The sequence below is a fragment of the Triticum aestivum genome, chromosome 2B, assembly GCF_018294505.1.
Source record: "Triticum aestivum cultivar Chinese Spring chromosome 2B, IWGSC CS RefSeq v2.1, whole genome shotgun sequence".
NCBI lineage: Eukaryota > Viridiplantae > Streptophyta > Magnoliopsida > Poales > Poaceae > Triticum > Triticum aestivum.
In genome coordinates this window covers 520,609,064-520,681,152 of record NC_057798.1, presented here as the reverse complement: position 1 = coordinate 520,681,152, position 72,089 = coordinate 520,609,064, and the positions used below count along the sequence as shown (strand labels likewise).

General features: G+C 45.0%; 1 protein-coding gene and 1 pseudogene across 1 annotated transcript; one reads left to right on the top strand and one right to left on the bottom strand.

Moving 5' to 3' along the window:
- Nucleotides 1-36,405: 36,405 nt before the first annotated feature.
- LOC123047734 (uncharacterized) lies at nt 36,406-36,514 on the bottom strand (annotated as a pseudogene).
- A 7,781-nt stretch (nt 36,515-44,295) lies between these two features.
- LOC123045780 (peptide methionine sulfoxide reductase A2-1) lies at nt 44,296-45,835 on the top strand. Its single transcript, XM_044468955.1, has 2 exons — nt 44,296-44,714; nt 45,354-45,835. The coding sequence occupies exons 1-2, from the start codon at nt 44,406-44,408 to the stop codon at nt 45,588-45,590; spliced, it is 546 nt and encodes a 181-aa protein (XP_044324890.1). The 5' UTR covers nt 44,296-44,405; the 3' UTR covers nt 45,591-45,835.
- Nucleotides 45,836-72,089: the final 26,254 nt, after the last annotated feature.

Sequence of the window (72,089 nt, the reverse complement as noted above, 5' to 3'; positions counted from 1 at the left end):
CAAATCCATAAAAGATTCAATCCGACAAAACAAAATCTCAAAGGGAAAACTCAATTCACAACAAGATAGAGAGGGGGAAACACCATATGATCCAACTATATTAACAAAGCCCGCGATATATCAAGATCGTGGCATCTCAAGAACACGAGAGCGAGAGAGAGAGAGAGAGAGAGAGAGAGATTAAACACATAGCTACTGGTACAAACCATCAGCCCCGAGGGTGGACTACTCCCTCCTCATCATGGTGGCCGTCGGGATGATGAAGATGGCCACCGATGATGATTTCCCCCTTCGGCAGAGTGCCGAAACGGGGTCTAGATTGGTTTTTCGTGGCTACAGAGGCTTGCGGTGGCAGAACTTCTGATCTAGGGTTATTTCTAATGGTTTCTCTATTTATAGGATTTTTCAGCATTGGAATCACGCGAAGATGGGCCTCGAGGACCCACTGGGGCGTGCCTGGGCCCCCTGGCATGCCCCGGTGTCTTGTGCCCTACTCCTTCACCTTTTGATCCTTCCATGAAGCTTTGGGGGTCTCTTTTGTTCCAAAAAAATCGCCAAAAAGTTTCAGCTCATTTGGAAAACTTTCATTTTTGCACAAAAAACAACACCACGGTAGTTAAGCTGAAAATAGTGTCAGTCCGGGTTAGTTCCATGCAAATCATACCAAAACCATATAAAATTATTGTAAACATGGCATGAATACTTCATAAATTACAGATACGTTGGAGACGTATCAGCATCCCCAAGCTTAATTCCTACTCGTCCTCGAGTAGGTAAATGATAAAACAAATAATCTATGGAGTGTGAATACTAGTAAAGTGCACAAGTTTGATTAATGATAATTTCAATCACTTTTCCTAGCATCATAACAGCAATTCTTTCTCATAAAACTTCTCATGTTAAAGTAGCAACCAATTCGCATGTTAAGGTTCAAACAATGAATTCTCTTGAAACTCAACAACCTATATTCTTAGTCACCAAAAAATTGCAATTTAACTTATTCAACAGAGTCTAAGTAAGAGCTCCACATACTCAATCATCATATTCTTCCATGATTTCTACTACTCAAAGCATATTCTTAGAACAAATGGCATCCATCGAACACTGAGAAAGATAGGGGCTTAATATTTCGCCTCCCAACTCATTTATCATAGAGATAATTGTTAACAATAATAAATCATGATCAAATATATCTGACTGGTCATATGTGCCTAGATCTTTCCCCACCACATGATGCTTGCAAACTAGAGAATAATTGAGGTTAAATGAGGATGTAAACTATTGACTCTTTGCATAAAAGTAAATACTGAAAAGTAAAAGATAGGCCCTTTGCAGACGGAAGCAGAGGTTGTCATGTGCTTTTTATTGTTGGATGCCCAAGCTCTTAATGCAAAGGAATGTCACGTTATATTGCCCCTTATGATAGAAACCTTTGTTATGCAGTCCGTCGCTTTTATTACTTTGCCATCACAAGTTCATACAACACTCAATTTTCCCTTACAATAAAAGATCAAACATATTTAGGAGCAATTTTTATTGCTTTATGCACCGATGAAAACTGAATTGAAGGATCTTATTCAATCCGTAGGTAAGTATGGTGGAACTCATGGCAAGAAACTGGACTTTAAGGGATTTTGGATGCACAAGTAGTATCTCTACTTAGTATGAATTTTTGGCTAGCAAACGATCCTAGGCAAACACCACATGTTGGAGGATCCATGACAATATAACTTCTATGCAAATATACACAACCATAACTCATTACGTTGTCTTCCTTGTCCAACTTCAACTAATTTGCTCAAGTTTGAAAATAATTAATGGGTATTCACAATCATAGAAGATTTCCAAGATAATATGTTGTATTTGAAAGTTCTCTTCCTTATACTAATCATTCATGAATTGCTTGTACGACCAATATTGTGATTGTCAAGCTTTAAAAGATTTCACTTTCTAAACCCAATGTGGAGCTACTAATAGGCATGATATGAACATTTAATTTCAACTTCATGATATTCAATTCATTCAACAATTTACTCTTAGGATATAAGTGAAGAACAAGAGTAAATGACAAACTACTCCAAAAAAAATAAGTGAAGATCAAGCGGGTAGTTATGTAAATGGGTAGCTATTTGAGGACTCTCTTTTATTTAAAAGTTTTAGATCTAAGTATTTTATTAAAACAGCAAGCAAAACAAAATAAAATGAAATTCTAAGAATGGCACACATCATGTGAAGAAGCAAAAACTTAGGCTCAACCGATAATTGTTGAAGAAAAAATGGGATGCCTCCAAGCTTAGATGTTTGAGACTTCTTGGAATATTAACTTGGGATTCCTTGGGAATCCCCAAGATTGAGCTTTTGTGTCTCCTTAATTCCTTCTATATCACGGTTTCCCTAAATCTCAAAAACTTCATCCACACAAAACTCAAGGAACTCATGAGATAAGTTAGTATAAGTCAATGCAATAACCTTATCATTCTATACAGAAAATAAAACCACCACTTAGGTACTGTTGTGAACTCATTGTAAATTCATATTGGTGTAATATCTACTGTATTATAACTTATCTATGGTTCATACCCTCCGATACTACTCATAGATTCATCAAAATAAGCAAACAATACATAGAAAACAGAATCTGACAAAAACAGAACAGTCTGTAGTAATCTGTATCAAACGTACACTTCTGGAATTCCAAAAATCCTACCAAATTAGGGAGTCCTAAGTAATTTGTGTACCAATCCATAGCAAAACGAATTAGATCAGAATCACATTTCTGTGAATTATAAAAACTAATGTACTGGGTGCAGAAGTTTCTGATTCTCAGCAGGATCAACACAACTATCACCATAAGCTATCCTAAAGGTCTTACTTGGCACTTTATCGAAACAAAAGCTATAAAACATGATTACTACAGTAGCATAATCATGTGGAAACACTAAAACAGTAAGGGTAAATATTGGGTTGTCTCCCAACAAGTGCTTTTCTTTAATGCCTTTCTAGCTAGGCATGATGATGACAATGATGCTCACATAAAAGATAAGAATTGAAACATAACGGGAGCATCATGAAGAATATGACTAGCACATTTAAGTCTAACCCTCTTCCTATGCATAGGGATTTTGTGAGCAAACAACTTATGGAGAGAGTAATCTTCAAGGATCCCAGATGCTTGGTGTTCAAGAGGAGAGATGCCACATGTCTTCTTGAGGGGAAAGACATGTTCATATGTGCTTATTTGCATTAGCTCTGTTCATTTGTTTCTTTGAGCTATGATTTTCTGTTCCCTATCTTCTCCTATTATCCCATGCTAGATTTAGGGCGAGCAAGACATCTAAGGGAAAGAAATTCTTTAAATTCATTGCACATCTTTACCTTTGGGGGCATGTCTATATCAAATGTAGTACTTAGTACTCACTCTCTACATGTCATCCCAGTCTTGGTACTCTTGTGGTTTCTTTTGTTTGCTCTGGCTAGTAAGTGTATCTGTGTTATCTAACATTATTTTCACAGGTTCATTCCATCCTAAGCCAACTCAAGACCACAAGGTAAGTATATGCATCACAATCATGTGTATGAGGAATTCTTGCTGATGTACATATTGTTTGCAAGAAGGACTCATGAGCATGAAGGTACATTTCCCACATTCACATCTTTTGCTCTGATGCATATAGCCAAGATACATGTAACACATTGCCTACTCTGCCATGGTTATGCTCTCACATGCTTCTATATTCCATATTCACATGATTGCATACATCTAGGGGGAGCCTATGCTTGTTACATGTCTTTCCAAGGCTTTACTTGCTATTGTTTATATCTTTATCTAAAGCTTTGATGTATGTTGTCATCAATTACCAAAAAGGGGGAGATTGAAAGCACAAGTGCTCCCTGGGTGATTTTGGTAATTAATGTCAACATATCTCTTGTTGGACTAATACTTTTACCTAGTATGTTTCAGACAAGTTCTACAATGGAGTGGCATGGACTAAAGGATGTGGAACCCTTTCAAGATGCTAAGGACAAAGGATTGGCTAAAGCTCCAAGCTCAAGACTCTACATTTATATTTTAGTGATCCAAGATCACATTGAGTCTATAAGAAAAGCCAATACTATCAAGGAGGGATGAGGTGTTGCTTAATGAGGTTCTTGCTTCATAGTGCTTAGTGATATGCTCCAAAACCCTCAACTACTTTCCCACATCCACATATGACCTAAACCAAAAGTCAAACTCGGCCCCACCGGTTCTTTCTATCCGGCGCCACCGAGTTCAGATGTCATAGCCACTGCCACAAACCCTAGGCAAATCGGTCTCACCAATAGGGATCTCGGTCTCACCGAGATGGGATTGTAATCTCTCTGTTTCCCTTCGTAACGTTTCGGTACCACCGAGATGAGCGATCGGTCCCACCGAGATTGCAATGTAAACTCCCTGTTTCCTTTTCATAACATTTCAGTCCCACCAAAATGAGTGAACCGGTCCCACCAAGTTTACCTGACCAACTCTCTGGTTAGCTTATTACCAAAATCGGTCTCACCGAGTTTGTGTAATCGGTCTCACCGAGATTACGTTATGCCCTAACCCTAACCATATCGGTCCTACCGAGTTGCATGTCAGTCCCACCGAAAATCCTAACGGTCACTAGATTTGCTGAATCGGTCTGACCGAGTTTATCAATTCGGTCCCACCGAGTTGGCAAGTTGTGTGTAACGGTTAGATTTTGTGTGGAGGCTATATATACCCCTCCACCCACTCTTCATTCGTGGAGAGAGCCATCAGAACGAACTTACACTTCCAGCATACATTTTCTGAGAGAGAACCACCTACACTTGTGTTGAGGCCAAGATATTCATTCCTACCATATGAATCTTGATCTCTAGCCTTCCCCAAGTTGCTTTCCACTCAAATCTTCTTTCCTCCAAATCCAAATCCTGTGAGAGAGAGTTGAGTGTTGGGGAGACTATCATTTGAAGCACAAGAGCAAGGAGTTCATCATCAACACACCATTTGTTACTTCTTGGAGAGTGGTGTCTCCTAGATTGGCTAGGTGTCACTTGGGAGCCTCCGACAAGATTGTGGAGTTGAACCAGGGAGTTTGTAAGGGCAAGGAGATCGCCTACTTCGTGAAGATCTACCGCTGGTGAGGCAAGTCCTTCGTGGGCGATGGCCATGGTGGGATAGACAAGGTTGCTTCTTCGTGGACCCTTCATGGGTGGAGCCCTCCGTGGACTCGCGCAACCGTTACCCTTCGTGGGTTGAAGTCTCCATCAACGTGGATGTATGATAGCACCACCTATCGGAACCATGATAAAAACATCCATTCTCCAATTGCGTTTGAATCCTCCAAACCCTTCCCTTTACATTCTTGCAAGTTGCATGCTTTACTTTCCGCTGCTCATATACTCTTTGCATGCTTGCTTGATATGTATTGTGAGTGTTAAACTTGTGCCTAAACTCCACTCCAACTTAAAGAAGTTAAAAACTGCAACTTTTGGTACTTAGTGTCTAACCCCCCCCCCTCTAGACACCTCTTCTCGATCCTTTTAATTGGTATCAGAGCTTTGGTCTCCTTTACTTTGGTTTAAACACCATTGGAGGAAGATGGATGAGTCTACTATTGGGAGTCTTAGACATAGAGTGCCTATACTTGATGGAGAGTACTTTCATGAGTGGAAAAATGAGATGCTTGTGATTTTCAATGAATATCATTTGAACAAGTACATTGCTAGCCCTTGTGCACCTCATGATGATCCTATGCATCCTACTCTTGATGAGTCAATTGACATGATTCGCAATCTTAGAACTGTTGAACTTATCACTAGAGGCTTGCCTAGAAACTTGATTGGATGTTTGCCTACTCTTAAGTGTGCCTACACTATATGGAAATTTCTTGAGGAACGTTTTCCAAATTATTCCTTGGAAAATCTAGATGAAATTCTCCATAAGACTATTGCCTTGAGTAAGATGAATTCCAGTGATCCTATGTTTGGTGATTGTCTATTTGAGCTTACAAACCTTATGGGTGCCAAAGGAGATGTTGGAATTATTAGTGATATTACTTCCGAAGCTATAAAAATTCGTAAACAAGATCATTGTCAAACTCACTCTAACGAATCACCCTCTCTAGGATTTGATCCACCACATGACGATGTTGAACATGGATACTATGATGAGGATGATGATAGTGACTTTGATCTTGATGATGCAATGAGACACTTTGGTCTTATGGCAAATCTTCGGGGATATATGGCATGAGGAAAGGAATGGGTTCTTGATAGTGGATGTACCGATCACATCACCAGAGATAAAGACATGTTTCGTGAGCTTGCTGAAAACGATGGTCCTCGAAAGTATGTCACTTTCGGTGACAACTCAAAGGGTAAGGTGGTTGGCCTCGGTAAGGTGGCCATATCACATGATAGCTCCATACAAAATGTCATGCTCGTTGAATATCTTGGCTACAACTTACTTTCTGTAGCGACCCGATCTCAGACGGTCAAGTCTTTGTGCTTACGTGTCATCCCTGGATCAGTATGCTGACACACACAGTACTCGAGGATTTATAACAGAGGTAAATCACATGTATAAAGTAACATAAATACTATTACCTCAATCCAAATATAGCGGAAGCAACAAGGTTGTGGATTCCCATCAACACCAACGGCAAAGTTGAGTATAGGAAATCGTAACCCTAACGTATCACTTACTCGTCGTCTGAAAAGTCTGCAACATGAAACATTGCAGCCCGAAAACGGGTCAGCACATGGAATATGCTGGCAATGTAACACATAGAGAGTAATGAAATGATAAGCCTATACTACATGCATATATGGCTGGTGGAAAGCTCTATGGTTACAGTTTTTGCATAAAGCCAATTTTTCCCTATTGCAAAGGAATAAATTTTATTTAACTATCATGGTGGTTGTTGAACATTGAGAATGGTTGACAGCATTCTCAATCCCAATTAAAAGTAATCATCAATAAACCCAACAATATTAATTAGGAGTAACATGTTGAGATTCACTTGATATTCAAATACTAGATACTCAAGATGTCCATAACCGGGGACACGACTAATCATGATTAGTTTGTACACTCTGCAGAGGTTTGCGCACTTTTCCCCACAAGACTCGATCGCCTCCGTTTGGTTTCTCGCACTACATGGTGTTTGAGAAACGGATGACCGAGACATAGTCTTTCAGAAGCGCTAGCACCTTACGATGGGTGGACCCATACACCTACATCCCCTACATCTGCTAGTCCACCACTATAAGAGTTCGCACGACTTAGTCAACTATGCTAGAGCCCATAATGGCTTGTGGCTGCACACGTAAGTTACTAGCATGAATTATCTTATGATCCCTTTGAGCCTGGGTGGCGGTCCATAGGAAAATCACACGATACCCCCGGGATTTCAAAAAAAACAGGCAAGTCCTGGTAACCCCAGGTGCCTCAATCCACCCAGATGTGTATTTAAGTTGCCACCTTAGATAAACCATTAATTTACAATCTCACATCTGTCATGGATATTCACTCAGCCAATCCACGTCTACTAGCATAGCATGGCATAATAAGCAAATGTAGAAGTAACTCCCAAAGGTTTCATAAGTAAAACAGGTAATAGGTACTACCTCATCTACTTCCCATCCCACAATTTAATTAGATCCTAATCATGCAATGTTTGAGGATTTGATCTAATGCATAAAAACTGGGTAGTAGAAAAGGTATGATCAAGTGTTACTTGCCTGCAATGTTGATGAAGATGATTCGCACTCAACTCCTGGTAGTTCTATTCGTCACACTCCGGTCAATCTATTGTGATCAAGCAATAGTAACCACACATAAGCAATCACTCAAAAGATCGGAAAGAACGAAGAAGACGATTCGGAAAACATCCAAACCAAGCAAATAGCTCTTGCAAAATAAAACAATTTCTAACAGTACCAAAATTATGTGAATTTGGCCTTATCAGAAAGTTTAGGTCAAGAGCTTCGAGATGCAAAAAGAATCAACTCAAACGGAGTTATAAAACTCAAGTTATGATCAAACGAAGTTCAAATTCAAATCTGATCTAAATCAAATTTTAAACTTTCAAAAACATATTTAAGTTGTTTTAATGGATAGAGGAGATCATACCGAAGAAGTGGGCGTTGGTTTCATCTAATTTGGATGAACGAGTAAAAAGATGTGAGTGTTTGAAGTACAGGGACTAGTCTGTGAAGAAAATTATCACGAATAGGTCCCTGGCTGAAATCTAAAAGAAAAAGAAAAAATCTAAATAGCGAACGTTCGTTACAGAACGCTAAAGAACGAAAATCGTTGGCTGAGTATACCTAACCAGTGAGTGTTCGCAAAATAACTTAACCTAAATATATATATATATACCAATCTAAACTAGAAAAACCGGGCGGGTTTTCGGGTTTTACCGGTTCGGCAGCGGTTTGGCGGTTTTGGCGAAAAAACCGGCGGCGGCGGCGGTTTGGATCGGCTCCGGCGAGCTCCGGCGATGGCAACGGCGAGGCGGGACGGCGCTGCGGGCGGCGGTGGCTGCGAGGGCGACGGTGGTGCGGCTCGGCGGCGCGGGGGGAGCGCGGCGCAGGCAGCAGCAGCGGGCGGCGGCGCGGCGGATCTGGCGGTGGCGGCGGCGAAACGCGGCGAGGGAGGGGGCGGAGGCGGCAGCGTAACGGGATCGGGGGGGTCCCGGGGCGCTTTATAGGAGGGGGAGGGCGGAGGCGTGGGCGAGGGGCAAGGGGAGGCGTGGAGGAGGGGCCAACACGGCGGGGTCGGTGCCGGACTCCGGCGGGAGTCCTGCTCTGCTACGCGAGGGAGACAGCGCGCTGGGCCGGCTGGGCTGGGCGCGGCCCAGTTCGGCGGAGAGATTTTTTTTAAACATTTTTCACAGACAACAAAATAACAAAAACCAAAATAAACTAAAATATTATATAGGCATATAATATACCAAAATCTTCAAAAAAATATTTCCTGCAAGTTGAACATTATTATAGCGTCAAATAAAATCTACAGAAATTCAAATAATTCAAACAGTGCTACTGGTCTAATAAAGTCCAATAAAAATCATTTTAAAAATACCAAAATTAATTCAAATTTATTTCTCTCCAATTTTCTGATGTAGGGAATCATGTTACCCTAATTTCTTTATATTTTATTTTTGGAGAAAAATAATTTGAATAAAACTCAAATAACTCCAAAATGAAAAATAAATTCAAAAGAACTTTGAATTTAATTCTTTGAAACTCCCAACTCATATTTCATATGTTTTGAAGAAGTCATTTTATCTTCGCTCGTGAAAATCATTGAGTTGCTTGAAGTTTATGAATTGGAAATAATTTCAAATGAAATTCAAATATTTTCAACACCCCTTGTCATTTAAATAAATGGAAGAAGTCATGTCATCTTCTCTCCAGGGTTTTGTGGTGAAAAGAATTTGAATTCATGGAGACCATAAAAGAAAATGAAAGTTTGGGAAAGTCCTTTTATTCCCTCTCATTTAACTTTCAAAAGTTTCGAATTCAATCACTTTCAGTCAATCAATCAAACAAACAATCAAAACTATCTATTTAATATAACATTCCAAAATTTAGAATTTTGGGATGTTACACTTTCAGTATCTAGACTTGCTGATTTCGGTTTCAATGTCCTATTTACTGAAGTAGATTGCCAAGTGTTTTGTAGAGATAATCATAAAATGGTCTTTACCGGTGTACGTAGAGGTGATCTATACATTGTTGATTTCACTAAAAAGGCTCAACCTAGAACTTGCTTTATTGCTAAATCCTCTAAAGGTTGGTTATGGCATGGACGATTAGGTCATGCTGGTATGCGAAACCTTGACAAGCTTATTAAAGGAAATCATATCCTTGGTGTTAAAGATGTCATATTTGATAAGGATAGACTTTGTAGCACTTGTCAGGCAGGTAAACAGGTTGGAGGAAGGCATCTCGTGAAGAACATCATGACCATAAGGAGGCCACTCGAGCTACTTCACATGGATCTTTTTGGTCCCAACGCTTACAAAAGTCTCGGTGGAAATTCTTTTGGTCTAGTTATAGTTGATGATTTTTCAAGATTTACGTGGGTGTTCTTTCTCGATGATAAATCACAGGTTCTGAGGATCTTCAAAAACTTCGCTAGGAAGGCCCAAAATCAATTTGAAGTGAAGATCAAGAAGGTTCGCAGCGACAATGGAACGGAGTTTAAGAACACAAATGTGGATACCTTTCTTGACGAAGAAGGTATTTCACACGACTTCTCGGCTACGTACACACCTCACCAAAATGGAGTTGTTGAGAGGAAGAACCGGACGCTCACCGAAATGGCGAGAACGATGCTTGATGAGTACAAGACGCCGAAGCACTTTTGGGAGGAAGCGGTTGAGACAGCTTGTCATGCAACAAATCGCTTGTATCTTCACAAGCTACTTGGCAAGACGGCATACGAGCTTATCACCGGTAACAAACCCCAAGTTGTATACTTTCGAGTATTCGGCTCAAAGTGCTACATTCTTGATAAGCATTGTCATTCTAAATTTGCTCCTAAGTCTCATGAAGGTTTTCTACTTGGTTATGGCTCAAACTCTCACACATACCGTGTCTACAACAATTTCACCCGAAAGGTTGAAGAAACGGTAGATGTGAAGTTTGATGAATCTAACGGCTCGCAGGTAGAGCAATTGCCAATTGATGTAGGAGACAAAGACCCCTCAGAAGCAATTCAAGACTTGTCTATTTGCAAGATTCGTCCAACGGAGGTGAAGGAGAGTACCTCGTCCGTCCAAGTGGAAGCTTCTACCTCACGACAAGGTGAACCAAGAGTTGATATGGAAGCATCCACAAGTGGGACACACCAAGATGAAGAAAACGAGGAAGTGCACCAAGACGAACGTCAACAACCTCCTTCTCCACCACGACAAGAGAACGACAATGCCAACAATGAAGAAGGCCAAGAAGAAGAACAAGATGAAGAAGATGTTCAACCAAGACCTAAGCAAAAGCTTTCATGAGTTCGAGCAAGAATTGCCAAAGACCATCCCATCGAGCAAATCTTCAAAGATATCCAAACTGGGAGAATCACTGCTATAAAACTCGTTTAGCTAACTTTTGTGAACACTATTCATTCATCTCTAGCATTGAACCTATGAAGGTTGAAGAAGCATTGGAAGATCCAGATTGGATAAACGCTATGCATGAAGAGCTACACAACTTTGAGAGAAATCAAGTTTGGACATTGGTTGAGAAGCCCGACAACAACCACAACATCATCGGTACCAAATGGGTGTTTCGCAACAAGCAAGATGAAGATGGACAAGTAGTTTGCAACAAAGCACATCTCGTCGCCCAAGGCTACACACAAGTCGAAGGTATGGACTATGGTGAGACTTATGCTCCCGTTGCCAGACTTGAGTCCATTCGCATCTTACTTGCCTATGCTAATCACCATGATATCACCTTGTACCAAATGGACATTAAAAGTGCTTTTCTAAATGGTGAAATAGAGGAGGAAGTTTATGTTAAGCAACCTCCCGGCTTTGTTAATCCTAAGAAATCTGATCATGTTTACAAACTTCACAAAGCTCTTTATGGTCTTAAGGAAGCTCCTAGAGCATGGTATAAATGCTTGACCAAGTTCCTTATTGAAAAAGGCTTTGAAATTGGAAAAATAGATTCTACTCTTTTTACTAAAAGGGTCAATGGAGAACTATTTGTAGGCCAAATTTATGTCGATGATATTATATTTGGTTCTACTAACCCTCTTTTTAGTGAAAAGTTTGGGAAGCTAATGTCGGAGAAGTTTGAGATGTCTATGATGAGTGAACTCAAATTCTTTCTTGGTTTGCAAATCAAGCAAACTAAGGAAGGTACCTTTGTCTCTCAAACAAAGTACACCAAGGACTTATTCAAAAAGTTCAATATGCAAGAATGCAAAGGTATGACTACACCCATGCCTACTAGTGGACATCTTGATTTGACCGAAGATGGTGAACCGGTCGATCAAAAGGTTTATCGCTCTATGATTGGTTCATTATTATATCTATGTGCTTCACGTCCCGATATCATGCTAAGTGTGTGCATGTGTGCACGATATCAAGATGCTCCTAAAGAATGTCATCTTAAGGCCACGAAAAGGATAGTGAGATACTTAATCCATACACCAAATTTTGGCATTTGGTATCCAAAGAGGGCCTCTTTCGATCTTGTTGGCTACTCCGAATCGGACTATGCCGGTGACAAGGTTGATAGAAGGTCCACTTCGGGTACTTGTCAATTCCTTGGTAGATCTCTTGTGTCTTGGTCTTCCAAGAAACAAAACTCAGTATCCTTGTCCACCGCCGAAGGGGAATACATTACCGCTGGTTCATGTTGTGCTCAATTACTTTGGATGACCCAAACTCTTAAAGATTATGGGGTATATGTGAAACATGTTCCATTACTTTGTGACAATGAAAGTGCTATCAAGATTGCTCACAATCCCGTGAAACGCTCTCGAACTAAGCATATTGAAGTTCGTCATCATTTCATTCGAGATCATGTTGCCAAAGGGGACATTAATCTTAAGCATGTTTGCACCGAAAAGCAATTAGCGGATATTTTCACTAATCCACTTGATGAGAAAGTGTTTTGCAAGTTAAGAGGTGAATTGAACATCATTGATGCTTCAAACTTGGAGTAGAAACTCCACTGGATACATGCAAGACATGAGCCTATGACTAATCCTTGATATTTCTCTTATGATGATAATATTATGTCTTGGATATATTTGCACCTTGCATGTTATCTAACCCATGTAGGTACTTGGATGAATCCAAATCTATGAGATTGCAACTCATTCACATCTTGAGCAATCTCTACATCACCAAGTCTCTACACAACGGTGGTTGAAGACAAGGAAGCACGAAACCATTCAAGCATATCCTTTGACAAATTCTATGTTGAGTTTCATGATTGTCATTTTGGGTACACAAGTGCTCCTCCTTGCAAAAACTAACCCATGTAGGTAGATGAACTCAAATTCCAAGTGGTGCTCCCAACTCTTTATGAGCTACATCAACCTTGAGCAACCCACACAAGTTCAACTACATGATCACGATCAACACCACTACCCAAAGGTATGTTATTCCATCTTAGAGAAGCTTTACTCCAAGTCATGAGTCAAAGCAACTCGACAAGATGTGAATACATCAAGATGCTTAAACAAAAAATGGTGACCCCATTTTGAGCTTAAACGATGAGTATGACCTATGATCAAGTGATCTCACTTGACTCCTAAGTCAATATGCTCTAACATAGGTGACTTCATCGCCGACCATCTCTAGATGAAGTTCTCTTGTGTTCTTTTCTGTGCTCTTGCATTTGTCTCATGCATACCTGTTTCCCCTTTCAAAAAAAACTTCATCTAGACTTCTTTTCTTTTCTATTTGTTCTGCATTCCCTGCATCCAATTCATTGCAAATCCTTCAGTTAATTCCTTGCAAATCCTTGCGAGATCTTACTTGTCTAGTGAGCTGAAGTGACAAGTGTTTTCTCTGTGATGAACTCGGTCCCACCGATCTCTTGTTTTCGGTCTAACCGAATCCTTTCAGTGCAACCGAAGCATACCACTCAGTGCCACCGATTTCACTACAGGAAAAACATTTTGCCATTTATTCCTGCATTACTTTTGATCCAGCTCCACTCAATGAATCTTGTCCTCTACAAGCATCACATTTACCTTAGTGCTTTATGCTGTGACTCAAGGACCAAACCCATTCACGACAAATTCCAGAAGGCCCTTCTTGGAAATTGATGTCAAAGGGGAAGAGAGAGGTCACATCAAAGCTTAATCATATCTCTAGGGGGAGAGAATACTCAAGGAGAGAGTAATCTTCAAGGATCCTAGATGCTTGGTGTTCAAGAGGAGAGATGCCACATGTCTTCTCGAGGGGAAAGACATGTTCATATGTGCTTATTTGCATTAGCTTTGTTCATTTGTTTCTTTGAGCTATGATTTTCTGTTCCCTATCTTCTCCTAGTATCCCATGCTAGATTCAGGGGGAGCAAGACATCTAAGGGAAAGAAATTCTTTAAATTCATTACACATCTTTACCTTTGGGGGCATGTCTATATCAAATGTAGTACTTAGTACTCACACTCTACATGTCATCCCAGTCTTGGTACTCTTGTGGTTTCTTTTGTTTGCTCTGGCTAGTAAGTGTATCTGTGTTATCTAACCTTATTTTCACAGGTTCATTCCATCCTAAGCCAACTCAAGACCACAAGGTAAGTATATGCATCACAATCATGTGTATGAGGAATTCTTGCTGATGTACATACTGTTTGCAAGAAGGACTCATGAGCATGAAGGTACATTTCCCACATTCACATCTTTTGCTCTGATGCATATAGCCAAGATACATGTAACACATTGCCTACACTGTCATGGTTATGCTCTCACATGCTTCTATATTCCATATTCACATGATTGCATACATCTAGGGGGAGACTATGCTTGTTACATGTCTTTCCAAAGCTTTACTTGCTATTCTTTATATCTTTATCTAAAGCTTTGATGTATGTTGTCATCAATTACCAAAAAGGGGGAGATTGAAAGCACAAGTGCTCCCTGGGTGATTTTGGTAATTAATGTCAACATATCTCTTGTTGGACTAATACTTTTACCTAGTATGTTTCAGACAAGTTCAACAATGGAGTGGCATGGACTAAAGGATGTGGAACCCTTTCAAGATGCTAAGGACAAAGGATTGGCTCAAGCTCCAAGCTCAAGACTCTACATTTTATATTTTAGTGATCCAAGATCACATTGAGTCTATAAGAAAAGCCAATACTATTAAGGAGGGATGAGGTGTTGCTTAATGAGGTTCTTGCTTCATAGTGCTTAGTGATATGCTCCAAAACCCTCAACTACTTTCCCACATCCAAATATGACCTAAACCAAAAGTCAAACTCGGCCCCACCGATTCTTTCTATCCGGCTCCACCGAGTTCAGATGTCATAGCCACTGCCACAAACCCTAGGCAAATCGGTCTCACCGATAGGGATCTCGGTCTCACCGAGATGGTATTGTAATCTCTCTGTTTCCCTTCGTAATGTTTCGGTACCACCGAGATGAGCGATCGGTCCCACCGAGATTACAATGTAAACTCCCTGTTTCCTTGTCGTAACATTTCGGTCCCACCAAAATGAGTGAACCGGTCCCACCGAGTTTACCTCACCAACTCTCTGGTTAGCTTATTACCAAAATCGGTCTCACCGAGTTTGTGTAATTGGTCTCACCGAGATTACGTTATACCCTAACCCTAACCATATCGGTCCTACCGAGTTGCATGTTGGTCCCACCGAAAGTCCTAACGGTCACTAGATTTGCTGAATCGGTCTGACCGAGTTTATCAATTCGGTCCAACCAAGTTTGGCAAGTTGTGTGTAACGGTTAGATTTTGTGTGGAGGCTATATATACCCATCCACCCACTCTTCATTCGTGGAGAGAGCCATCAGAACAAACTTACACTTCCAGCATACATTTTCTGAGAGAGAACCACCTACACTTGTGTTGAGGCCCAGATATTCCATTCCTACCATATGAATCTTGATCTCTAGCCTTCCCCAAGTTGCTTTCCACTCAAATCTTCTTTCCTCCAAATCCAAATCCCGTGAGAGAGAGTTGAGTGTTGGGGAGACTATCATTTGAAGCACAAGAGCAAGGAGTTCATCATCAACACACCATTTGTTACTTCTTGGAGAGTGGTGTCTCCTAGATTGGCTAGGTGTCACTTGGGAGCCTCCGACAAGATTGTGGAGTTGAACCAAGGAGTTTGTAAGGGCAAGGAGATCGCCTACTTCGTGAAGATCTACCGCTAGTGAGGCAAGTCCTTCGTGGGCGATGGCCATGGTGGGATAGACAAGGTTGCTTCTTTGTGGACCCTTCGTGGGTGGAGCCCTCCGTGGACTCGCGCAACCGTTACCCTTCGTGGGTTGAAGTCTCCATCAACGTGGATGTACGATAGCACCACCTAACGGAACCACGACAAAAACATCCGTGTCTCCAATTGCGTTTGAATCCTCCAAACCCTTCCCTTTACATTCTTGCAAGTTGCATGCTTTACTTTCCGCTGCTCATATACTCTTTGCATGCCTGCTTGATATGTATTGTGAGTGTTAAACTTGTGCCTAAACTCCACTCCAACTTAAAGAAGTTAAAAACTGCAACTTTTGGTACTTAGTGTCTAATCCCCCCCCTCTAGACACCTCTTCTCGATCCTTTCAGATACCTTTATACCTTTGTTGCTCCTTCTTTTCTTTTTCTTCTTCACATTATGTGTGGGTTCAACCTTCTTCTTTGAGCTCCTTATTGATGAGATTGGTTGAATAGAAAGCTCCTCCTCGTTACCTGATTCATCATAAGAAATAATAGGAGGATATCGGGAAGTATCTTCCCTTTCATTAGTGTTCTCTTCATCTTCTATTTTCTTTCTTTTCTTTAGGTAATTGGCAATATAAGGATTTTCAATGCAATTCACCGCACAATACATATAAATTTCCTCTAGATTAATATCAAGAAAATTCTTAAGGTTAAATTCTGGAAGGTGCTTAGTTGCACATTTCAATTCTTCATAACCCAAAAGCAAACTAAGTTCATTATGATGTGCAAGGGAAATCAAGTCATCACAATTTTTGGACACGATTCGATCATGAAACAATTTGCATCGGAGATTTAAATGACCATGTTCATTGCAAAGTTCACAAGTACGGTAAAGATATCTTAAATTTTCAGCACTCTTATCTAGCCTTTCTTTGTTGGAATTATGCCCTAGAGGCAATAATAAAATGGTTATTATTATATTTCCTTGTTCATGATAATTGTCTATTGTTCATGCTATAATTGTATTGACAGGAAATCGTAATACGTATGTGAATACATGGACCACAACAAGTCCCTAGTGAGCCTCTAGTTGACTAGCTCGTTGATCAATAGATGGTCATGGTTTCCTGACTGGACATTGGATGTCACTGATAACGGATCACATCATTAGGAGAATGATGTGACCATTGATAACGGGATCACATCATTAGGAGAATGATGTGATGGACAAGACCCAATCCTAAGCATAGCACAAGATCGTGTAGTTCATTTGCTAAAGCTTTTCTAATGTCAAGTATCATTTCCTTAGACCATGAGATCATGCAACTCCCGGATACCGTAGGAATGCTTTGGGTGTAACAAACGTCACAATGCAACTGGGTGGCTATAAAGGTGCACTACAGGTATCTCCAAAAGTGTCTGTTGGGTTGGCACGAATCGAGACTGGGATTTCTCATTCCGTATGACGGAGAGGTATCTCTGGGCCCACTCGGTAGTGCATCATCATAATGAGCTCAATGTGACTAAGTAGTTGGTCACAGGATCATGCATTACGACCCGAATAAAGTGACTTGCCGGTAACAAGATTGAACGAGGTATTGGGATACCGACGATCGAATCTCGGGCAAGTAACGTACCGATTGACAAAGGGAATTGTATACGGGATTGCTTGAATCCTCGACGTCGTGGTTCATCCGATGAGATCATCGTGGAACATGTGGGAGCCAACATGGGTATCCAGATCCCGTTGTTGGTTATTGGCCAGAGAGCTGTCTTGGTCATGTCTGCATGATTCCCGAACCCGTAGGGTCTACACACTTAAGGTTCGATGACGATAGGGTTATAAGGAAGATTTGTATGTGATTACCAAATGTTGCTCGGAGTCCCGGATGAGATCCCAGACATCATGAGGAGTTCCGGAATGGTCCGGAGGTGAAGATTTATATATGGGAAGTCATCATACGGTCACCGGAAATATTCGGGGGTATACCGGTATTGTACCGGGACCATCGGAGGGGTTCCGGGGGTCCACCGGGAGGGTCCACCTGCTCCGGAGGGCCTTATGGGCTGTAGGTGGAAGGGAACCAGCCCCAAGTGGGTTGGGCGCCACCCCCCCCTAGGGCCCATGCGCCTAGGGTTGGGGGGAACCCTAAAGGGGCGCCCCCCTTGGCTTGGGGGGCAAGCCCCCTTCCCCCTTGGCCGCCGCCCCCCTCTAGATTCCATCTAGAGGGGCCGGCCCCCTTCCCCTTATCCCTATAAATAGAGGGGTTGAGGGAGGGGTGCAGCACCACATCCAAGGTGCAGCCCCTCCCCTCCCCAACACCTCTCCTCCTCCGCAAGAGCTTGGCGAAGCCCTGCCGGAGAATTGCTACTCCATCACCACCATGCCGTCGTGCTGCTGTTGGAGCCTTCTTCCTCAACCTCTCCCTCCTCCTTGCTGGATCAAGGCGCGGGAGACATCACCGGGCTGCACGTGTGTTGAACTCGGAGGTGCCATTGTTCGGCGCTAAGATCGGGATCCACCGCGATCTGAATCGCTACGAGTACGACTCCTTCATCCGCGTTCTTGTAATGCTTCCATCTCGCGATCTTCAAGGGTATGAAGATGCACTCCCCTCTCTCTCTCATTGCTAGTTACTCCATAGATTGATCTTGGTGATGCGTAGAAAAAATTTAAATTTCTGCAACGATCCCCAACAGTGGCATCATGAGCTAGGTCTATGCTTAGTTTCTATGCACGAGTAGAACACAAGTTTGTTGTGGGCGTCGATTTTCTCAATTTACTTGCCACTACAAGTCTTATCTTGTTTCGGCGGCATCGTGGGATGAAGCGGCCCGGACCGACCTTACACATACGCTTATGTGAGACGGGTTCCACCGGCTGACATGCACTAGTTGCATAAGGTGGCTAGCGGGTGTCTGCTTCTCCCACTTTAGTCGGATCGTATTCGATGAAAAGGGTCCTTATGAAGGGTAAATAGCAATTGGCATATCACGTTGTGGTTTTGGCATAGGTAAGAAATGTTCTTGCTAGAAACCTATAACAGCCACGTAAAAACATGCAACAACAATTAGAGGACGTCTAACTTGTTTTTGCAGCATATGCCGTGTGATGTGATATGGCCAAAAGGATGTGATGAATGATATATATGTGATGTATGAGATTGATCATGTTCTTGTAATAGGAATCACGACTTGCATGTCGATGAGTATGACAACCGGCAGGAGCCATAGGAGTTGTCTTAAGACCTGCGTGTCATTGAATAATGCCATGTAATTACTTTACCTTATTGCTAAACCGTTAGCCATAGTAGTAGAAGTAATCGTCGGGGTGACAACTTCATGAAGACACGATGATGGAGATCATGATGATGGAGATCATGGTGTCATGCCGGTGACGATGATGATCATGGCGCCCCGAAGATGGAGATCAAAAGGAGCAAAATGATATTGGCCATATCATGTCACTATTTGATTGCATGTGATGTTTATCATGTTTTACATCTTGTTTGCTTAGAACGACGGTGGCATAAATAAGATGATCCCTCATAAAATTTCAAGAAAGTGTTCCCCCTAACTGTGCACCGTTGCGAAGGTTCGTTGTTTTGAAGCACCACGTGATGATCGGGTGTGATAGATTCTAACATTCGAATACAATGGTTGTAAGCCAGATTTACACATGCAAAACACTTAGGTTGACTTGACGAGCCTAGCATGTACAGACATGGCCTCGAAACACAAGAGACCGAAAGGTCGAACATGAGTCGTATAGAAGATACGATCAACATGAAGATGTTCACCGATGATGACTAGCCCGTCTCATGTGATGATCAGACACGGCCTAGTTGACTCGGATCATGTATCACTTAGATGACTAGAGGGATGTCTGTCTGAGTGGGAGTTCATTATATAATTTGATTAGATGAACTTAATTATCATGAACTTAGTCCAAAATCTTTGCAATATGTCTTGTAGAACAAATGGCCCACGCTAATGTTGCCCTCAACTTCAATGCGTTCCTAGAGAAAACCAAGCTGAAAGACGATGGTAGCAACTATACGTACTGGGTCCGGAACTTGAGGATCATCCTCATAGCTGCCAAGAAAGCATATGTCCTAGATGCACCGCTAGGTGAAGCACCCGTTTTCCCAGCAACTCAAGACGTTATGAATGCTTGGCAGTCGCGTAGTGATGATTACTCCCTGGTTCAGTGCGGCATGCTTTACAGCTTAGAACCGGGGCTCCAAAAGCGTTTTGAGCAGCACGGAGCATATGAGATGTTCCAAGAACTGAAAATGGTTTTCCAAGCTCATGTCCGGGTCGAGAGATATGAAGTCTCCGACAAGTTCTACAGTTGTAAGATGGAGTCGAATGGTTCTGTCAGCGAGCACATACTCAAAATGTCTGGGTTGCACAACCGCTTATCTCAGCTGGGAGTTAATCTCCCAGATGACGCGGTCATTGACAGAATCCTCCAGTCGCTCCCACCTAGCTACAAGAGCTTTGTGATGAACTACAATATGCAGGGGATGGTGAAAACCATTCCTGAGGTATTTTCAACGCTGAAATCAACGGAGGTGGAAATCAAAAAGGAACATCAAGTGTTGATGGTCAATAAAACCACTAGTTTCAAGAAAGGCAAGGGTAGGAAGAACTTCAAGAAGTACGGCAAGGGAGTTGCCGCGCCCGGTAAGCCAGTTACCGGGAAGAAGCCAAAGCATGGACCCAAACCTGAAACTGAGTGCTTTTATTGCAAGGGAAACGGACACTAGAAGCGAAACTATCCCAAGTACTTAGCGGACAAGAAGGCCGGCAACACCAAAGGTATATGTGATATACATGTAATTGATGCGTACCTTACCAGTACTCGTAGTAGCTCCTGGGTATTTGATACCGGTGCGGTTGCTCATATTTGTAACTCAAAACAGGAGCTGCAGAACAAGCGGAGACTAGCGAAGGACGAGTTCACGATGCGCGTCGGGAATGGTTCCAGCTTTGAGCATGAACATTGTATTTGGATCTCGTTTAATACGAGACGGCTACTCATTTAAATCTGAGAATAATGGTTGTTCTATTTATATGAGAGATATGTTTTATGGTCATGCCCTGCTGGTCAATGGTTTATTCCTAATGAATCTCGAACGTGATGTTACACATATTCATAGTGTGAATACCAAAAGATGTAAGGTTGATAACGATAGTCCCACATACTTGTGGCACTGCCGCCTTGGTCACATTGGTGTCAAGCGCATGACGAAGCTCCATGCAGATGGACTTTTGGAGTCTCTTGATTATGAATCATTTGACACATGCGAACCATGCCTCATGGGAAAAATGACCAAGACTCCGTTCTCCGAAACAATGGAGCGAGCAACCAACTTATTGGAAATCATACATACTGATGTGTGTGGTTCAATGAGCGTTGAGGCTCGCGGAGGCTATCGTTATGTTCTCACCCTCACTGATGACTTAAGTAGATATGGGTATGTCTACTTGATAAAAAACAAGTCTGAGACCTTTGAAAAGTTCAAGGAATTTCAGAATGAGGTAGAGAATCAACATGATGGAAAAATAAAGTTCTTACGATCAGATCGTGGGGGAGAATATTTGAGTCACGAATTTGGTACGCACTTAAGGAAATGTGGAATTGTTTCACAACTCACGCCGCTTGGAACACCTCAGCGTAACGGTGTGTCCAAACGTATCGCACTCTATTGGATATGGTGCGATCTATGATGTATCTTACCTATTTACCGCTATCATTTTGGGGATACGCTCTAGAGACAACTACATTCAGACAACACCGTATGAATTATGGTTTGGGAAGAAACCTAAGCTGTCGTTTCTAAAAGTTTGGGGATGCGATGCTTATGTCAAGAAACTTCAACCTGAAAAGCTCGAACCCAAGTCGGAAAAATGCATCTTCATAGGATACCCTAAGGAAACCATTGGGTATACCTTCTACCTTAGATCCGAAGGCAAGATCTTTGTTGCCAAGAATGGGTCCTTTCTGGAGAAAGAGTTTCTCTCAAAAGAAGTAAGTGGGAAGAAAGTAGAACTCGATGAAGTACTGCCTCTTGAACCGGAAAGTAGCGCAGCTCAGGAAGATGTTCCTGTGGTGCCTGGACCGACTAGAGAGGAAGTTAATGATGATGATCAAGGTACTTCGGATCAAGTTGCTACTGAACTTCGTAGGTCCACAAGGACACGTTCCACACCAGAATGGTATGGTAACTGTCGTGGATTTGTCACGTCAGATGTCCTAATGTAAGGACTTAGTCGCGAGGCCAACGCATCTATGTGGTAGCTTGAGAGGGGTTGAACGGAATCGAGAGACGCAACACCAGACAGGGATTTAGACAGCTTCGAGCCCCGGGAAACATCATCTGGTAAAAACCCTACATGCTGTTTGAGGCTAGGTCTCATTATGATCACGAGGGAGTCGCCGTAAACCGGCTCTCCTCTTTGTGTCTAGCCCTAAGATTGTTTCTCTTGCTTGTAGCCTGTCCCTCTTTGGGGAGCCCTGCCCCTCCTTATATATGTTGAAGGGGCGGTTTACATGACTAGTCCTAGTTGGATTAGGATTACTCTATTACAAGTGGAGTCCTAGTCTTGCTTCCTTTGTAGGAGAATAGTCCTTATGCTTTCCTCATAAACCGGCCCACCATTAAACGTGAACCGGCCTTCTGGGCCATGGGCCTCGACATCCATCTGACCCGCCTGCCGGGTTACGAATGAACTGCCAAGACCGGGCGGGTATCCCGTGAACCGCCAAGCTCCGGGCGGGTTACCAGTGAGTCGTCCAGTCCGGCCGGGTTAAACTTCTGGCCGGTTTACACCGCGGGGTATATCCCCGACATTAGCCCCCAGTTTAATTTGGATTTATCCATGTTAAACTGATCTTGTAAAATAAACACAAGAACAAACTTGATAGGTTGTGCTCCGGGTTAAGAATTCTTGTAAACCGGCACCTGATCATCCTTAAGTCCTTGTCATTTCCTCCTTCTAGAAAATCCAGGCCAATAAGCCAGCGTCATACTCAATTTTCTGACATTGGTTTCTCACAGAAAAATATTGTGAAGAATAATCCACTTGAGTCAGCTTCCGAAGCGCCGGTTTAAGAAATATTGGTCTTGAAATATTCATCTGATATTCAGCCGGTTTGAAGATGTAAAAAAACTTGCCGGTTTATGATTACCACCTTTGCCGGGTTATAAAAACTGATAATTCCAGGTCATGATTGTTGCCAACACCGGTTCATGATCGTTGCCAACGCCGGTTCATGATTGTTGCCAATGCCGGTTCATGATTATTGATGACGCCGGGTTGCAGACACAGGGTCGTAATGATTGGTGACGCCGGGTCAATCCGGTTTGCTCAAAACAGAGAATTTGAAAATAGTTCTTCGATAATAATATAATACCTGTGGCCCCCAAGTCTTGAGCAGAACAAAGTGATGGCTTAAGACTTGCTTCAATGTAAATACTGCCACTTAAGAAGAAATCCATGTTGTTCATCCCAGTCACTTAGTAAAAACTGAATACTCCATATTATGTAGCCCCCAAGTGTCGGGTTGTCCTGCTTGCAGCAACCTGGGACTTGTAATTGTCTTATACTCATAAAAACTTCAACCAGTGTAGCCCCCAAGGGCCGGGTCATTATGCAATAATGAGTAGGGACTTGGTATATACTTTAATGAAAATAACATCATATGATGTAACCCCCATCATGGGGCTTGAATCCATGTCCACAAGGTTAAGAGCCTTGTGCTTTACCAACTGAGTAGTGGACCCTTCAATGATAAATGAAAATTTGTGTACCTTGAATTGTTGACAGGAGCAATTGGTAGCTCCCAAGGGCCAGCTCATTACGATGTGATGAGTCGGGTCTTCAATAAGGTGAGCAAACAATGACTTTGCATTAGCCCCCAAGTGTCATGGTGCATGCTTGCAGTGACATGAGACTTGTGTATTTGATGTAATCTCAACTTAAATAATGTAGCCCCCAAGTGCCGGGTTGTAAGCTTGCAGCAACTCGGGACTATTCCTTCAATTGTAGAATAAATCATATCCATTGATAATATGATAACCATTGCGCTAAAGCGACTTTCAAAACCTCAATAATATTGGTTATTAATAACCATAATAAAATCCAGCCATGTTGGCTATTCAAGATAATATAATCTGGTATGAAAACCTTATTCATCCAATATCATAATGAAAATTCAGCCAAGTTTGGCTATTTGAATAATATAACCCAATCATTTATAAGCGCATGATTCCAATGGCGCAATCCAAATATATACTGGCGATGTATAGTCCAAAGCCAGGCCGGTTTAATAAACACCGGATAATTTCCCATCATGTACTGGCGACTTATCGTCTTAAAGCCAGGCCGGTTTAATAAACACCGGATAATTTATAATCATGCTTTATTCAACCTATTTCTGCATACAACAAGCTTAAAGTGTCCTGGCGGTTTACCGCCGGACGGGTCATAATGCCCAACAGATAACCCAGGTTTATAACCAAGGCTGCACTTAAGAATAATCAAATATGAAATATATCATACCTGTGATATTGAATTACATAGTCGGTTTACCAACTTTCTGCAGTAGGGGAATTTTGAGTAATGATAACTCCTTTCATACTGTGCCGGTTTATAATAAAACCGTACCGGGTTATGATAAACACCGGATTAACCATATATAATGCTGGCGACTTATAGTCGAAACCAGACCGGGCTGATAGTCTCCGGATTATGATTTGATCATGTACTGAACTTGTAATTGAAAGTCAAGCCGGGTTATGAACACCGGTTTACTCCATAATAAGATAGTAACATAAAATTAAACCGGATTAACAATTTCGGTTTAAAAATCACAACAAAAATAAGTTACATAAAAATACTTGAAGCAAAAGGCAATGATAAAACCGTTTGCAAGAAAGATGCTTTACTGAGCTGATCAGATGGTGTTACCATGGTCGGACAGGACCAAGCCCCCCAATAGGTGTGGCGATGGTTCAAGTCAGCCAGGTCCCCAAATGAAACCGTGGCATATATGCCGATCAAAAGGCATGGCATTGGTTCGGGTTCGACCAAGCCCCCAAGTGATTCAGTGGCCTTAGGCCGATCAAGAGGTGTGACTATGGTTCAGACATGACCACAAGTCCCCAAGTGATGCATTGGCATTATGCCGATCAAGAGGGGTGACGATGGTTCGGGTTCGACCAAAGCCCCCAAATGATTCTGTGGCCTTAGGCCGATCAAGAGGCGTGACTGGTTCAGACTTGACCATGTCCCCAAATGATCTGGTGGCTTTCGCCTATCAAAAGGTGTTGCATTGGTTCGGATACGACCAAGCCCCCAAGTGACCAATGATACGATAAGCCAATAAGGCATGATACCCATGTTTGAACCGCGCATCATGGCAGCAGGTTCTCTTTGGCACCTTTTAATTTTTTGCAAGAGATAAATCTTTCTTGACCGGAAATGCTTAAATCGGATATTGAGAGCTTCAAAGCTTTGTGGGAGATATCTTCCCCTTGAACCGGATATTAAACCGGAATCCTTCTTTTTAAGCCGGAAATTTTCTGACGGCCTTTAAATTTGCACCAATATGGCGGTTTAAGGTCCTGCATTAGATAGCTTTGCAAACCGGAGTAATTGCTCTTTTTAAAGAAAGCAATATATAATATAAAATATATCGGATGGATTTCACCTGATGTATCATGCCAGGGGTTATCCACCGTAGAATTGATGATCACCATGGTGAAGCTGAAATTAATCACGGCCGAGTCAGCCAGGGCGTTGTAAACCGGCGCGGACGGAGAGTCGCCTGCGGGCGTTGTAAACCGGCGCAGACGGAGAATCGGCGACAGGCGACTCGGTGGAATGGTCAAAAGCCAGTATATAATGACGCCGGTGCACGCTCCATATGCATGGTGTAGCACCAATGTTGTGGCGAATAATTGTCCTGCATATAAAAATATGCAAAACCAACGTAATTGTTCTTTTTACAAAAACAATATATGTCAAAAAATAGATTTAGATGGATATCACCTGATTCGTTTGGGCCGGAAATAACCCGCCATGAAGTTGATGATAACTGTATGAAGCTGAAATCAATCACGAGTGAACCGGCCGCAGCGTGGTAAACCGGTGCGGACGGACGAGTCGGCTGTGATGTTTGTAAGCCGGCACAGACGGACGAGTCGGCCACGGCGTTGTAAGCCGGCCCGGACGCGGGTGAAACAGCAACGGGCGCAGACAATGAGTCCATCGCGTGTGTTGATGTAGCAAGGGCGACAACTTGCGCATGTATCTGTTCAGCAGCACAGCACGAACGCGCTAGTGCAAAAATAATATTGGTGCACGCCCCTTTGCGACACCCTTGTGATGAATAATGGCCCTGCGAAAATTTACGACAGACCAGAGTAATTGTTCTTTGATGAAAACAATATGTTTAATAAAACAAATTTGGATGGATATCACCTGGCATTTATTTTTGTCAGATAGACAGAGACGGAGCAGACCAAGTTTCAATATGCAGATAAATCCACAGTTGGAATTATGGATAGCATCCCAGCGCTTGGTTATATTGACTGGCATCGTTGACGTGATTCCGGGCAAATTTTATCTCCTTATTGCTGTAAATGGCAAAGTAACAACAATGCCCTGCTTGTCTTTCCTGTTTTTACTTTCTTTTTCTCTTCTCGGAGTGGCAGCGGATTGCATCCGTGGAGCCAGTGCGCGCGCGGACCGGAGGTAGAAGTGAGGCTAGGTCCTTCAACGCACCCAAGAAAACCCTGAGCTCAAATCATCAGCATGAAAAAACCCATAGCGAGTATGTTCTCTGTATCCGCCGAAACTGAAACTTGCATTTCTTCAGTAGTCAATTGAGTTGAAGCAGAATGTTTGTGGACGTAAATATTCAGGAACCCCCACATCAGCAGCAATTTAACTTAAGCACTTAGAAACTTCCTGGCATCATTAAACTGATGAAGTTGTTTCTCCAGCACGTACATCCTTCCGTTTCTTAAAATATCAGATTTCATTGTGGAAAAGAGCATCTTTTGGCCCTTCGGCTTGTTGCAGTTTATCTTCATTTTGTCGCAACGGAAAAGGCGACTCGCAGGCGCAGACGACTCTGCAAGGGCAGGGGTACTCAGGAAGAGTCCCAACACCGCAACACGGACGGACGCGGAAGAGGCTGGCGAGGTCTGATGGCAACCCGGACGGGAGGCGACTCCAGGCCGGTTGGCGCGGCGACTTGCAATAGCGGCTCTAGGCCGGTCGGCGCTGGTCGGCTCTCCGCAAGGGTGAGACGGCGGCGGAGGCGCGAAGCGCCGCGCGGCTCATCAAAGTGGCTCGGGGCAGCGGCGGGGTTGGCCTGGCGCGGTCGAGGGCTCAACGCCGTGGACTAGAACCGCGGGCGCGAGCTCGTGCGCGACAGAGAAAACCCGCAGTGAGATGACTCAAGACCAGAACAAAATGCAGCAACGGCGGCTTATAATGGACGGCTCAACGGCAACGGCGGCTCGCCGGTGGTTCCGCAGAAGTGGAGCGAAGCGGCGGCGTCCACTTGGCGCGCCGGCGGAGGTTTAGAATAGAGGTGGCCCGGCGCTCTGGCAGAGAGGCGTCGGCGACTTGGAGCGTGGCAGCTTGACGCAGAGACGATGGTGACCTGGAGTCGGCGAGGAGGTACCTCGGCGAGGCAAGGCAGAGGCCAGAACGGCTCACGACACGGATCTGCAGCGCCGCGGGCGCACAGCTTTGGGTGCGCGAGGGCAGCGACTCGATGTACGGCAAGGGCCGCGGTGATAGCGGTGGCGGCTCAGGCAGGTTGCCCGGCGGAGGCGACTCGACGGCTGGCGCATCGAGGTTGGCCCGAGGATGAAGCGTCGAGTCACCAGCGATAGAGGCTGAAGCGGAGGGACGAGCCAGCAGCGGCCTTCAGTCGACGGCGGCTGATGGAGCGAGGCGGACGACGACAGCGGAGCGGGTCCGGTCAACGCGAGATTGAAAACGGCTCGGAGTTGTCGTGCGTCCATGATCAAATCTTCCTCCGAGTTGTCGTTGGTTTGACTTTTCCTCTCACGCTGATGGATCAATGGATGGATCACCTTTGCCTTCACGTCTGGAACCAGTAGTACTAGTTTTCCTTCACGTGGGTACTAAATCAGCCATTAATATGAAGTACGCTGATCTGATTTGATGTTTTGGCGCAGTGCGTAGCCGCAATACCAAGTAGCATGCAATCTCGGGACTAGAAGCTAATCTGCGACAATGCAATTTTTTTTCACACGCGCCGGCTCTCCAGTATAAAGCGGCAATAGAACAGCCAAGTACTCTGAGTCGGTCTCGGTTTCGCCGGATCACACGGCCGTTCCAGCGGAAACCAACTTCAATCGGACCGACGAATCAATAGTCACATGCGGTGGCGTGCACGGAACCCTAGCTTCTTTCGATCTCAAAACTCCTAACTGGCTGCTCCAAAATTAATCACGGTCATAAAACAATGAATTTGGCGGCTCTTTCCTCATCTGATGAAGTCGCGAGCTTCTTGATCCCTGTGAGAGATCCCTTCAAGAACTCAACACCACCGTGCGCAGGCCCCACGGTGGGCGCCAACTGTCGTGGATTTGTCACGTCAGATGTCCTAATGTAAGGACTTAGTCGCGAGGCCAACGCATCTATGTGGTAGCTTGAGAGGGGTTGAACGGAATCGAGAGACGCAACACCAGACAGGGATTTAGACAGCTTCGGGCCCCGGAAAACATCATCCGGTAAAAACCATACATGCTGTTTGAGGCTAGGTCTCATTATGATCACGAGGGAGTCGCCGTAAACCGGCTCTCCTCTTTGTGTCTAGCCCTAAGATTGTTTCTCTTGCTTGTAGCATGTCCCTCTTTGGGGAGCCCTGCCCCTCCTTATATATGTTGAAGGGGCGGTTTACATGACTAGTCCTAGTTGGATTAGGATTACTCTATTACAAGTGGAGTCCTAGTCTTGCTTCCTTTGTAGGAGAATAGTCCTTATGCTTTCCTCATAAACTGGCCCACCATTAAACGTGAACCGGCCTTCTGGGCCATGGGCCTCGTCATCCATCTGACCCGCCCGCCGGGTTACGAATGAACCGCCAAGACCGGGCGGGTATCCCGTGAACCGCCAAGCTCCGGGCGGGTTACCAGTGAGTCGTCCAGTCCGGCCGGGTTAAACTTCTGGCCGGTTTACACCGCGGGGTATATCCCCGATAGTAACCCTGTCCTGGAAATCATGTTATTAGACAACAGTGAACCTTCGAACTATGAAGAAGCGATGGCGGCCCAGATTCCAACAAATGGCTTGAAGCCATGCAATCCGAGATAGGATCCATGTATGAAAACAAAGTATGGACTTTGACAGACTTGCCTGATGATCTGCGAGCGATATAAAATAAATGGATCTTTAAGAAGAAGACGGAAGCGGATGGTAATGTTACCATCTATAAGGCTCGACTTGTTGCTAAGGGTTATCAACAAGTTGGTTGACTACGATGAGACCTTCTCACTCGTAGCAAAGCTGAAGTCCATCCGAATCATGTTAGCAATTGCCATATTATATGATTATGAGATATGCCAAATGGACATCAAAACGTCATTCCTTAACGGCTTCCTTAAGGAAGAATTGTATATGATGCAGCCGGAAGGTTTTGTCGATCCTAAGAATGCTAACAAGGTATGCAAGCTCCAGCGCTCCATCTATGGGCTGGTGCAAGCATCTCAGAGTTGGAACATTCGCTTTGATGAAATGATCAAAGCGTTTGGGTTTATGCAGACTTATGGAGAAGCATGCGTTTACAAGAAAGTGAGGGGGAGCTCTGTAGCATTTCTCATATTATATGTGGATGACATCCTATTCATGGGAAATGATATAGAACTTTTGGAAAGCATAAAGGCCTACTTGAATAAGTGTTTTTCAATGAAGGACCTTGGAGAAGCTGCTTACATATTAGGCATCAAGATCTATAGTGATAGATCGAGACGCCTCATGGGTCTTTCACAAAGCACATACCTTGATAAGATATTGAAGAAGTTCAATATCGATCAGTCCAAGAAAGGGTTCTTGCCTATATTGCAAGGTGTGAAATTGAGCTCGGCTCAAAGCCCGACCACGGCAGAAGATAGAGAAAAGATGAGTGTCATCCCCTATGCCTCAACCATAGGGTCTATTATGTATGCCATGCTGTGTACCAGACCTGATGTAAACCTTGCCGTAAGTTTGGTAGGAAGGTACCAAAGTAATCCCGGCATGGAACACCAGACAGCGGTCAAGAATATCCTGAAGTACCTGAAAAGGACTAAGGATATGTTTCTCATTTATGGAGGTGACGAAGAGCCCGTCGTAAAGGGTTACGTCGATGCTAGCTTCGACGCAGATCTGGATGACTCCAAGTCACAAACCAGATACGTGTATATTTTGAATGGTGGGGCAGTAAGCTGGTGCAGTTGTAAGCAAAGCATCGTGGCGGGATCTACATGTGAAGCGGAGTACATGGTAGCCTCGGAGGCGGTGCATGAAGCAATCTGGATGAAGGAGTTCATTACCGACCTAGGAGTTATTCCCAATGCGCCGGGCCCGATGACTCTCTTCTGTGATAACACTGGAGCTATTGCCCTTGCCAAGGAGCCCAGGTTTCACAAGAAGACCAGACACATCAAGCGTCACTTCAACTCCATTCGTGAAAATGTTCAAGATGGAGACATAGATATTTGTAAAGTGCATACGGATCTGAATGTCGCAGATCCGTTGACTAAACCTCTTCCACAAGCAAAACATGATCAACACCAGAACTCTATGGGTGTTCGATCATCACAATGCAACTAGATTATTGACTCTAGTGCAAGTGGGAGACTGTTGGAAATATGCCCTAGAGGCAATAATAAATGGTTATTATTATATTTCCTTGTTCATGATAATTGTCTATTGTTCATGCTATAATTGTATTGACAGGAAACCGTAATACATGTGTGATTACATAGACCACAACAAGTCCCTAGTGAGCCTCTAGTTGACTAGCTCGTTGATCAACAGATGGTCATGGTTTCCTGACTATGGACATTGGATGTCATTGATAACGGGATCACATCATTAGGAGAATGATGTGATGGACAAGACCCAATCCTAAGCATAGCACAAGATCGTGTAGTTCGTTTGCTAAAGCTTTTCTACTGTCAAGTATCATTTCCTTAGACCATGAGATCGTCCAACTCCCGGATACCGTAGGAATGCTTTGGGTGTACCAAACGTCACAACGTAACTGGGTGGCTATAAAGGTGCACTACAGGTATCTCCGAAAGTGTTCGTTGGGTTGGCACGAATCGGGACTGGGATTTGTCACTCCGTATGACAGAGAGGTATCTCTGGGCCCACTCGATAGTGCATCATTATAATGAGCTCAATGTGACTAAGTAGTTGGTCACGGGATCATGCATTACGGCACAAGTAAAGTGACTGCTGGTAATGAGATTGAACGAGGTATTGGGATACCGATGATCGAATCTTGGGCAAGTAACGTACCGATTGACAAAGGGAATTGTATACGGGATTGCTTGAATCCTCGACATCGTGGTTCATCCGATGAGATCATCGTGGAACATGTGGGAGCCAACATGGGTATCCAGATCCCGCTGTTGGTTATTGGCCAGAGAGCTGTCTTGGTCATGTCTGCATGATTCCCGAACCCGTAGGGTCTACACACTTAAGGTTCAATGACGATAGGGTTATAAGGAAGATTTGTATGTGATTACCGAATGTTGTTAGGAGTCCTAGATGAGATCCCGGACGTCACGAGGAGTTCCGGAATGGTCCGGAGGTGAAGATTTATATATGGGAAGTCATCATACGGTCACCGAAAATATTCGGGGGTATACCAGTATTGTACCGGGACCACCGGAGGGGTTCTGGGGGTCCACCGGGAGGGTCCACCTGCCCCGGAGGGCCTTATGGGCTATAGGTGGAAGGGAACCAGCCCCAAGTGGGTTGGGCGCCACCCCCTAGGGCCCATGCGCCTAGGGTTGGGGGGAACCCTAAAGGGGGCGCCCCCCTTGGCTTGGGGGGCAAGCCCCCTTCCCCCTTGGCCGCCGCCCCCTCTAGATTCCATCTAGAGGGGTCGGACCCCTTCCCCTTCTTCCTATAAATAGAGGGGTGGAGGGAGGGGTGCAGCACCACATCCAAGGCGCAGCCCCTCCCCTCCCCAACACCTCTCCTCCTCCACAAGAGCTTGGCGAAGCCCTGTCGGAGAACTGCTACTCCATCACCACCACGCCGTCGTGCTGCTGCTGGAGCCTTCTTCCTCAACCTCTCCCTCCTCCTTGCTAGATCAAGGCGCGGGAGACGTCACCGGGCTGCACGTGTGTTGAACGCGGAGGTGCCGTTGTTCGGCGCTATGATCGGAATCCACTGTGATCTGAATCGCTACGAGTACGACTACTTCATCCGCGTTCTTGTAATGCTTCCATCTCGCGATCTTCAAGAGTATGAAGATGCACTCCCCTCTCTCTCTCCTTGCTAGTTACTCCATAGATTGATCTTGGTGATGCGTAGAATTTTTTTAATTTCTGCAACGATCCCCAACATTCTTGCAACCCTTTAGTTTCGAAATTCTTATGCCTCTTGCAATATCTATCTTCCCTATTTGGTGCATACTTGCAAACCCAATACACTCCACAAAAATCGACATGCTTATAAGAGATATTTCCATCATGACTAGTGCAATCAACATTAGTACTATGGATATTCAAAGAGTTCACACTAACAACATTGCAATCATGCTCATCATTCAAAGATTTAGTGCCAAACATTTTATAGACTTCTTCTTCTAGCACTTGAGCACAATTTTCCTGTTCATCATACTTACGAAAGATATTAAAAAGATGAAGCGTATGAGACAAACTCAATTCCATTTTTTTTATAAACTAAACTAGTGATAAAACAAGAACAAAAAGATTCGATTGCAAGATCTAAAGATATACCTTCAAGCACTCACCTTCCCGGCAACGGTGCCAGAAAAGAGCTTGATGTCTACTACGCAACCTTCTTCTTGTAGACGTTGTTGGGCCTCCAAGTGCAGAGGTTTGTAGGACAATAGCAATTTTCTCTCAAGTGGATGACCTAAGGTTTATCAATCCGTGGGAGGCGTAGGATGAAGATGGTCTCTCTCAAACAACCCTGCAATCAAATACAAGAAATCTCTTGTGTCCCCAACACACCCAATACAATGGCAAATTGTATAGGTGCACTAGTTCGGCGAAGAGATGATAATATGAGACGGGCATGGGAGGTGGCAGGGCGTTGTGTCCCATATGGGCCGGTTCATCTCTCATGTTCTACTCTTCCTAGCCGGAGTCCACACCTCCACTTTACGGGTCTTGAACCCCGCCGCCGTTCATGGAGACGGTGGATGGAGGACGTGGTCGCGGATGCGGAATACAAAGGAAGTGGATGGCCACCGCCGGCATATGATAGGTTTAGGGTCGAAATGTTTTTTGTTCTCAATGTTTAAAATATAATGAAAATCCGTGTTTGCATGAATGTCGTCCGATTTATATGAAATACGCCGAGTTGCATGAATTTCTTCTGGTTAGTTCAAATAGTTTTTGAAATGTATGTGGGCAGCGTTGGATGGTAGCCTCCGGCATTAGTGTCCGCAGACTGGTCTCCCTGTCCGCGGATGGGTGCCGGGGCAAATTTGCGGGTCGGCGTTGGAGATGCCCTTGTGTGGTTTTCAAACACTGTATGCATCGCTATGTACTAGTATTTTTTTAAAATAACTAAAGCATTGTATTGATAGCAACTTTCTCGATCAAGCCAACTTACAAAGTTTAGATGGTTATGTTCCTTGTGGTGAAACCAATCCATCATAATTCAAGTTCTGAACTTGGCAAGTTGGCAATGGTGCTCGTACTCTCTGAATTTATTATAGGTCTTCCCGTGATGTGCGCTCAATAGGAGGGACGTTCCGTAGACTACGAAGGCATCTACGGCGACTTCGTAAATCTTAAGATGATACGCCGGCTAAGTCTTTCGAAGATGCTCGTAGAAACAGGTGTGCGTGCGTGCATGCATTCACAGGGGGAGCGTGTGTGTGTGCGTAGTATGAGCGTCTACATTTGTACTTCCTCCGTCCGGGTTTATTGGCCGGGAGACCGCTTCTCTTGGACCAAGGCACATGATAATTTGCTCACGTTAATTATTTCATCCCACTTCCAATGCACTCTTTCACATTCTAGCTCCCATGTGCAGCAAATGAAAAGAATGCATGCAACGTACTCCCTCCGTTCCTAAATATAAGTATTTATAGAGATTCCACTATGGACTACATACGGGGCAAAGTAAGTGCATATACACTCTAAAATGCATCTATATACATCCGTACGTGGTTTATAGTGAAACATATACAAAGACTTATATTTAAGAACGGAGGGAGTATTTATTTTTCTGCCATGAAACTAGCAACAATGCCTCTCGCTACAACCAATAAAATGGCTCTAAAGCAAGGCCATATAAAAACGGCCATGCTTGTGATGCTTTTAGGCCCGATAAGCCCGGATAGAGGGAGTACTGTGTTAAAAAAAAAGGTTTTCCCGGCAAAGAAAACTTGATAGCTAGCCAATAGCGTTGGTGGTACAGATCGATAGGCGTGGTAGGATATCAGTCTCTACCGATACCACGATAAGCGAATCAAATCACGAGATCACATGGCGGAGAGCCGGAGTACGGACGAAGATAATGAAGCCACCCACCACCCGGAGGGACCCACGCCCGCCATTGTCGCGCCTAAACGTCGACCGGCCGGGCACAAGAAGAGGTGGCGTCATGAACGCGAGCGCCGAGGCCCGGAGCACGCACCATCGGTGGCGGAAGCAATACGAGCCGTCCTGGTCGCGGCGCCTAACACGAGAGATCGAGACGGCGCGCAAGTTGCACCGGTCGCCGTCTGATCAATCCGGGCCGCGATTGGTGCGTCGCCGGCCTCGAAGCCGACGGCCTCTATCGGCATTCTGAGCACCGTCCACGTCGCTTTCGGGGGCTTTTGGATCTCGGCGCGACGAAGACGAAGAGGACAGGGCGGTATCGCCGGGACCGTGCGTTCCTGCAATGATATTTTGTTCTGCCTGTTTTTTTACCGGCCAGGCCTGTTCATTTGTGCGCGCGTAGAGATCACAGATCTGTCCTGTGCTCTTTTGATTTGTCGTGAGCTTCACGAGAGAGAGCGCCGGATGTCGACGAAATGGCCGTACTATAGCTACGGCTTGGTAGGCCACTGTTGGTCGTCACATGGTGGTGCAGGTGCGTGCGTGGCCCGGGCGGGACTCGGGGAGGCAGGCATGCATGGGCCCAGATGGTACGAGAGGCAGTTGGCATCGGGGAGCTAGCTATATCTGCGCAACAGATTCTCAAAAAAAAAAAAAAAGCTATGTGCGCAACATATATAATAATCGTCGCCTCGCCATGTTACTGGACTCCAGCTGGAGCAATGGTTTCCATGCAGCATATGCCCCATCTCTCTGCTCACTGTTTATGTAGTACATTGCCCATCTTATAGGGAAAAGTCAGCTATTTGTGGCAAACCTCACAGCTCAGGATCGAGCTTAGGTCCGGGGCGTCAACATATGATCTACGTACAGCGAAAGTTACGTCTGAAACCAACCCCGTAAGGGCATGTACAATACATAGCCTCAAGGTGATGTCTCGCATGCCATGTAGGATCGGATATAACGAAAAGTAGGTTCGGACAGGGAAGCTTACCGTAGAAAACGACGTTTAATCTTGCAGTCCGGTATATACATTCATTCATTCATGTTTGGCAACTGCACGCATGGGCCAGGAGGTGAGCAAAAAGAGCAGTGTGGTACCACCCTTTCCGTGTGGTCCGGTCCGTGGACGGCAGATCACCGCTGGCCGCGCGCCCTGTACTCAGTGGGGTCGGGTCGGGGCACGCCGAATGATTCGACGGAACGTGCCTGTTCGCTCGGACGGCCCCTGCCACGCTCATCACATGGGAGTAAACTAGCAGGGGTGCTACAGCCTTCGTCGTCTCGTGTGATGTGAAACACACGAAGCGTTATTTTTTCCGTTTCAAGATTGCACGTGGTTGGGATGGGTCGCCCAACTGAAAGCGTTGCCCGCACGAGATGTTAAACTATTTTTAGTACGAGTCGATTTTTGATAGTATTAATACTTTAGACTCCGGGTCGTAGGAATTGGAATTGGAGCACATGCCTACGGACCCGTCCGCCGGGATCGGACTATCGACGTCGGCCACTACTCAGCCAGCTCGGCGGACTCCGGGCCGGCGAAATGCTGGAGGGTGGAAGCAACTCCCAAAACAGACCAAACACTTCCCATGCGGTGCTCTTATAGGGCGCCTTCAGTGCCGGACAGAGGGACTGGCAACCACGCGTCCGCGAGCTGGGCTGGCCCAAATTGCCTCGTTTGCTTGTCCCACATCGCCTGGTCCACTCGATCGCGGTTGACTGGTTGACGGTTCACAAGTTGAGTGCTCAACCGCTTCTTGATTTGTGCATGTCATCCATTCGAAGGGGTCATGCTAATCTTCTCTATATCGTTTCAATTTTATTGAATGCCCCCAAAGAGTCAAGTGGTCAACTGTTGATCTTTGAAAAACTAAGATTTTTAATATATATATATATATATATATATATATATAGGAAAAGTAAAAATAATAAAAAATGTCATGAATTAAAAAATGTTCACAAATTTTGAAAGAGAGTTCACAAGCTTCAAAAAAGTTCATCATTTTGAAATTAAGTTCATTGACTTTGAAAAAAATCATCGAATTTGAAAAGGCTCGTTGAATTTGAGAAAAAAGTTCATCAATTTGAAATGGTACATCAATTTTAAAAAAGTTCATTAATTTCAAAAAAATAAGTTCACAAATTGGAAAAAGTTCACATTGTTTGAAAAAAAGTTCATGAATTTGAAAGAAAAGTTTATCAAATTTAAAAACAAGTTCATAGATTTGAAAAAAATGTTCACGCACTTAGCAAAAATGAAAGAAAAAACCAAACAAGACAACTCCCAAGAAAAAAGAAAAAAAGAAAAGGATGAAAATGCTCTAAGTAAACACTAACGGGTGAGTTGGCCGAGTGGTTGGGGCAACGCCCATATAGAAGTGAGATCACCGGTTCTAACCACACCCTTGCTAGCAATTTTTTGTGTTTTAAAAACAGATATATATTTTTTTGAAAATGACCTGGCCCGGTGTGGAGGAGAGGGTGTGTGCCCAATTGGGTGAACACTTAAAACGGGTGCTTAAGCACCGTTTAGGAATTTACCACAAGACGGTGAACTTGAGGCTCGGCCTCCATCCTACTCGCTGGCTTATCCTGCGTTGAGCATCGACCAATGGTGGGACGATCTCCTCTCGCTTGTTTACGATCCCAGCGGCGAACTTACCGACACTATCGGGCACATTTGGAAGGAAATGAACCGATGTATTTTCATGCTGCAAGGCAAACCTATAAACCTTTAGGGAGGTCCCCGATCAGGCATTTGCGGTCTTTGCGGCCACCAGATAGACTAGATCATTTACATTCGTACTACTTCGGAAAGCATGCAACATGCCCTTTTATGAGTGCTGCCTTTTTTATGCGGGGGGGGGGGGGGGGGGGGGGGGGTGCAACCTATTCCACACACGCTTTGTAAGAATCTAGACATGCTTCATCTTCCTCTCCTTGAGAGGTGGTGCTCCAATTACTCGGGAAAAAGATTGCAAGAGTTCTTTTACATGAAGATTGCCAGAGTTTTTATACTTCAAAGTTGAAGTTTTCTTTCTTTCTCTTTGAGAGCGAGCACAAAGTTCAGATGGATATGCATCGTGGGCCAGAAGCCACCCGACTAACCACCAGCAAACTACATGCAGTCTAGCAAGCCCAGCATCCTTTTGTATGAGGCATATGATATCGACAACCCCATTCAGTAACTACCACGGACAGTACATACGCACTGGCTAGGGAGGAAACACTCACCTCCCCCCCCCCCCCCCCCCCCCCCTCAACATTTTTCGGTTTCATTTTGCTTTTTATTTCATTCTACCAAATATTTCAGGATTTAAGAAAGTAACAAATTTGACAAACAGTTGCAAATTTTGAAAGAGAACAGTTTGAGAAATCATAAAATTTTCGTGAATTAAAACTGTTCATTATTTTAAAAAATGTTTGGAAAATCATGAAATGTTAGCGGATACAAAAAATGTTCATAATTTTTTATTAAAAGATCGCATATTCAAGTATGTTCATTGATTTTGAGAATATGTTTGAGAATTCTAAAAAAATTTCGTGAATCTGAAAAACTATTCACGAATTCATAGAATGTTATGATTTTCTAAATGTTCATAAAATTTAAAGAATGTTTGCCACTTTCAATTATCTAAATTTTTTAAAAAAATTGAAAAAATAAATCATTGAAATGAAAAATGTTTGTCAAAACAAAACAAAAAATGTTCGTGAATTACAAACATTGTTCCCAAATTTTAGGAAAAGGTTCACCGATCTAAAAAAATGTACACAAGTTTTGAAGGAATGTTCACAATTTTAAAATTTGTTCATGAATTTAAAAATCTCAATTCCTGGAAAAATGTTTGAAATGTGAAAATAGTTCACAAGTTTAGAAGAGAATGTTCGCAAAATGAACAGGAGAACGAAAAAAGAAAGGAAGAATAAAATAAAAGAAAGAAAGAGAAACAACAAAGTAACGAAAATGAAAAGAAAAAACGAATATGAAGAAAATGAAAATGTATAAAAAGGAAAAAGAGAACCAGAAAAAAAACAAGAAAAAAGTCTTCAAGGGAGTTAAAAAAACATCCCTAACCGTTGGGAAAAAAAATCGAGAATGGGCAGTAATGTTTCCAGATAAGGTTTTTCATTAGGCTTCGCTTTAAAACCAGATTTTGTGAGGGAAGTTACAAAATCGTGGAAAAAATACGGAAATCATTGCTTGTAAATTTCAAAATGTACATAAAATATACAAACTCTTCGTGCAATCAAAAAATGTTCACAAAATTTACAACAATTGTAAATTAAAAAATAGTCATGAATTCTCAAAAAGGTTTACGAGTTCAAAAAAAGCCACAAAGTTTGAAATATGTTCATGAATTCAAAAACAGCCACGAATTGGAACTCAAAAAAAAATTCACGAAACATGAATTCAACAAATATCCATGATTCATCAATTCAACAAAATGTTCATGGATTTAAAAAAAATCAAGAACTCGTGATAAATTTTTGTACGAGTTCATAAATATTTGCAGATTGAAAAAATGTTCATGAATTAAAGAAAATTTAATAGGTTAAAATTGTTTACGAATATGAAAAATCTTATTGAATTATAAATATTTGCAAATCAAACACAAAAATTTAAAAATTATGAATTAATGGAAAAAATGATGTATGAAAAGACTGATCAATAAGCCAAAAAAATCCGGTAGTGATGAAAAGAAAAAAGAATGGTCTGAAAGACTCTCAAAACCACCAGCCTAGAAGCTTCCCAAAACCTGATTAGATGCTCACAAGAACCTTCTAAAAATGCTCGCTCTGGGCACATCCTCTTCATTAACGCGCCAGCCCGCTCAGCGGTCGCTGTTATCGAGTTACAAAATTCTGCTCACCATAAGCAATATGGCACTTGTAATTTTAAAACTTGTCACATGGAAAAGTTTACACAATTTTCGTAATTTCCATGTACCAAATAAAACATGTTTAGAATGGCATTTTTTGCTTTTTTGGTGTAGAAGACATGATAAATTTTTTTAAAATGTTTTGTAAGAGTCACGAGGCAAATTTTAGAAGTTGTCAAGTTTAAATCAACTTAACAATTATTTTTCCTGTTTTTGTCTCAGGTCACATGGCAATTCTATTTGTGACATTTCTGGATTAAAACTTGTCTCATGGCAATTCTAGATATGACAATTCACATGGCAAATTCATAATTTACACTATGGTAATTTTATTAATTAAAAATCATGGCATTTTCATTTATTAAACCATGGCAAATTTAACAATTAGAACATGGTAGTTTTGTTGTAGGTAGCATGCAGTTTTATTGTTTGCACCATGGCTTTATTAGTCAGACCACAATGGTTTCATTGTAGGTGGCATGGACTTTCATTATTAACATCATGGCATTTTATTAATTAGACCACGGTAGTTTTATATTTGTCATGGCAACTTGTATGAATAATAGTCGTCATACAAAATGGAAATTAAAACATAGTTTTTGCATAGAAATAAATATTTATTGACTTCAATTTCATAAGTATTTGGAGAAAACTTTTTCTTCTTAATTTTCCATGTGAACACTTCACATTTTCCTAAAAATTTCATGAGTTACAGAACATTTTTATCTTAAAGTTGCCATTTGAGGTAGCACCCAAGTAAAATGGGCACTTTTCAAAAGCACGAGGGGTGTGGGAAGAATTTTCGTGATAACTATAGCTAACATAAAATTAATTGCCAAGGCAACTAATAATATACACTACATTTTCCATGGTAGTATTTACTATTCAATGCGTGCCAATTTTATTAAATTTAGCATGGCAATTTTTGCCATGTCAAAACAACTTACAAATTTTGCCATGGCAAAAATATTAAAATCTTTTCCCATGATTTTATCAATTTTTAAAATCTTTGCAATGGCAATTGTCACCAACACATTTATCAATTTTGCCATGTTTTTTTTAGGAATTTAAGTTGCCATGATTTTCTATCTTTGAGTACTTTTTAACCAAGATACTTTTAACATGACAACATTATCATCATACTTAATTACCATGCTACATCTGGACAGCTGCCATCATGCAATATAAGTTTTGTCATTCTATATTTTTCGTCTGTTTTGATAGTTTTTTTTGCTTGAGTTGGCATTTTTTCCTTCGCCACCTAGAAAATGTATGTATTATTTTCATGGCAATTATACTATTTACATCATGGTAGTTTAATTATCCATAGCTTGGCAAAAAAAATTGGCATGTCATCTATTTTTTGTCATCATGACGAAACTAGAAGTTTTAACATCGAATTTTTTTTATAATCGGCGTGGCAAAAACTTGCATTAAATCATGGTAAATCTACCATTCTTTTTTTGTTGATTGTTTTTGAGATAGCTAACCACTCATTTCAAGTGGTAGTAAATCTACCAGTCTTAATATGGCTTTTTTTCAATTGTGGCAATTTTTGTGTTCCTCACTTGATTTAAATTTTTTTCTTATGAAGGAACATCGTAAAGGGGGTTGGCGAGTAGATTTTGATTGTTTGCCATGGTAACTTAAATTAAATTACTATGACAACTTAATTTACATTTGTGGGTATTTCCATGTAGGTAATTTCTTCTTTTCGTAACCATGCAAATTATCCATGCCTTTTTTACAAAACATAATTTCTCTAACTTCGTCATGTGAACAGCACAACCATTTCCCAAAATTCATCATGTTTTTACATAATTTTCCCTTACCATTTGCGATGGACTATGTCTAGATTCCGGTTTCCAACTTTATTGTATTAGACCGTTGCAATTTCCTATATGTTTATACTTTTTTTAATATTTACTACTCAAATTGTCCATCTAGGTATTTTCTACTGTAGTGCGCAATGGCAATGTCATGCAGGTTCTTCTTTTGTGTGGTGGGTTTAACCTGTGGAACATGGCAATTTTCATATATTTTACATCATGGCAATTTTATACCCAAAGAAGGACGCAAACTCTATGTTTGTGTTTTAAGTGATGTACTTTTTCGTGTTTTTTTGTTATTTCGTGCTTCATGAGTTATGCATACCTTTTCTCTTCCTTTTTACGATGGTAACTTTTATATTTTTTAGTTATAATTATTGTTTTTATTAAGGGCAACTTATAGCTAGCAAAGGCCATAAGTAAGCTTATAGTCAGGCAAGGTTGAAGACAAAAAAGGACTAGTAAAGAAGGGTACAGATCGGCTCGTATGAAACCCGATCAGCTCGTGTTGAGAGTTCCTCTTCAGCGCCCTCATCGCCGCTTAGGCTAGTTGGCACTCGAAGGCTAGTAGTAGTGGGCCGACCCAGCATCGCTCGCGACCAGCAGCATGCTCAAAAAACAGGGAGAAAAATATATTCACCGCTATTATTCTGCGAGACGTGAGACTTGAACCCGCATGCCAACATCGACGGACTTCAATAACCACTGCACGACAATTAATTTAATGTGTTCTATTCAAAAACAACGCTATTTGACCCTTGTTTTAGTCCTAGTATAAATTATTTGAAAATACAAATCTTAACTTCGAAAAGGAATTCATGAATTTTAAAAAAGATCAGCGATTTTGAAAAGAATTCACGGATTTTCAAAAAAAAGGTTCACATAATCTAAAAAATCATCAATTTTAAAAAGAAGTTCATGAATTTGAAAAAAGTTCAACCGGTATTTAAAGAAAGTTCATAATTTTTAAAAAGGTCGTCGATTTTCATTAAAAAGATCCATGATTTTGAAAAAAGTTCATCGGATCTTGGAAAAAGGTTCACGGATTTGGCTCATCATTTTTTGTCGAAAAAGTAAATAAATTTTAAAAAAAGACATTGATTTTGAAATAAACTTCTCGGATTTTCGAAGAAAGTTCACAAATTTGTATAAAGTTCACCAGATTTTGAAAAAACAAATCATAGATATGAAAAAAGTTTATTTATTTTGATTAAAAAATCTTCACCCATGTTGAAAAAAGAAACAAGAAAAAAGAAAAAATAGAAAGAAGAAAATAGGGAAAAGGATGTAACAAATCACGTCAAGGGAGTTGTGTAGTTGGCTACCGTAGCTGACACTAATTGAGGAGGCCGCTGGTTTGAATCACACCTGCTTGCAGTTTTCTTGTAGTTTAAACAAAAAAAGGATAAATGGGCTGGCCCAGTGTGGAGGGGTGTGTGCCCCGTTTGCGTCTTTTGCGGTAACAAAAAAAGGGTAAATGGGCCTGGCCAGTGCAGAGGGATGTGTGCGCCCATTTGCGAAAACCAAAGTAACGTGTGCTAAGGGCGCCGGATAGGGTTTGCGGACCACGCTCGAGGGCTGGGGGTATCGTGTAGTGAACGTTTTCATTCGCTCAAGGGCCCTTTCAAATTTGATGTTTGATGCATATTGCGGTCCTTCTACTAATGATCAGGCGGGTACATATCCTTTTACATTGCATAGGAGCAATCAGATAGTTAAGGATTGCGTAAAGAACATTGAATGTGAGTCTATAGGTTTAGTGCCGCCTTTCACATGTATGAACAGCTTCATCGGCACTTCTCCTACTTCCTCCGTTTCTAAATATAAGTCCTTTTAGAGATTTTAATAAGGGCTACACACAGATATATATAGACATATTTTAGAGTGTACATTCACTAATTTTGCTCCGTATGTAGTCCGTAGTAGAATCTTTAAAAAGACTTATACTCCCTCTGTTCCTAAATATAAGTTCTTTTAGAGATTTAAATAAAAGACTACATACAGAGCAAAATGAGTGAATCTACACTTTAAACTACGTCTATATACATCCGTATGTAGTCCATAGTGAAATATCTAGAAAGACTTATATTTATGAACGGAGGGAGTATTTAGAAATGAAGGAAGTAGCCAACTAAAATTTTAATCCCTAAGGGCATGTACAATGATTGATATAATAGTCTTATCTTAGGCCTTGCATGTAATTTATATAGATGACAATAAAAATATGTCTACAAGGGTTATATTTTATCTTATTTTTAGTAAGTAGCTATTCCTAAAAAGCAGTGAGACATTTTGTGCTAAGATATCATCTCTTAAATAAAAGAAGGCAAACCTTTTCTGTTGATTTCTCTCTTCTCCAAGTCAACATTTATCCTAGATGCCACCTCTAAAATAGCACCATCGTATATGCCCTAAAATGATACAGAATGCGATTTGATCTCTCTACATATGGAATCCAATTGTTAGTTAAGATGCGCAACTTGATACAGGACTATGTCTATGTAGCAGCATGGAGTTTTACGTTCCCTCTGATCTTTTTGGTAGAGATTCTCATCCTTATCTTCATTCCCATCGAGCTGCAGCCGTATACATGTTCACAACCATGTGAAACCTTAATACTTCCTCCGTCCAGAAATACTTGTCGGAGGAATGGTTGTATCTAATCACATTTTAGTTTTAGATGCATTCATTTTTATTCATTTTTGCATTAAATATTTCTGGACGGAGGGAGTACTAGTAGGATTGACCTGAAATTACGAAGCCAAGCCATGAATGTGTGAACAATGCGGTCGGAATCGTGGACTGCATTGAACCACGGATTTGCACCGTTTATTTCTCACGGCGCAAGTGGATACACGCGCACGTCTACCGCCCCCTGATATTCCCTTCCCTGAAAACAAAATTCGACAGGCCTTGTATTACAAAACCTGGACTTCAAGACCCGATCGGTTACCGCTCGCCCGTCCCCTCTAACAAGAGATCAGCCGATCCTAGAAAAGTCCACCCTCCACCACGGGCAACAGGATGTCGAGCACCGGCGCGGCGGGCCCGGACGCCGACGCGGCGGTCGGTGAGGGGCTGGAGCTGGCGCAGTTCGGGGCGGGCTGCTTCTGGAGCGTGGAGCTGGCGTACCAGCGGCTCCCCGGCGTGGCGCGCACGGAGGTGGGCTACTCGCAGGGGCACCTCGACGGGCCGACCTACCGCGACGTCTGCGGCGGCGGCACCGGCCACGCCGAGGTCGTGCGCGTGCACTACGACCCCAAGGAGTGCCCCTACGCCGTGCTCCTCGACGTCTTTTGGGCCAAGCACAACCCCACCACGCTCAACAAGCAGGTACGTCATGTGATGCCTCTGCCGCTGCTCTCGCCGTAAGTTGGAGCGCGTAGTGTGCCGGCCAGACCGGCGGCGGCCGTTGGGGGCTTTCCGCGCCGATCGCGTCGCCGGTGTTGCAAGGTTCAATGGACCTGGTACGGATTTGGGGGGTTGACTCATTCTCATTGATTGGTGTAATATCTGGCTTGTTAATACAGAGGAGCGGATATTCTACATCTTCGGAATGAAATGCTTTTAAGATAAAGTAGACGATTTCAATCTCAAAAGGGGATTTCTTGTGATGATATACAATGGATCATTGTATTGCCTCGGCAGATAGGAACATTCACTACACACTTTTATGCTCTGAGATTTCCGATGCATTGTCCGCATTACTGTCTCCTTTCATAAACTCTGTAAACTAATATAAGAGCGTTAGATCAAATGATATTAAACGCTCTTATATTAGTTTACAGAGGGAGTACTACTCACCATATGCACAAATTCTGAGAGTTCCCTCAAGTTGTTGATCTGAGATAGCTACAAAAATCTTCAGTGTCTTCCCGTTTGCTATGGTTTTACCGTACATGTTAGCAGCATTTGGCCTCCGCACATCGTTTACAAGCTACTCCTACTAATTAATTCCACGTTGCACGTCAGGGCAACGACGTCGGGACGCAGTACCGGTCGGGCATCTACTACTACACGGCGGAGCAGGAGCGGCAGGCGCGGGAGTCGCTGGCGGAGAAGCAGCGGGAGTGGAAGGAGAAGATCGTGACGGAGGTCCTCCCGGCGCGGAGGTTCTACCCGGCCGAGGACTACCACCAGCAGTACCTCGAGAAGGGCGGCCAGTCCGCCAAGAAGCGCTGCTCCGACCCCATCCGCTGCTACGGCTGAAAGCACCGCCCCCGTCCCCGACCGCCTAAGCTATTGGTGCTGCATTGCCATTAGCATCATACATGACACCGTCTACCTGACCGCCTAAGCTATTGGTGCTGCATTGCCATTAGCATCATACAGGACACCGTCTACCTGACTCTTCTTGTTGTTGTTACAATAAACAAACCCATGCGTGCAGCGTGTTAAGGTGAGGTCTGGCACTTTGTTTGCTCGATGATCTATACATTATTTTGGTGTTTGCACATCGCGCCGCGGCAGCACCTTCTGCCAACCTCCGCACATATCCGCATCACACACCACGCCGAGATAATCTGGATTGATATTCTGCACCCCGCCGCACCAGCTCCGTGTCATTGCGCACCACCCAGAGGCTTTTCTCGTCCACTTCGACCTTCCCGCGCATCGCGACAACGCGGTGCGGCGCGGCGTGCTCAAGATGGACGGCGGCAAGTTCTTCGTCAAGGCCTGGCATGAGGACGACCACGCGACGATCCTGAAGTAGAACCTGCATATGCGCGTTGTCATCAAAGACCTGCCGATGCAGTTCTGGTCGCTTGCCGGGGCGGAGGAGGCCCTCGGGGACATCGACCGCCTCGACTCGCGCACGCTCGAGAGGGGGCACACAAAATTTTTCGCCTGCTGGCTCTGGGTATGGGATGTAGCCCATATCCCGACGAGGCGCGCGCTCTGGGTGCTCAAGCGGGGCGCAGGCCGCACCGATGAGGTGCTCGGCTTCGCTTCGCTCGACCGCCGCGTCCCTCCGCCTCCTGGTGCGCACCGCTAACGACCTCCTCTTGCAGGTCGACTTGGTGGAGGATTGGACCCCGCTCTCGCCATGCTCGTCGCACTCGGGGCATAGCGAGCTCTCTTCCTCCTACGACGAGGACGACCTCCAGCTGCCGCACATCTAGTCAGGAACGTGGGTGGCGCATGTGGAGGACGGTCAAGGCCCGGGGCGTCGCTCTGCACCGCGCGGACCGGTCGCAGGGTGCGGCGGCCCCATCCTCGGGCTTCCAAGGCGTGATCAAGAAGACGGCGACAGCAGCGGCGGCTAGGGCCGGTCCTGGAGGGACTGGCTGCTCGGGCGCGGATGCCACGCCAAGGAGAGCAGCGCGGACGTGGTTGCCGGGGCGCACCGCCGCCGCAGCCGCATCTCGGTTGGGAGGCGCGACGCGAAAGAATGCGCGGCCATCGTGGGGGCCTACGGGGCAGCCGTCTCAGCCACGCTGCGAGTCACTCCTCCGCTTCTGCTCCGTCAAGCTCCACCGCCTCCAGCACCAGCAACAGAAGACCCAGTTGCTCGCTTCTTCAGCTTCTCCGACTTCGGTCGTGTGCTCTCCCCTCCGCCGCGCACGGACTGCATGCAACTTGAGATGGAAAACGCCATGATCGAGGCCCTGCAGACCCCGCTGGCGTTTGAAGATGGTGGCCTCTCCCCACCTCATCAGCCTCCCGCCGTGCAAGATATGGACAGCCCCGAGATGATCCCATGCCTGCTCCCATGCATCACCTCCCCAACGGTGGCCACTGCAGGCTTCCAGCTGTCAGCGGTGACGAAGCGCGTGGGCACGATCCAGATCAGTGAAGGAGGCGGCTCGGAGTTGTTTGCGCATGTCCCCCCGCCCATCATCAGCCCGGCTCGCCCACGCCCCTCTGCGCCACCAAAGTCCAGGGCCACCTCGGCACCTTCTCGCCGTAGTGCTCGCCAGGGTGCAGCAGCAAACCCGATGCCAGTGGCTCAACGGGCGGTGCTTCGCCTGGTGCAGGAGTTGGGCGCGCTCGGGCCAAAGGACATGATGACCCCAAAGGTGGCGACAGTGCTCATGAAGCGGTTCTAGGAGCCTTTGTCTGACGGAGACATCGCTGCCATCGCCAAGCTCACTGGGCTGGATCAAGCTGCACTCAAGATTGCTGCTGGCATGGCCGGGATCGCCGGCGCCGATGAGTCTCTCCATGTTTGATCATGTTAGTTAGGTCTTCGATTAGTCTCCGTCGTCAGCTGGTCTTAAAACAGCTTGAGTTATGGTATGTGGCGAGATCGACGACGATGGGTTTTTGTGCCCGTTGGTGGCCGTCGTCGCCCCCGGCATGTTGTAAGGTGTAGTGCATCATCTTCATTAGATGTGATCGACGGAGAATGCCATGGTGTTTAGATGTGTGACAACGATCCAATCTTCATGCCATGGAACGTACGGGGTTTGAACTGCCCGACGAAGCGCACAACCATCAGAGAAGTTGATCAGGCAAACCACGTAGCAGTTTTAGCGTTGCAGGAAACTAAGGTGGAGGTTTGGACAGCCAATGTAGCGACGGAGGTAGGCAGCGCAAATCTTCAAGGGTGCATGGTGCTGCCGGCGCACGGGACGAGAGGCGGCGTGGCGATCTTCTGGGATAAGCAAATCCTCAACGTAGTTTCGCATCATCTAGGTGGGTTTTCCATCACGGTTAGGGTAGAACCACTGCTTGCGGGTGAGCCTTTCTGGCTCATCACGGTCTACGGGCCAATGGACGACGCGCAGAAAGATGGTTTCCTCGTCGAGCTTGCTTCCGCTGCTCCGCCGACGGGTGAGCGCTGGTTGATCAACGGGGACTTCAACAAGATCGACCAAGCGTGCGACAAGAGCAATAACAACATTAACATGAGGATGATGGAAAAATTCAGAAGAGGCCTAGGCTGGGCAGGGCTGAAGGAGCTAAAATGCAGGAACAGAAGTTCACATGGAGCAACAAAAGGGAGGAACCAACACTCTGCAGTATAGACAAGTATTTCCGCAATGACTCGTGGGATTTGTTGCATCAAGACTACATGCTGATGGCGGCCTCAACTTGTTTCTCCGACCATTGCCCATTGATCCTGGCAAAGGCATCCACGCCCATCAGAAAAGGGAGGTTCAGATTTGAGAACTTTTGGCCCAAATTTCCACACTTCTATGAAACAGTTTTGAGAGCTTGGCAACGACCTGTCCCGCACGACCGCCCCTTTGCGAGGATGAAGAGAAGATTGGCAAGAGTGGCCACTGATCTTAGGATTTGGAGTAAGGCAACATTTGACAAGGCTAGGCTACAGCTGCACATTGCAAACGAAGTGATCTTAAAGCTTGATATGGCGCAAGAGCACCGAGCCCTCTCGGCTACTGAGATAAATATAAGGCGATCTCTGAAACAAAAAGTGCTCGGGCTGGCTGAAATAGAGAGAGCGAGAAAACGTCAGGCCTCCAGGGTGAGCTGGCTTCGGGCAGGTGATGCCAGCACGAGGGTCTTCCATGCCAAAATGCAAGCGCGCCGAAGAAAGAATTTCATCCATGCAATCAGTAGCAGCAACAGAGTGGTGGTTGATCATCATGAGAAGGAGAAGCTCATCTTCGATCACTTCTCTGAAGCCCTGGGTCGAAGCAAACAAAGACGCTGCACCCTGAACTCGGACATGCTAAACGTCCCAGCTGTGACCTCATCGGAGCTTGACGACCTGTTCACCATGGCCGAGGTTTGGGCGGCGATACTAGCCTCCCCCATGGAAAAGGCACCGGGCCTGGACGGTTTCACAGGGCAGTTTTATCGCTCTTGCTGGCCGATTATCAAGGAGGAGGTCATGGCTATCTTTGACAAGTTTTATCAGATGGCTGGGAGCAACTTCGCTAAGCTTAACTATGCACTCATTGCCCTCCTGCCGAAAAAGTGGTGTGTCAGAGATCAACCACTACAGGCCCATCAGTCTGATTCACTCCATGGCTAAGCTTATCTCCAAGGTCCTCACAATTACGCTATCCACTGCGCCGAATGGAATCATCTCACTAGCACAAACGACTTTTCAGAGAGGAAAATGCATACATGACAATTTTCAGTATGTGCAAGGATGTGTCAGGATGCTTCATAGAGAAAAAAAGCAGGCCCTGCTCTTCAAGCTAGATTTTGCTCGAGCTTTCGACTCTGTATCCTGGGCATACCTGATCGAGCTGCTGCAGCGCATGGGGTTCTCTCAGCGATGACGAAATTGGATAGCCCTGCTCCTCTCCACTGCATCCTCCTCTTGTCTGCTGAACGGATTGCCGGGGCCAAGTTTCTTCCACGCCCGCGGGCTCCGGCAGGGAGACCCGCTCTCGCCGCTGGTCTTCATCCTTGCGATCGATCCTCTTTATCTCCTTATAGACACCGCCACATCAATAGATCTCCTTGCACCACTTCCTGGGCGGGGAGCAAGCATGCAGGTGAGTCTATATGCCGACGATGCAGTAATCTTCGCCAACCCAATCAAAGAAGAGGTTGACAACCTGTTGGAGCTGCTGCACTCTTTTGGAGAGGCGACGGGACTCAAGTTAAATCAAAGCAAATCTTCAGTGATCCCGATGAACTCCGACGGCGATCTGCTGACGGAGGTTTTACTGGGTTTTGGGGGATCGATCGCTAGCTTCCCCACAACATACTTGGGATTGCCAATATCCCCTAAAAGGATGAGGCTGGTCCACTACCAATTCCTCATTGATCGAGTGAGATCACGTCTCGCGGGATGGAAGGGCAAGCTTATGTCTCTGGCAGGTCGGCGCGTTCTGGTGCGTGCGGTGTTCTTGGCGCTGCCTACTTTTGCACTGACAGTTCTCAAGGTGCCGAAGAAGATCCTGAAAGAGATCGACAAGGCACTGCATCGTTTCCTGTGGGCTCAAGACGACGCGCTGACCGGCAGCAAGTGCAAGGTGGCTTGGAGCATAGTGTGCTCTCCGACGGAGAAGGGCGGGCCAGGGATACCCGATGTGCAATGTTTTGGTTCTGCTCTTTGTCTGCGCTAGCTGTGGTTATCCTGGCAACAGCCGGTGAGGCCTTGGGCTGTCTTCCCATTGCCATGCGACAAGCTGGACATAGAGCTCTTCGCCAAAGCAACAGCGGTCTCGATCGGCGACGGCCAAAATGCAGGGTTTTGGACATGCCCCTGGCTTGATGATTCCCCGCTAAGTGAATCTTTCCCAAGCCTATTCAAGCACTCATGGCGCAAAAATCGGACGATGGCAGCTGCGCTCGAAAGCGACCAATGGATCAAGGATCTTCGCCACGGTGACACAACATCCATCATTGTTGAATTCTTGCACCTCTGGCGGCGGCTCTGAAAGAGCAATCATGCCCTTAATCATATTTTGATGTTGATGACAACACATATGCTCGGGACTAATCATGTTTATCAAGTATATCTCAGGATTATGTTCTAAAGACCGTGTGCATGGATCATTACTAGGGACAAAAGCATATAACTCAAGAATGGAGATACAAGATGTTGACTTCATTTATGGTTTGTTCTTGAGTATAGGGATTCCGCACTATTAAGAGGTGATCGATGGATCTGTGAAAATCTTGCTCAAAACTTGCTATCTATATACCTTGCTTTCGGACGTCCGGTGTTCTATGGACGTCCGGTCCTTCCTGATTGCCCGGACGTCCGGACACTTCCGGACGTCCGACACTTCCACAACAGAAACACTTTTACGGATGTCCGGAACCCTCCGGACTTCCGACACTTCCACAACAGAAACATTTTTACGGATGTCCGGAACCCTCCGGACGTCCGACACTTTCACATCAGAAGCATTCGTACGGATGTCCGACTCCGGTCGGGCGTCCGTATCCTGTACACTGGATTGTGGGTCACACTTTTCACAGCGGCCGGTCGTCCGATGACTGTCGGGCGTCCGGACCCATTTGGGCCTCCGGACGTCCGACGTTCTCCGGACGTCCGGCCATCCTGTACCCCAAACGGTCACTTTTTCCCACCTCCTATATATACACCCTTCCCTCCCACGGGATGGGGTTGACCATTCACTTTGAGCCTCACAAGAACACTCCTCACTCTCTCTCTCTCATTCATCCACACTAAATCCTAGATTCCCAAGTGTTCTAGGAGCATTTTGAGAGAAGTTCTCCAATCAAGTGATAGATCCACTTCTTCCCTTTCTTTGCACCAAAGGAATTCGTGATTTGAGCAAGTCTTGAGCAAATCCCCATCGATCTTGTTACTCTTGGAGGTTGGAGACTCCTAGGCGGTAGGAGTATTTCGGAGAGGAATCGACCTTTGTGATTACCCCCGGATAAGTTTGTGAGGGTTTGGAGACCACCCCAAGGTCTACCACTAGTGGTTGAGAAACGCCTTCGTGGTGTTGTCTCAAAGGGAGAATAGGGTGAGCCTTCGTGGCGTTGGTGTGCCTTCGTGGTAACACCCACCTCTCTAACGGTGACTAGCTTCCCTCCAAGGAAGTGAACATCGGCATACATCCTCGTCTCCTGGAGTTGCGGTTATTCCTAACCCTAACTCTCTACTTGTGGTTACTTGTCTTGTTTGCACTTACTTACATCATATTGTGCTTGCTTACTTATATGCTTGTGTTACTTGCCTAGTACTTAGTACTTACTAGCAATTGTTAGGCTCACCTTCATATTCCGCATTATTGCCTAAAATTGCTAAGTAATAATTAAAATTTGTAATTGTACCTATTCACCCCCCTCTAGGTCCATCTCGATCCTTTTCAATTGGTATCAGAGCCTCGTGCTCTATTCTTGTGGCTTAACCGCCCTAGAGCGAGATGAACCCAGATGGGACTCCCCTAGTTGTAGATCCTAAGGATAAGGGCGAGGCTTCCTCTGAAGTCAAGTCCTTTACGTCAGAGGATCTAGAACGGGCCCTTGCGAAGCAAAAAGAGGAACATGATGCTTCTCTTGAGGCCTTGGTCCAAATGAGATTAGCCACGTTGTCCACGGTGCTTGCACCACTCTCGGGTGGTGCTGCTTTGAGGCCAACTGTGCCTACTCCATCACTTGGTCAACAACCTCCTAGCAATGAACACGCTAGTGTTCCTTGGCTTTATGCAAGACCTCAAGTTGAGAAACCAAGATATAACCCTCAAGGCAAACCTCCTTTACTAAGTGCCACTTCCGATTTTGCCTTGTGGAGAGTTGCTATGCAGGATCATCTTCGACATGGAAACGATGAGATGCTGGAGATCCTGGAGTATGGCTATCATGTGGTTGATCCAAAGAACCCCACACCAAGAGAAATATATGACAAGAACCTCAATGACACTGCAATCATGTGTATAAGGAGAGGCATGGATGAAAAGCAAAGGAGACCGTTCATACACATCACAAGTGCAAGGAACTATGGGAAAGTATTATACGATCCAAGACTGGCACCTCTACCCTCCGGAGTGCTCAATATGAAATTGCCAAGGGGCAATTGCAAAACTTTTGTATGGAGAAAGGTGAGACCCCCAATCAACTCCATGAGCGCCTCATGACTCTCACTGCCGATATTGAGTCATGTGAGTGTGACAAGACACAAGATGGATTCAACATGACTAAAAGATTCCTTGTGGATAAATTGCTTCATGCTCTTGCTCCATATCACCATCAAATGGTGTGGGACATAAGACAACACCATACCTTCAAGGAAATGACTACATATGATATCATATCCACCTTTCAACTATTTGAAGAGTCAAAAGCTAATGCCACAAAACATCTTGCCATGCATGGTTCCCCATCATCAAAGGTCAATCTTGCATTGAAGGCCAAGCATGTATGTGAAGATGAGCAAAGTGAAGAAGAAGAAGAAGATGATGATGATGACGAAGATGGTGATGAGATTGAATCCGACGAGGGCCCTTCATATGAAGACATGGCTCTTTTTGTCAAGAAGTTTAGCGCGGGAAAATTCAAGGGAAGATTCCAAAAGAAGAAAGTAAGAAAATGCTACAACTGTAAGGAAACCAATCACTTCTTAAATGAGTGCCCTTATGAGAAGAGAGAAGATAAACCAAGGTTTCCCAAGACCTTTCCTAAGAAGAAATTGCCAAATCCTTTGAACTCCAAGCTCAAGAACAGAGATGGGAAAGCAATGGTTGCTCAAGAAGAATCCGATCCGGATGATGTTAGTGGTGTTGCCAGAGTTGCTCAAGATTCTCAAAACACATTGAGACTAGTCAATAAGAGTGGTGAAGTTGTCACCTACAACTACATGAAGGATTACAAGGGCAACGCTCACAAGTGCCTCATGGCGAAGGCCGTGGTAGAAGATGGAGAGGATCAACACTCTCCTGACAAGGTCAAGGTAACCCCACGATCAAACCCTCCTCTTTTCACTCCTCCTACTCCTAGTGATGAGTATCTTGATGCGGAGGATAGCTATGAGGATGATGATCTAAATGACCCTATGCTTGCTAAACTTAATAAGTTCATGTGTTCCCTCAAAGGAAAGATGCTCACTATGTTTCATATGCTTATGGAGATGGTGAGTAAGCACACCATCACCATTAAGGAACTCGAAACCCTCGTCACCGAGGAAAAGGAAAAATGTGAAACCCTTGAGCGGAAAGTCCAATATGAGGAAACACGAAATGATGAACTATGCTTAAAAATTGGCGCAAATATTGATGTTCACACTAAAGATCTTGCCTCCTTGAAAAAGGCTATTGGCTCTTGTGAAGAGTTGATGAATGATAAAAGTAAGCTTGCGAAGTCTCATGCTTCTCTCTCTAAGGATTGTGAGCTTCTATCCATGTCCCTCAAGACTAAGGAAGAAGAGCTCACCCTTCTTACAAAGAGTTTTGAGACGCTCAAACTTACTTATCTTGAAACTCTAGCTAAGGCTTACTCGTCTCCTATTATAAATGTTGATGCTTGTTCTACTAACTCTAGTAGTGATCTAGCATCTATTCTTGAGGAGAATCGTTTTCTCAAGGCTCAAATTGAGAAAGGGCTCATGACATGTGCTCAAGGGCAAAAGAACCTTGATGAGGTGTTGAGCCAACACAATGAAGTGTTCGCCAAAGAGGGACTCGGGTTTGACCCAAGCACAAGCAAGAAGAAGACATCCTCTCAAAAGTGCACCACCCCTTTAAAAGAAACTTTTGTACGAGAAGGACACAAGGAGAAAGGTAAGGTTGCTAGTGGGAAGGCCACAAGGGGCATGCCCACTCTCAACAAGCCAAAATAGTTCATGCCTCCATCCTATGTACTTCGTAAGACTAAGGATGGAGAAGTTTATGCAAAGTTTGTTGGTCCTCGAAATGCATTTCGGTTTTATGCTATTTGGGTCCCTAAGACCCTTGTGACTAACTTGAGAGGTCCCATTGCAAAATGGGTGCCTCTAACCAAGTAATAATTGTGTGTAGGTTGGCTTCTCCGGTGGAGTGAAATGGGTGATTGATAGTGGATGTACAAATCATATGACTGGAGATAGCAAATTACTCTACGATTTCATGGAAGCTATTCAACCATTCATGAGCATTATGTTTGGTGGAGGTTCAAAAGGACAGGTACTCGGATTGGGCAAGGTGGCTATCACCAACAACATGTCTCTTGCAAATGTTATGCTTGTCCAATCCCTTAAATATCACTTGCTCTCTGTTCGCCAATTGGCTTCTGTTGGTTATGAAACACTTTTTGGACTAACGGATGTGAAAGTCTTTAAGAGAGATACTCTCGAAGTGGCCTTTGTTGGAGAGTTGGATGGCAACCTTTACACGGTTGATTTCTCAAAAGAGAGCACATTCCATGCAACTTGTCTAATGGCCAAGGCTGACAAGGGGTGGCTATGGCATCACCGGCTAGCCCATGTCGGCATGAGAAATCTTCAAGATCTCTTAAAGGGGAATCACATCCTTGGACTAATGTCGCATCCCTAGCTACTGGTAATGCACTAGGCTAGACCTCTTGCTGCATCATGTCAAAATTCAAATGAAATTTGAATTGAGGAATTTTCAAAGCCTCAGAAACCTCTAAAAATAACCAACAATTAAATCTTCTCAAATATGTCCAAGAAAATGTTCCTGATATCCTCTGGAAATATTGGCAAGAGGTAAAATCCAAACCAATAATTTTGGTGTCTCAGAAACATTTAATTTGGGCATTTGAATTAAAGCAATAATTATTTGAATTGGATTTATATCTACTATTAAATAAATATAGGTCCAATAATTCTGAAATATTTTTGTGGAGCATTGTCTTAATTCTTTTAGCTCCTAAAAATATTGTCAGAAGCAAAATAAATTGAATTGGTTTCAAAACCAAATTCAAAACAAACCTGCAAAATAGAAAACAGAGTTAAAACAAAACAGAGAACAAAAAAAATAAAAAGAGCAAAGCCTACCTGGCCTTACCGTGCAGCCCACCAGAGCCGGCCCAGCTCCTGTGCTGGTCCAGCACTGTGCGGCCCAGCCCACCTCCTCCCTCTTGTCCTCTTCCTCCTCTGCCAGGAGGACGAACAAAGGCGAGGCGTGGCGCGGGTCGACGCCGGCCACCTCCTGCTTCGCGCTGGAGGCCTCCCCTTCGAGCCTATCCATGCGTGGAGACGCCACGCAGCCGCCCGGAGTCGTCCAGCCCTCCCTCTCTTCCCCTGGACCCCGTTCCCTCCTCTGCTTCCCTCCCGCGCACACCACCGAGCGGAGCTCGTCGCCACCGACGCCGTTCGCCGCGGCCACCATCCCCCTCTCGCCTCCCCGACGCCTCCCAGAGCTCCGCAGTGCCCCCCTCGACCTCCTCGACGTCTCACGCGACCAGAAGGGCCCCGAGCAGCCGCCATCGTCATCATCCCCAAGCTGCGGCCCCGGCGCCGTTCTCCGTCGAATTCGGCCACTCCGGCGCGCCCCCGAGCTCACTGACCCTCCCTACAGCTCCGTGGTGAGCCTCCGTGCAGAACCCCTCTCTCTCCCCTCGCGTTTGCGAGCTCTAGGCCATAGCTCCGCCGCGGCCGAAGCTCGCCGCCGCCGTGCCTCGTCGCCGTCGTGGCCAGAGCCACTGGAGCTCCCACCTGAGTGCACCATCGTGCTCAGCACGATCACATGAACCCGTAGACACCCACAACGCCCCCTCCCGTGCTCTGTAACACCACCCCGAGTTTGCCCAAGCTCCGGCCGCCGCAAAAGAGCTCGCCGCCGGCAGCTCCGGCCACCCCAGCACCTGTCACCGCCACCACTAGATGCGCGCCACTGCGCGCGTTCGAATGCAACAAACCACGGCCAAAATGATGCCATGTGGCTCATTTCCGAGCCCTCCGCCGCGCCTGTTGCCACCGGCGACGAGCCGCCGGCGGGTTAGGACCTGCTGACCAGAGGTTTGACCCCCCTGGGTCGATGACAGGTGGGGCCAGCCCCCCTGTTAATTAGTTAGTTTATTTTAATTAATTACCCCCCCCTGCGGACACTGACATGTGGGCCCTAGTGTCCTAATCCTTAATTAAACTAAAATAAACCCCCCCTGACGCTGACCAGTGGGCCCGACCCCCCCCCTAACCTTTTAATTAAACTAAATAAACCCCTGTTAACCCCCTGTCACTGACGTGTGGGTCCCACACGTCAGGTTTGACCCTGACCGACCCCTGTTGACCTGCTGACGTCATCATGACGTCAGGCTGATGCAGTAATTGTTTTCTGGAGTTTTAAATAAATCAGAAATGATTTATTAAATTCAGAAAATAACTAAAACTTCAATAAATCATAGAAAATTAACCGTAACTCCAAATTAAATAAATTATATATGAAAAATTATCAGAAAAATTCAAGGAATCCATCTGTACCATTTTCATGCATGTTAGAACAACTTATAGCTGCTGTTTAGCACAAATCAATTAAAGGGCATTTAAATAATCACATATGGAATTTGAATTTGAATTTTGTATTCAAACCAACTTCATTTAATCTGTTGCTAGTTGCATTAGCCCAAAACACATTCATTTTGCCATGTCATGATCATGCATCATATTGTGCATTGCATTGATTGTGTTCCTTTCTGTGTTGCCGGTATTTGTCCCCTCTCGATAGACGTGATACCGATGATGTGATCGTTGACACTGATGAAGACTCAATGTTACCTTCAGAAGTGCCAGGCAAGCAAAACCCCCTTGTTCATTCCGATAAAATCCCACTCTCTCGCTCCTGCTCTCTTTTACTGCATTAGGACAACAACGACATGTTTGATGCTTGCTGCGGTAGCTGAACCCCTTTATCCTCTGCATGACCTGTCATTGCCACAGTAAATAGATGAAACCCACTAGCATGAGTAGGAGTTGTTTGAGCCCTATTGTGCCTACTCATTCATGCTTGTTTGTCATGCCTGCTACTGCTTAGAGTTGAGTCAGGTCTGATTCATCGGGGATGAATCAGAGGCGTGTGAACATGTCCTACTGTGTGTGAGCTAAGTGTGTGAACACGATTTGGTAAAGGTAGCGGTGAGAGGCCATGTAGGAGTACATGGTGGGTTGTCTCATTGCAGTCGTCCTCAGGAACTGAGTTCTGTGCCTGTGATCCATGAACAGCTACTACCACACATTGGGATCCTTAATTGACTCTCTCGACTTATTAATCAACATGATCTCTGTCCAGGAGTTGCAACTAGTTTCTGGTGTTTGTAGGTAGTGTTAGTAGTCTACCAAGTGGCACCCGGTACAGGTGGGCTTGGGACAGACTAGGCACAGTGGCCCGGTGTACCAAGTGGCACCCGGTTGGTGGGCTTGGGAACCCTGCACACATCGTTTGGGGCCGTAAGCGACACCCCGGCCGGATCTCCTTGCGGATGGAACCCGAATAGGCGATAAACCTGGACTAGAGACTTGTTCGGTTAGTCAGGTCGTGGCCGACTCCCTCGCCCGGCTTCCGCTTGAAGGTTGCCGAGGTACATGACGTGTACAGGGCGGTAAGTGGCGAGAGCGTGTGTGAAGAAGTACACCCCTGCAGGGTTAACATCATCTATTCGAATAGCCGGATTCCTCGGATATGGAAACTTGGACCCCTTGTACAGTTCATAGACAAGTGAAAGTGGATACTCTAAAATACGCAAGATAAGCGTGAGTGCTATGGATGGCGTTCTCGTAGGGAGACGGAAGCGGATCCATAGTGGTGTATTGATATGGTGAATATGTGGACTCGTGTGCGCCACCTCAAAAGAGTTACATTGCAGTCGTAGTTCAGGATAGCCACTGAGTCAAAGCTGGCTTGCTGCAGTCAAACCCTACCATCCCCTTTGTTGATAATGATGCATATGTAGATAGTTCTGATGTAAGTCTTGCTGGGTACATTTGTACTCACGTTTGCCTATTTTATGTTTTTGCAGAGAGACTTCAGTCTCACTAGTAGTTCCATGTGGACTTCGATGTTTAGCTTGATACCTCAGCTACGATCCTGTGCCCTCGGCAGGATCTGATAGATAGTCAGGCTTCTCAGCCTTTTTCATTTATAGATGTCTGTACTCAGACATGATAGCTTCCGCTTGTGCTTTGACTTGTATGCTCTGATTGTTGGGTCGTGAGACCCATGTTTGTAATATCTCGCTCCTCGGAGCCTATTGATTAAAATACTTGAGTCGTAGAGTCATGTTGTGATGCCATGTTGTGTTGCACATATCGAGCATATTGTGTGTATGTTATTGAAATGCTTGGTATGTGTGGGATCTGACCATCTAGTTGTTTATCTTTAGTAGCCTCTCTTACCGGGAAATGTCTCCTAGTGTTTCCACTGAGCCATGGTAGCTTGCTACTGCTCCGGAACACTTAGGCTGGCCGGCATGTGTCCTTCTTCGTTCCTGTGTCTGTCCCTTCGGGGAAATGTCACGCTTTGAGTACCGGAGTCCTGTTAGCCCGCTACAGCCCGGTTTACCGGAGTCCTGCTAGCCCAGTGCTACAGCCCGGACCCACTTGCTGATGACCGACACGTTCGAAGCTGGGTCATGGATGCCTGTCCCTGTAAGTTTGTGCCACTTTGGGTTTACGACTAGTCATGTCAGCCCGGGCTCCTTATCATATGGATGCTAGCGACACTATCATATACGTGAGCCAAAAGGCGCAAACGGTCCCGGGCAAAGGTAAGGCGACACCCGTGGGGATACCGTGCGTGAGGCCGCAAAGTGATATGAGGTGTTACCGGCTAGATCGATGTGACATCGAGTCGGGGTCCTGACAGCGTTGGTATCAGAGCTTGACTGCCTGTAGGTTTACCAAGCCAAACTAGTCGAAGTTGAGTCTAGAAATTCTTTAGTTATATAAGGGAATTGATTGTGGGATGGAACGTAAGGCTCTTTTTACTCCTTATACCTCATGGCCTTCTGATCTGAGTCATCATCTTCTCTTCTACGGGGATTAAGAACTAGGCTATCTCTTCTTTCTATCAGGATCACGTGTTACTAATCTGCAGACTTGTAGGATTGATGGTTCTAAGCTTGAGTTCAGTTTCTACTTCCGTATGCTAATTGTTGATCTCGAAACCTTGATATTGTGCTTCTGAGTGGTTATGCCACCATTTTTGTGAATGTCTCAAATCTTTTCTGAGCATTTACAGCTGTTATGCTGTCCGAGTCATTCCAGGTTTCTAAATAGTCTGATGCATTTGCAAAATTCTTTTTCCTCTGGTTTCGATGCTCCTTCATGCCAGCTCAATCACACTAATTGTTGAGTTGAGGTATTCTACTGCCTCGACCTTTATGTTGGAATAATTATTATGACCCTAGGTGTCTCAGGGGATCATCTAGTAGTCTAGCCATGATTTATGTTCCAGTGTGATGACTCTGGCCGTCATTATCGAAAGCATCCCGTGATGCCATTTAGTAGTAGGTATTCTATCCCTGGGTTTTGAACCCGAGATTCACCCTACTTGCTTCATGTTGATAGTTTTGCTCGTTCCTTTAGGTTATTAGTAACCTTGCATTAGTCCTCGAGGTCCGTGGTATTTCCTTCTTCCAAATACCATGAACCATTATGGCAGAAGTTTGTTGGATCAAAAGATCACAACAGGCCCTCTATGAGCTCTCCATGCTATATTGTGACTCTGCCAGCTCAACCTTTCTGCATGGGTTATCCGGAAGAATTATGTTGAACTTTGTTCGGCATACCAACCCATGTATCCACAACCCAGAAAGTTATATGTTCTTTTGAGTTGTCTCTCTTTAGTTGCATTCTGACCCTCGTCTATCAATTGATAGTCAAGAGTATGCGTGCGTTCATCTATCGATGCCTATCACTCTTGTGGTCCGTCAAGCCATTCTATCGCAGAATGACTAGGAGAAACAAGCTCCAGTACCTCTTCCATATCCAGGATTGGGTCAAAGTAGTTGTATTCCGCAGATCAAATGCCAATCCAGCTTTTGGTTCTGTTCCACCTTGGAGTATTAACCCCTTTATGTCAGAATTGTCATGAGAACTGCACCAACTCTCATGAATTTTGATGTAGTAATACTTCTTACCATCATTAGTCATTCCTCGGCCATCGTGTTGATGCAACCGGAATACCGACAAATGATTTGTGATGTGTGAAATCCATACTCCCAGCAACCTCGTTGTTTGGTAGTTAAAGGACAATAATTTCATTCTTAGTGTGTTGGTTATTGAATCATCATTCTAAGATTGATCGTGCTACCTAGTCCATTCTCCTGGTTCACTCCTCGATCGATGAGTTAGGATCATTTCAAATCTTTGCTCTATTGATCATATCGTCTTGCCCTGAAAAGCGAGATTGTTCTCGAGCTTAGTAACATACCGGTGGTTCGTGAATTTCTGAATATCTTCTCAGAAGTATTACCAGGTTGTCACCTAACCGCTGTGTTGAGCTCGTGATCAAGTTGGTTTCTTGTGAACCACCCTTCTCCAAGAATCTGTGTTGGATATCCCTGAGCTAGTTGGTTAAGCTAGACAACAACTTGGAGAGTTGGAAGATAAAAGCTTGTCTGACTTAGTTCGTTCCAAAGGGATATTCTTGTGTAGTGTGTGTTGAAGAAAGATGATATCTTCATCGATTGGTCCCTGTGATCACTTGCTGGACCTATTGTCTTATCAATCCTTTGATTTGAGTGTGGGCTATCGTCAAATCAAATCAATACCAATGATGCTCGTAATGTTGTCTTGTTCGTGGTTGATCCCTCGAGCATACACCATTACATCTTTGGCCTGACCAATGCTATCACTTGTTCACTTAACTATGGAATTCCTTTTAAAAGGAAACCCAGATGAATTGTTGTTGATCCCATTGACAACATCCTTGTCTTCTCCATAATTTTGCTGAACTTTAAGCTAGTGTTGGAAACTTCGGAAAGCATTTGTTCATGCTAGCTCATGAAGCACATGTTTGGATGAAAGAAGTGACTTACTTTTATACATGTGCATCTGATGCAAGTTGTCGCCGTGAATTTGAGAAAGTTAGTTTTGCTTCCTCTGGAATCATCCCAAGTCAGTCATGCATACGTGCGAAGTATTCTGTGGTCTGGAGATTTGCAACCTCCACTCTATATGTATATCCTAGCACACCAAGCCACTGATTGAGTTGTTCAAAGATAAAGGAGTCTGTCCAAGGTGAACTCTTTGGACTTCCACGCGTGGAGACTTCAATGTCATTAATGATGGTTTCCCCTCCTGAACTCGGTAGTGTTTTATTATAAGACTACCTTGTGATCATGCTTGTCTGGGACAACGTGTTCACATGTTTGTAGCAGAACCAGCTCATGTTTTGGAGCTTGCTATCGTAGTTCATCTCCCGAGAATCCCGCAACGTTATCTCATCGATTTGTGTTGCAAACTTTCATTTCTCTTCCTAGACTCGATGAGTCTGGAATATCCTGACACCAACCAGATCTGAATCTCAGGCAGATATGATGGGTTGGAACATTTCCCAAGAACTATAATATCGGTCCCTCGGAAACCGGTAAAGTGGATGTCGTGGTCAACACACCCTACCGGAAGACCTATTATTGCAGTATCTTGATTGAAGAAGTTGGCCACCTCCCCATAGGGATTTCGTAGGATTACTCCCTAGTTGCCCCTATGGATTTTGAGATCCCGAAGTCCGACCTTTTTACTTGATGTTCTAGATATCAAACCATATCTATGGGTGTATTACGCTAGCACATCAAGGAGAACATTAGAAGCAGAGTGCTAAATGTCTCTCGGTCGATCATCCAGATTTTGTTTCCTTGGCCTCGCTAGGGTGAAATCTGAGTTGATGTTATCTTCCTATGCATCTGCATCGTCCATCGTTGTTCATCATGGTGGTATGTTGTGTTGCCAGGATTCTTGACACGGATGTTGGTAAAACCTTGATGAATATGGAAATGCTCAAGTTCTTGAGAGCACGCACAAGCGCTACGTGTTATCATCGGCACTAACTGGGTTTGCTCTCAGTTTCCTCGGCAATGCTATGATCTTTTCAAACATAGAATTCACTCTCTGTTGTTGGGTTCTTCCCCAGTTACCAGAATCATTCCAGCATTTGCATTTTGTTCCCAGCTTGCACCACCAATGTGCCATTCTACCACGGGTCTCTTCCATCTCCGGTGGTAAGCAAATTCATCCATTGCGTTGTCTTCAACAAGGTAATCCACATCATCCATTCTGGCCGAGTATGCCATTCTACCGACCCCCGCCAATCGATTGCTGTGATTTGCCTTAGACTGATATAGAGAGTCTCAATGATCTCTATATCAAAGGTAATTCTTTTTGCCACTTAAGAGGGATATATATCTACGAGTCACCATCCCTAAGGTGCATCATTATGGTGTCATGTCAACTCAACTCCTCGCTACGTGGACAATCGTTTACCACCTTCTTAAGTGAGAAATTGTTGTCCACCTAGTGAACCTTCGTCATCCGTTTCTTTCCACCCCTCTTGATGTGTATCTCGTGTCTCAACCCGAGAGATGATCTTATGTCTCATTCCGTGAGTTGTTCGATCTTCGAGAAGATCGACCCTTCTAGAGTCTCCTTCTTCCCTCCATGTCATGTTGGCAGGATTTCTCAAAACAAGACATCAAGACAATGATGGTGAATGAATCAACGTTCAATAAAATTGCACCCTGGATCGTGAAGATTATACTAGTTGCGTTTTCCCTTCACCTTACCTTACGCTTGAATCTCGAGACGAGATTCTTGTTTAGTGGGGGTGAGTTGTCACATCCCTAGCTACTGGTAATGCACTAGGCTAGACCTCTTGCTGCATCATGTCTAAATTCAAATGAAATTTGAATTGAGGAATTTTCAAAGCCTCAGAAACCTCTAAAAATAACCAACAATTAAATCTTCTCAAATATGTCCAAGAAAATGTTCCTGATATCCTCTGGAAATATTGGCAAGAGGTAAAATCCAAACCAATAATTTTGGTGTCTCAGAAACATTTAATTTGGGCATTTGAATTAAAGCAATAATTATTTGAATTGGATTTATATCTACTATTAAATAAATATAGGTCCAATAATTCTGAAATATTTTTGTGGAGCATTGTCTTAATTCTTTTAGCTCCTAAAAATATTGTCAGAAGCAAAATAAATTGAATTGGTTTCAAAACCAAATTCAAAACAAACCTGCAAAATAGAAAACAGAGTTAAAACAAAACAGAGAACAAAAAAAATAAAAAGAGCAAAGCCTACCTGGCCTTACCGTGCAGCCCACCAGAGCCGGCCCAGCTCCTGTGCTGGTCCAGCACTGTGCGGCCCAGCCCACCTCCTCCCTCTTGTCCTCTTCCTCCTCTGCCAGGAGGACGAACAAAGGCGAGGCGTGGCGCGGGTCGACGCCGGCCACCTCCTGCTTCGCGCTGGAGGCCTCCCCTTCGAGCCTATCCATGCGTGGAGACGCCACGCAGCCGCCCGGAGTCGTCCAGCCCTCCCTCTCTTCCCCTGGACCCCGTTCCCTCCTCTGCTTCCCTCCCGCGCACACCACCGAGCGGAGCTCGTCGCCACCGACGCCGTTCGCCGCGGCCACCATCCCCCTCTCGCCTCCCCGACGCCTCCCAGAGCTCCGCAGTGCCCCCCTCGACCTCCTCGACATCTCACGCGACCAGAAGGGCCCCGAGCAGCCGCCATCGTCATCATCCCCAAGCTGCGGCCCCGGCGCCGTTCTCCGTCGAATTCGGCCACTCCGGCGCGCCCCCGAGCTCACTGACCCTCCCTACAGCTCCGCGGTGAGCCTCCGTGCAGAACCCCTCTCTCTCCCCTCGCGTTTGCGAGCTCTAGGCCATAGCTCCGCCGCGGCCGAAGCTCGCCGCCGCCGTGCCTCGTCGCCGTCGTGGCCAGAGCCACTGGAGCTCCCACCTGAGTGCACCATCGTGCTCAGCACGATCACATGAACCCGTAGACACCCACAACGCCCCTCCCGTGCTCTGTAACGCCACCCCGAGTTTGCTCAAGCTCCGGCCGCCGCAAAAGAGCTCGCCGCCGGCAGCTCCGGCCACCCCAGCACCTGTCACCGCCACCACTAGATGCGCGCCACTGCGCGCGTTTGAATGCAACAAACCACGGCCAAAATGATGCCATGTGGCTCATTTCCGAGCCCTCCGCCGCGCCTGTTGCCACCGGCGACGAGCCGCCGGCGGGTTAGGACCTGCTGACCAGAGGTTTGACCCCCCTGGGTCGATGACAGGTGGGGCCAGCCCCCCTGTTAATTAGTTAGTTTATTTTAATTAATTACCCCCCCTGCGGACACTGACATGTGGGCCCTAGTGTCCTAATCCTTAATTAAACTAAAATAAACCCCCCCTGACGCTGACCAGTGGGCCCGACCCCCCCCCCTAACCTTTTAATTAAACTAAATAAACCCCTGTTAACCCCCTGTCACTGACGTGTGGGTCCCACACGTCAGGTTTGACCCTGACCGACCCCTGTTGACCTGCTGACGTCATCATGACGTCAGGCTGATGCAGTAATTGTTTTCTGGAGTTTTAAATAAATCAGAAATGATTTATTAAATTCAGAAAATAACTAAAACTTCAATAAATCATAGAAAATTAACCGTAACTCCAAATTAAATAAATTATATATGAAAAATTATCAGAAAAATTCAAGGAATCCATCTGTACCATTTTCATGCATGTTAGAACAACTTATAGCTGCTGTTTAGCACAAATCAATTAAAGGGCATTTAAATAATCACATATGGAATTTGAATTTGAATTTTGTATTCAAACCAACTTCATTTAATCTGTTGCTAGTTGCATTAGCCCAAAACACATTCATTTTGCCATGTCATGATCATGCATCATATTGTGCATTGCATTGATTGTGTTCCTTTCTGTGTTGCCGGTATTTGTCCCCTCTCGATAGACGTGATACCGATGATGTGATCGTTGACACTGATGAAGACTCAATGTTACCTTCAGAAGTGCCAGGCAAGCAAAACCCCCTTGTTCATTCCGATAAAATCCCACTCTCTCGCTCCTGCTCTCTTTTACTGCATTAGGACAACAACGACATGTTTGATGCTTGCTGCGGTAGCTGAACCCCTTTATCCTCTGCATGACCTGTCATTGCCACAGTAAATAGATGAAACCCACTAGCATGAGTAGGAGTTGTTTGAGCCCTATTGTGCCTACTCATTCATGCTTGTTTGTCATGCCTGCTACTGCTTAGAGTTGAGTCAGGTCTGATTCATCGGGGATGAATCAGAGGCGTGTGAACATGTCCTACTGTGTGTGAGCTAAGTGTGTGAACACGATTTGGTAAAGGTAGCGGTGAGAGGCCATGTAGGAGTACATGGTGGGTTGTCTCATTGCAGCCGTCCTCAGGAACTGAGTTCTGTGCCTGTGATCCATGAACAGCTACTACCACACATTGGGATCCTTAATTGACTCTCTCGACTTATTAATCAACATGATCTCTGTCCAGGAGTTGCAACTAGTTTCTGGTGTTTGTAGGTAGTGTTAGTAGTCTACCAAGTGGCACCCGGTACAGGTGGGCTTGGGACAGACTAGGCACAGTGGCCCGGTGTACCAAGTGGCACCCGGTTGGTGGGCTTGGGAACCCTGCACACATCGTTTGGGGCCGTAAGCGACACCCCGGCCGGATCTCCTTGCGGATGGAACCCGAATAGGCGATAAACCTGGACTAGAGACTTGTTCGGTTAGTCAGGTCGTGGCCGACTCCCTCGCCCGGCTTCCGCTTGAAGGTTGCCGAGGTACATGACGTGTACAGGGCGGTAAGTGGCGAGAGCGTGTGTGAAGAAGTACACCCCTGCAGGGTTAACATCATCTATTCGAATAGCCGGATTCCTCGGATATGGAAACTTGGACCCCTTGTACAGTTCATAGACAAGTGAAAGTGGATACTCTAAAATACGCAAGATAAGCGTGAGTGCTATGGATGGCGTTCTCGTAGGGAGACGGAAGCGGATCCATAGTGGTGTATTGATATGGTGAATATGTGGACTCGTGTGCGCCACCTCAAAAGAGTTACATTGCAGTCGTAGTTCAGGATAGCCACTGAGTCAAAGCTGGCTTGCTGCAGTCAAACCCTACCATCCCCTTTGTTGATAATGATGCATATGTAGATAGTTCTGATGTAAGTCTTGCTGGGTACATTTGTACTCACGTTTGCCTATTTTATGTTTTTGCAGAGAGACTTCAGTCTCACTAGTAGTTCCACGTGGACTTCGACGTTTAGCTTGATACCTCAGCTACGATCCTGTGCCCTCGGCAGGATCTGATAGATAGTCAGGCTTCTCAGCCTTTTTCATTTATAGATGTCTGTACTCAGACATGATAGCTTCCGCTTGTGCTTTGACTTGTATGCTCTGATTGTTGGGTCGTGAGACCCATGTTTGTAATATCTCGCTCCTCGGAGCCTATTGATTAAAATACTTGAGTCGGAGAGTCATGTTGTGATGCCATGTTGTGTTGCACATATCGAGCATATTGTGTGTATGTTATTGAAATGCTTGGTATGTGTGGGATCTGACCATCTAGTTGTTTATCTTTAGTAGCCTCTCTTACCGGGAAATGTCTCCTAGTGTTTCCACTGAGCCATGGTAGCTTGCTACTGCTCCGGAACACTTAGGCTGGCCGGCATGTGTCCTTCTTCGTTCCTGTGTCTGTCCCTTCGGGGAAATGTCACGCTTTGAGTACCGGAGTCCTGTTAGCCCGCTACAGCCCGGTTTACCGGAGTCCTGCTAGCCCAGTGCTACAGCCCGGACCCACTTGCTGATGACCGACACGTTCGAAGCTGGGTCATGGATGCCTGTCCCTGTAAGTCTGTGCCACTTTGGGTTTACGACTAGTCATGTCAGCCCGGGCTCCTTATCATATGGATGCTAGCGACACTATCATATACGTGAGCCAAAAGGCGCAAACGGTCCCGGGCAAAGGTAAGGCGACACCCGTGGGGATACCGTGCGTGAGGCCGCAAAGTGATATGAGGTGTTACCGGCTAGATCGATGTGACATCGATTCGGGGTCCTGACAACTAACCAATGTCTCTTTTGAGAAAGATCGTGTTTGTAGTGCATGCATAGCCGGGAAGCAATATCAATCAAAGCACCCACCCAAGAACATAGTATCTACTTCAAGGCCCCTGGAGCTCCTTCATGTGGATCTTTTTGGGCCTCCTTCATGGGATAGTCTTGGTGGGAAAAAGTATGGGCTTGTCATTGTTGATGATTACTCAAGATATACATGGGTGTTCTTCCTCAAGTCCAAGGACGAAACGAAGATCACCTTCATTGATTTTGCCAAGCAAGCCCAACGCAAGTTTGACAAAGAAATCCGAGCAATAAGGAGTGACAATGGCTCTGAGTTCAAGAACTATACCTTGGAAGAATTTCTTAGTGATGAAGGGATTGAGCATCAATATTCAGCTCCATACACTCCTCAGCAAAATGGTGTAGCCGAACGGAAGAACCGTACACTTGTAGAATTGGCAAGGTCCATGTTGGATGAATACAAGTCACCACATAGTTTTTGGGCTGAAGCTGTCAATACCGCATGTCATGCATCAAACCGACTCTTCCTCCGCACTATATTGGAAAAGACTCCATATGAGCTTCTAACTGGAAACAAGCCAAATGTCAAGTACTTTCATGTATTTGGGTGCAAATGTTTCATTCTCAACAAAAGAGAATGGTTAGGAAAATTTCAATCCAAAACAATTGAGGGTATATTTGTTGGTTATGGGTCAAATTCTCATGCCTATAGAGTCTACAACAAATCCAATGGATGTGTTGTAGAAATTTGTGACGTGGTGTTTGATGAATTTAATGGCTCCCATGGGGAGCAAGTTGATCTAAGTGATGTAGGTGAAGAAGATTCTTCTCAAGACATTTTGAACATGGGTGTTGGTGCACTTCTTCCTATGGAACAAGAACCTCATGATGATGAAGAAGAAGATGGAGGTCTCACGCATCATCAAACTACTTCAACATCCATACCAATACAAGTTCCTAGTGTTCAACCAATACCCTTAGCCCAAGTTGATGAGGTTGATCAAGTCTCACTTAATGATAATCATCAAGAACAAGATCATCATCAAGAGCAAGAACAAGAAAGTCCAATCATGGATGACGAACCTCAACAAATGCAACATGAACAAGAAGATCTTCCTCCACACGTGAATGATCCATATGTTGAGGATGTGGATGATGGACATGAAGTTGAACCTCGTGAAACCCTCACCTCCATCATGCCTTGAGTGGCCGGTCGTGTTGATGTTGACAAAATCCTCACCGACATCTCGGAAGGTAGAGTCACCCGTAAACATTTGACAAACTTTTGTGCTCACTTCTTGTTTGTGTCTAGTATTGAACCACTCAAGGTACAAGAGGCATTGATGGACAACGATTGGCTTGTTGCTATGCAAGAAGAGTTGAACAGTTTTGAACGCAACCAAGTGTGGTCACTAGTCAAGAGGCCGTCCACCGAGCACAACGTCATTGGAACAAAATGGATTTTCAAGAACAAGCAAGATGAAAATGGTGTCATCATCCGCAACAAGGCAAGGTTAGTGGAACAAGGGTAATCACAAGTTGAAGGTTTGGATTTTGGTGAGACCTTTGCCCCCGTTGCCCGTCTTGAATCCATTCGCATTTTACTTGCTTATGCCGCTTTCAATGGTTTTACATTACATCAAATGGATGTGAAGAGTGCTTTCCTTAACGGTCCTCTACAAGAAGAAGTATATGTGTCACAACCACCCGGGTTCGTTGATCCCTTTCACAAAGACTATGTGTATAAACTTCATAAGGCTTTGTATGGCCTCAAACAAGCACCTCGTGCTTGGTATGATCATTTGAAGAAGTTTTTTACTCGTTGATGGTTTTGTGAGAGGGGTGATCGATCCCACTCTTTTTACTAAGAGGGACAAGGGTGATTTGATTCTATGCCAAATCTATGTAGATGACATCATTTTTGGTTCTCCTAACATTCATTTGTGCAAGAAGTTTGCGGATTCAATGACCAAGAATTTTGAAATGTCACTCAATACGGATTTGAAGTTCTTTCTCGGATTTCAAATTCAACAATTTCAAGAAGGAATTTTCGTATCTCAAGCAAAGTACCTCAAGGATATTCTAGAAAAGTTTGGTATGTCTGATGCTAGTCCATGCAAGACACCCATGCCAACCAAAATCACTCTCACTGAAGACACAAATGGTACTCCCTTTGACCCATCTACTTACCGCTCTATGATTGGTTCATTGCTTTATCTTTGTGCATCTAGACCAGACATCATGTTCATTGTATGCATGTGTGCTAGATTTCAAGCTTTCCCTAAGGAAAGTCATCATAAGGCGGTTAAGCATATTCTTAGATACCTTGTTCACACCCCAAAGTTGGGCCTCTGGTACCCCAAGGATGCTAAGTTTGATCTCATTGGGTACACAGATGCGGATTGGGCTGGAGACAAAGTGGATCGTAAGTCCACATCTGGTGCATGTCAGTTTCTTGGACGATCCTTGGTGAGTTGGTCCTCAAAGAAACAAAATTGTATTGCTCTCTCTACCGCAGAAGCTGAATACATTGCTACCGCTAGTTGTGCAACTCAGTTGTTATGGATGAGGCAAACTTTGAAGGATTACGGTATCACCTATAGAAATGTGCCTCTTTTGTGTGATAATGAAAGTGCCATCAATATTGCTAAGAACCCCAAAGATCATCTCCGCACCAAACACATTGATATTAGGTATCATTTCTTGAGAGATCATGTTGAAAAGGGTGATATTCACATTGATCACATTGGTACAGATTTTCAACTAGCATATATCTTCACCAAACCTCTAGATGAAGCAAGGTTCTGTCAACTTAGGCGTGAACTTGGTATCTTGGAGCTTGACAACATTATGTGAAATCTAGTACCCAGTCATAAATGAATCTAATGTCTGGTCATGATGTAGGCATATACTTAGGGGGAGACATTCAATTCATGAATGTTCTCGCCCTACTCAATGCATAAAAAGAACCAACACTCTCAAAGTATCCATGGGTCTAGACCTATGGTGCTTTAACATGATGGAGTAGTGACTATGCACTCAAAGTTCAAGTCTTTCTGTGTCATGTCATGTCTACTCAGACATTGTGGCATTAGCCACCACTTGTAGTATATGGCTATGATTGAGTAAGGTAAGATACGAGTTACTACATAAATAAGTTTTACTGTGAGAAAAAAATGCCTTTCTCCTCATCATGATCAGCACCTGCATTCTTGCCTCCTGTCAAAACTTCTGGCGTGGCGTATTGGAAGCGCCGCCACGAGGCTGCTCCGTTGGTGGGGGTGGGAAGGCCCGGCTCGCCGCCGCGGAGGGAGGTGACACCGGAGATGCGAGATCGGTGTTTCAAGTGTTTGGAGAAAGGGCACTTCCTGAAGGACTGCACGAACCAGGTCGTTTGCCTTCGGTGTGGTGTGTCGGGGCACGTCGCGAGTCAGTGCAAGCGGCCCCGCAGCCCGTCGCCGGTGGAGGAGCTCAGACGGGATGCGGTCGCGAAGGTGGCCAGGCGGGCGCCGGGTGCGGGTGGGGTCGCGGACCCGGGCGCGCCCACGAGGGGTGCGGCCGTGTCGCGTGCAGTCTCGCCCTCCCCCCCTCCCTTCCCTCCTCGGCGGCCCGTGTCGAGAGCGGCGTCGCCGTTGGGTGGCCTCCGACGGGCGGAGCCGAGGCTTGATGTGCGGGAGGATCTGGACATGGCACCGTCAGAATTGTGTGTCGTCAGGAGGTCCAGGGCCATGGCGGACTTGGAAGGCAGATTACAGAATGCTATGGTCGTGTTTGCGAGTGGTGACAGGTCGGGGCTCTCGCCGGAGCTGGTCAGGCGCGCGCTTCAGGCCAGGCTCGGCATTGCTTCGGACAGATTGTCGGTGCACCAGTTCCAGCCAGAGGATTTCTTGGTGGTGTTTGCTAACAGGGAAGACAGGAACAGAGTGAGCTCGCGTCCGGTGATTGAGTTCGATGGGTGCAGGCTCTCGTTTCGACAGTGGATCAGGCAGAACCAGGCGGTGTTTGCTGCGTTGAGGACCAAGGTCTGTCTGGAGATTGAGGGCATTCCACCGCACGCTTGGGAGCTGGAGGTGGTCGAAGGCTTGCTGGGGGGCTCTTGCTTCATCGAAACGGTGGCGTCGGAAACATCGTCAAGAACGGACCTGTCCTCCTTCAAGCTGCTTGCGTGGACGGCGAACCCGGAGATGATTCCCGCGCGCAGGTGGCTGGCGGTGCCGGAGCCAGAGGAGCAGAGAGAGGTGTTTCAACCCAAGACGCTGCAATACAAGGTGCTCATCCACTTGGATTCAGTCACCACGTTCACGGAGGGA

Bases quoted from the DNA above. Each gene is read 5' to 3' on its own strand.
- LOC123045780 (XM_044468955.1), top strand. From the start codon at position 44,406: ATGTCGAGCACCGGCGCGGCGGGCCCGGACGCCGACGCGGCGGTCGGT. The intron at 44,715-45,353 runs GTACGTCATGTG...GTTGCACGTCAG, and splicing joins CCACCACGCTCAACAAGCAG to GGCAACGACGTCGGGACGCA.